The sequence below is a fragment of the Hevea brasiliensis genome, chromosome 16 (assembly GCF_030052815.1).
Source record: "Hevea brasiliensis isolate MT/VB/25A 57/8 chromosome 16, ASM3005281v1, whole genome shotgun sequence".
Taxonomy (NCBI): Eukaryota; Viridiplantae; Streptophyta; class Magnoliopsida; order Malpighiales; family Euphorbiaceae; genus Hevea; species Hevea brasiliensis.
In genome coordinates, this window is record NC_079508.1 from 34092336 (window position 1) to 34164424 (window position 72089).

Sequence of the window (72089 nt, forward strand, 5' to 3'; positions counted from 1 at the left end):
AATCCTTCCCTGAAATTGCAAAAATTATTTCATAGAGTTTTCCCCAGGTCTAGGGTTGCTAGCGGCCTTCACCGTCACTTCCCGTTAGGGTCACTCATCGCTGGGGCTACGACTCATTTAATCTTAGTGCATTTCATTTCTAAAAATTTTTCTTAATTTTTCTTATCATTATTTAGTTTATTTATAACTCCTCACTCTAATCTAATTATGATTCCAAATATCCTAGCTACCTAGACCAACATTGATCACCGGAACAGTAGAATATACGGACTAGCTAAAGTGAGGATGTTACAGAAATAAAGCAATTGTTCATTTTTGTTTTGTGGATAACAGCTACTCCGTTTCTAATATTCCAAATAGAAATATGATTTTAGAAACTAAATAAGTATCCATTCGCAAATTGCAAACAACTTTTTTTTTTAATTTCTAATTTTGATAATAAATAATATAAAATAAAAATAAGTACATTATGAATTTATAAACAGATTATCTTTCCATCTGCAAATTACAAATGGATTGCACACCATTTTTAAACTTGCAATTTTTAAACTTGCAATCAAATCAACAATATTAATTATATAAACTGAATAGTTGTGCATTCGTCAATTGCAAACAACTCTTTTTTCTATTTCTAATTTTGATAATAAATTACATAAAATAAAAATAAGTACATTGTGAATCTACAAACAGATTATCTTTCCATTTGCAAATAACAAACGGATTCCACAACTATTTATAAACTTACAATCAAATTAACAATATTAATTATATATTGAGTTTAGAAATGGACTGCAAGCCCCTTTTTAAATTTGTTTTGAATATTTTAAAGAAAACTAACTAATTTTTACATTTATAAATGGAGTTAATTCCTTTTTCAAAAGTTTGATAGTAATCCGTTTGTATTCCGAAACAAACTTTTGCACCATATTTGGTTTGAAATTTAAAAACAAAAATTTATCCATTTGTAATTTATATTTCTTAACCATTTTTAGTCCATTTTTAACGTCTATTATTATATAAATAGACAAAATAATTATTAAATTGTGCTCTTAAAGTTTAAAAAAAAAGTCATGTAATGCACGGACAATTTAATTAGTTAAATAATTAGCATAAAAAGATACACCGACTCTTCACAAAAGTGACATGTGACAGCATTATATGAAAGTGTCACGCAATCTTCATAAAAAGTGCTACGTAACAGTAACATGAGAATAACTACCTGCTTTTTATCTATCTATCTATCTATATAATGTAGAAAAAAAAATTTTTTTGGAACGACTATGACAATTCTTGATTATCAGTACATTGTGGAATTTGAAATAGAAGAACTATAGCATTAACGACATAAAATTAAGCTACCTGAGTGCTTAAAAAAATGACACATGACATATAATTAAAAATATTAATTAATTTTTTTTGATAATTTGAAATAAATGACACATGGCTTATAATTAAAAAATATTAATCAATTTCTTTTCTTTTAAATTTAAAATAAATAATATATATTTTTATCTTTTTCAAAATATATATCAAACTCTTAAAAAGATATAAACATAGATCATAATAAAAATAATAATTTGAGAAATAACAAAAGATTTTTTTAGTAGTTTTTGTAACCATAGACATTAGAAAAATAAAATAATTATTTTTATAGAAATATAGCAATCGTGTTGTCACACTCTACTCCTCTGTTAGGCATAACATGATGCCGCAGTACACCGAACGAATTATCGTACTTCGCCTACCAGTAACCCATTAAATATACTACAAGGGATTTTAAAATAATTTTCTTACTTTTTGAAAGTTGTGAGCTTTTATAGCAGATATTAAAAATATTTACTTAAAATTTAAAGACTAGTTAAAATTTTTGTCTATTTTTATTTTTACGCAAATTTTAAAAAATTTTTGACAGAGTGCCGTCTATATTTGGAAGAAACAGTTCTTCAAACACCTGTAAAAAACACTTTCAATAATACATTTCATCAAAATAAACCACTACCATAACACAAATCAACATCATTCTCCCAACTCCATAATTCAAAACAATTCTCAATTCAATTGTCTTCAAAAATAATATTAAATGACTTCATTCATATTCCACTAAAGAAAAATTAATTTACATTCATTACAAAACTCAAAAATAAGTTTAAACATTACAATAATTTGCATTTCATTACATACCAAAATAAAGTTACAAGAGTTTTTATACAACTGCTCAAATAATTTACACACATATATTTACATGCATAATCAAAATCTAATATACAAGGGTATACCTATAATATACTTGAGGCTAGTCACAAGCAGTCTTCAAGGTGCAGTTGCAGGAATGTCACTCAACTGCTCTATCTCTACTCTCATCTGCGATAGCATACAAAGCTATCACTGAGTGGTGAATTCAGTGGTGCACAACTATAATTTAAAATGTAATACAATATACATTGATAATAATTATACCACAAATTTTGAAGTCTCGAAATTTAACCAATTTCCAAATGTTAAAATTTTCATTGCCAATAATAATAGTCACTTGTTAAAATAACCTTGATCAAAATTTCAATTTGTCAAATCACAACTGAACAATAAAAATAATTCCTGCAATTATGAAAATAAATAATTATTTTAACAAAATCATTTTTGCATAATCTCATTTAAAATTACAATTTCTTATCAATCAAAACCCATTCTTTATCTCACTAACTATGCAAGACTAATCCGAAAGGGCCATATTCGAAGTGATTCTAACCCCTTATGGTCGGGGAGGTCGAATCGGGATTCTAACTCCATATGGTTGGGGATGTCGAATCGGGATTCTAACTCCTTATGGTTGGGGAGGTCAAATCATCATGCACAGTACACAATACAATAATGAAACTTTCAAAAGGGCCAATGAAAAACTTAGATCTAACCTTTAATAAGAGGAGAATCTAAGCCTGTGCACATACCATGGTATTCAAAACAAAACAAAGCTAACTCTATTGTGTCATCAACAAATGATATAGAGAGGGGTAATAACCTAGTCAAGTATCTATAGTGAGATATAAAATCATATCATGCATTTCTTTATCCTTTTTGTGAGCATAAATCACAACACAATATTAATTCAAGATCAATTCCAATATTCCATAATTTTTTTGCTCATCACAATCCAAAACAAAATTTTGTATTTTACTCATGTAATTTGCCCATCACAATTTAAAATATAATTCCAACGTAATTTTCCAAACATAATTGATCCAATCCAAAATAATATTCAACAATTGTTGAAATAATATTTCACAAAACTAGACTCATGCTTGCTATACCAATTTCAATAATCGTTGAAATAAATCCCATAATTGATAAACATAGTGCATAAGGAAGAATAAAATCATTTAATTACGTAAAATATTCAAAACAAATTCAATTAAAAACTAGTTGTGCACAAACCTCTTTTGTCAACTCAATTTACTCAAACTTTCATTTCTCCTTCGAAGATCCCTTTCCAACTGAAACACATAAATTTAAAGTGCTTCAGTATCCATTTTTAATACTTAAATTCCAATAATTTCTTTGCAGACTTATCCTACCTATTACGGTTTATAAATTTTAGGTCTTTCATATTTTTGTGTATGGTGGCACTATTCATGTCAAAATGTTGACTTTTCTATACTTAATAGGTTTATTAGTTCTAATTGCACCCATATACCACATTTTGGGTGTCAATTTTGTTGTCATTGATTGCCAATTCAATTTCTAAGTCTCCTAAGAGAAATTATAATTTTTCAATTTTGGCCTCCTATTTTCTACTGCTCCATTGGTCTGGTTACTGTGAAAATTTGGCTAAGTGTTCTTCATCAACATTGTTCCTTATTGTCTTCACTTTATTTATCTTTTTGAATCACACCATTTAGAGCTTTGTAGCCCAAGTTATGCCTATTTTTCTAAGGCTGGCCAGATTTAGTATTACCCAAAATTCTGAGCATTTTCTAGATATTGGCAGTTTTGGTGTGCTGATTACAGGTGACTTTTTAGATAGGTTATGTTCAAAATTTGGGTTTGTTTTCTCGATGAAAGTTGTAGGGCTATGTCTCAGCTTTCTATCGGTATAAAATTTAGGTAATTTGGACCTTCCTAGACCAAGTTATGACCATTAGAACAAGTACTATTTATATGGTCAGTTTTGTACAGTGGCAATGTGCCTAATCCGGGTTTGACCTAATTGTTCACTAAGTTATGATCATTTTCTGGGCATGATTCCTAAATGAAAAATGGTCCATTTTGTGTCTAGTTTCATTCCTAATTAACCTCACACCAATTGGGTTGGTAAATTTTCATTTTTGGTCCCTGAAAGGTACCTAGGTCAAGCTACCAGAATCTGATCACTAACCAATCCAAATTGTAACTTGGTTCTAGCAATTCACGCACACCACAAATGGTCACAATTGACCATTTCCCAACTCAAGTAAGGTCATTTGCATTCATTGACTATTTTCTACAATTTTTCTCCTAAACCCTAAGTGCCAAGAACCCTAATTCACTAATTGTTACATCTCACTAAATCAAAGCATATAAACGTGATCAATCAACTCATTCAAGCTCATGTTCACCTTTAATTCAATCAAACTCAATCAATTCCTACCACATCTCAAGTTGGCTGAAATTTCATAGAATTTTATACATGTTATTTTTGTTTCATTTTTAGCAATTTCTAACTTAATTCTTATGCTTAAACATGAATATAAAGAGAAATTTGGAAATAAATTCTTTAACATTATATGAGGCTTTCCTAACTTCTTGTTTCTTCAATTTTCTTCAAATTTTCTCTTTAAAATCTTTTTTTTTTTTTGAAGCTCAATTTGAGGGTTTCTACAAGATTTCTAAGGGATTTATGTGGTAATTTAGGGTTACAAAAGCTCAAAGTGAGCTTTAATGGTGGGAAAGAAAAGAAAAAAATGAGAAAGAAGGGAGAGAATGGGTTCACGGCAAGAAGAAGAAAGGGAAATAAAATGAATTTTCTTTTCTTTTAATTCTTATTGGTTCCTTTTTATGTTGCATTATCTCCCAATTTTCAAATTTTAAAAATTAATGTTTATTCTGTCATGGATGATGTCATAAACTTTTTGATTTTTGATTTTTCACTTCTTTTTCATTTCTTTTTCATTTACCTCTTCAGTTTAAATCTACATTTCAAAATTTTCATTTCTCAAATTTTATTGGACAGTTAGGTTATGAGTCACCTCTAGGGGTGAATTGACCAATTTGCCCCTCGCCGGTCTGATCCGGTTTGTAAATAATTCGATATTTCTTCCGGATCCCTGACCTAAGTATTTGACCTCCTTAACAACTCTTTCACGATTTTCTTTTTTCCAATGTATTCGCAATAGTCCTAAAGACCGCGGCGTCACATTTTCCAGTTCAGAATTCGGGTTACGATTGACCTCACAGTCATTTCCTAGGAAGGTCACCCATCGCTGTGACTCCTGGCTCATTTAACTTTTTATGCTTTGTTTTTCTTCTTTATACTTAACTATTTGGCAATTACTAATTATTTGAGTTCAGGGCTTATCTAGTTGTCTTAGATGTGATTCTAATCCCCTTAATTGTCCGGACCGATACCAGTCACCGAAATAGTAAAATATACCAGGCTATGCAAATAGGGGTGTTACACGTGTATTTCAAATGAACGGATTAATTTGTTTTTAACGTGTACGATTATTTCTTGATTATCAATATACTATGGAATTATAAATAAAGCAATTGTCTATTTTTATTTTGTAGATGACAGCTACTCCATTTTAATATTCCAAATAGAAATATGTTTTCAGAAACTGAATAAATATCCAATTATGAATTGCAAACAACTCTTTTTTTCCATTTTTAATTTTGATAATAAATAATAGAGAATAAAAATAAGTACACAGTAAATTTATAAACAAATTATATTTCCATATGCAAATTACAAATAGATTACAGAACAATTTCTAAACTTGCAATCAAATCAACAACATTAATTATATATTGAGTTTAGAAATGGATTGCATGCCCATTTTTAAACTTGTTTTGAATATTTTAAAGAAAACAAACTAATTTGTACATTTATAAAAACAATTAATTCCTTTTTCAAAAGCCTTATGGTAATCCATTTGTATTTCGATAGAAACTTTAGCGCCATTATTTGAATTGAAATTTAAAAATGGAAAATTATCTGCTTGTAATTTACATTTCTTAACCAACTTTAATCTATTTCTAACGTTTATGATTATAAAAATATTAAATTACATTCTTAAAATTAAAAAAAAAAATTGTTGTGGAATACACGGGCAATTCAACTAGTTAAATTATTAATATAAAAGACACACTCACTCTGTTAGAATACGAATTTTGTATATATGAATCTGTGTATTATAAGATTTAGAGGATTCTATATATACAAGTATAATTGAGCTAAGAAAAGAAAGAAAATTGGTAGTAAAAAAAAAAAAAAAGCTTAGACTAAAGCCTAAATCGAGGCTCGTAATATTGGATCAATGACAGCTTAATACAAATATGACAGTTGTATTCTAACATCCCCCCTTAAAATCAAGTAGGCAAAGTATTTGCTAACTTGAGTTTCCAAGATATGTCGTGAAATCGCCTAGGCAGACGAGCTTTGGTGAATATATCTACCATCTGATTAGTAGAAGGAACCGAAATGAGACAAAGCTTGTCGCTTACAAGGCGATGCAAACAAAATGGCAATCAATATCAATGTGTTTGGTTCGTTCATGAAAAACATCATTGTGGGCAATCTAGACGGCACTCTGATTATCACAATAGATGTTTATGGTAGCATTAGATTGAGAGACAACCATATCTTATAATAACCATCTTAACCAGAGAAGTTCAGAAGTAGTGTTAGCTAGTGCCCTATACTCTATTTTCATACTAGATTGAGAAACTACTGTTTGCTTCTTACTACGGTAAGAGATAAGAGAATATCCTAAAAAGAAATAATATCCTATTGTAGATCTTCTATCGATAGGATCTCCAGCCCAATCAACATTAGAATATGCTTTTAGTTCAAGTGATGATTGAGCAGAAAAATGAAGACCATGGAACAATGTACCTTTGATGTATTGAAGGATACGAAGAGCAGCAGTAAAGTGAGAAGTGCAAGGAGTAGCCATAAATTAGCTAACAATATGAACTACATATGCTATGTCTGGTCGAGTGGCAATGAGATAGATAAGACTCCTAAGTAACTACCTATAGAGGGTTGGATCGTCCAAAATTATTCCATTCATCGAAGAAAGTTTCACATTTGTCTCAAGTGGAGTACCGGTAATCTTTTTATTTGTCAATCCTGTTCGACATAAAAGATCAGTGGCATATTTGGCCTGAGATAAATAGTAGCCTGTACTATCAGAAGAGACTTCTAACCCAAAATAACTCAAACAACCAAGGTCTTTCATTTCAAACTGAGTACTAAGAAACTTTTTCACCTCTTTAATACCCTACAAATCATTACCTATGATAATCATATCATCCACATATAACAACAAGAGTGCATATCCCTTATTAGTCTTGCGAATAAAAAGAGCACTCATGCTCTGGGGGCTTGTTTAAGTCCATATAAAGCCTTTTAAAAATGGTAAACTTTACTAGGTGGATGATCATAACCAGGTGGAGGTTGCATGTAAACTTCTTTAGAAAGATCCCCATTGAGAAAGGCATTTTTCACATCCATCTAAAAGAGTGTCCATTTACACATAACTACAACAGCTATGAGGCTACGAATAGATGTGAGACGAGCTACCAGAGTAAAAGTCTCTTCGTAGTTAATACCGTACTTCTGAGTGAAGCCTTTTGCTACTAATCGAGCTTTGTAACGTTCTATTGAACTATTTGCTCGGGTTTTGATTTTATAAATCCATTTGCATCCTATAGCAGTTTTACTAGGCAGTAAATCAACCAAGTTCCATGTGGAAGTCTTTGTTAAGGCCTGCAATTCTTCTTATATTATTTGTTACCAAAGAGGATTAGTACTGGCTTCCTTATAAAAAGAAGGTTCATGTAAAGAAACTATAGTAGAATAGTAGTGATAATCATGAAGATGAGATGGTGGGCGACGTACTCTAGAAGGTACAACATTAGAAGGAGTAGAAACAATGGGTGGGGAGATAAAATCTACAAATGTACTAGATCTCTTAGATGTCACCATAGGTTGATCATCTATTTGTCCTACATTAAAGATATTAGGAGAAGGAGTCACATCATCATTAAGAGGAGAAAATGTATCAGGAAATAACTCCACAGACAGATTAGTAAAGAAAGGGGAACTATTATCTGAACACTGAAACTCAAACAATGTGAAAAACATTTTATGTTCTCAAAAGGTAACATGACAAGAGATACAAAGATTTTTAGAGATAGGATCCCAACATCGAGAACCTTTATGCTCAATGCCATAACCCAAAAAATAATATACCCTTGCATGAGGTTCTAATTTTGAGCATTCATGTGGCTGACGAAAAACAAAACAAGCACACCCAAAAACACAAAAAAGACTGTGATTAGGAGAGATACCATACAAATGTTCATAAGGTGTTTGATTACCAATTGTTGCAGAAGGAATGCAGTTGATGGTGTATATAGCTGTAAAAGCAGCTTCTCCCCAAAGACTTTCAGGATAAGAGGAAGAAATTAAAAGGGTACATATAGTGTCAAGAATGTGTCTGTGTTTACATTCTGCACGACCATTTTATTGAGAGGTACCTGGACAAAATTGATGAATAATAGTGCCTTGTTGACGGAGAAGATTGAGAAAGCCAGTATCTTTATATTCCATGGCATTATCTATTTGAAGAATTTTAATGGTACAAGAGAATTGAGTTTGAACATGAGCAGTAAAATTAGAATAAATTTGAGACAATTGAGAATGATTTCTCATAAAGTAAATCTAGAGTAATCATCCATAAATATCACAAAGTAGGTGGCACCACCCATGGTGGCAATTGGAGATGGACCCCAAATATCAGTATGCACAAGATCAAAGATTGAAGAGGAAATAGAATCACTATTATTAAAGGGTAAAGCATGATGCTTCCCAAGTTCACATGAAAAGCAATCAAAATACTCATACTTAATATTTCCTAAAAGGCCACTAGAACATAAAGATTTTAGTCTAGAAGAAGAATAATGCCCAAGTTGAGAATGCCAAGTAAAAGAAGACACAAAGGTAGCACATTGAGATAAAGAGATAGGTATAGATGTGGCTTGTGAAGGAAGGTGAAGAGATGACAATTCAAACAAATGATCAACTTTATGGCTAGTCCCAAGGATTTATACTGTCTATGGATCCTACACATAACAACCATGATGAGAGAAATGTAAATCAAGACTAAGATCACATAATTATCCAACAGAAATAAGATTAAGTGAAAGTTTAGGAATAAGAAAGGTATTAGGTAAAGACAAAGTTGATGTAGAAATATTACCAATATGACTAACAGACAAGCATGAGTTATCGGCAGTATAAATAACAAGAAAATGAGATATGGTATTTTTGGTTTTGAAAAGATAAGAGTCAATAGTCATATGGTTACAACAAGCAAAGTCAAAGAACCAAAAAGAAGATGTACCTGGGGTGACTGCTAATGCAGAGGAGGTGGAAACACTAGTGATAGAGTGGGCTAGAGCTTGTTTTAAAGCATTAATATTTATCTAGTTAAGAAGCTCACCTAAGGTATATGTGTCACCAGAAAACTAATTTTCAGTGGCAGTAGCAGTAGTATGGATAGAAGCCTTACCAGACTTAAATTTGTATTGATTATTTCATCCTGTTCCTTGCTTGGATTGCAACTTGAAGCAATTAGAAATGTGATGTCCTGGTTTGTGACAATACCTACAAGAAACTTTATTTTGTGATTGAGAAAATGCTGAAGTAGTTAACACTGTGTCAATAGTGATGATAAACTGCTAAGATTTTAAGGTAGCAAGACAAGCTTCTTCAGATAATAATTTTGTAACTATAATCTCAAGTTTGGGAAAAGGATCCTTATGACACAGAGAGGATCTGACTGACTCAAATTCATCATTTAAAGCCAAGGTAAATTGATAAACTCGAAATTCATCTCTTTCTTTAGCATAAAGTTCAGCATCACGATTGTCATGCCAGAGTGGTTGAGATAATTACAATTGGTCCCATAAAGCAGTCATTTCAAACAAAAAATCATTAATGGACTAACTTGGTTTTTGATGCATGCGATTGAGAGTACCATAAATTTGAAATTGATGAATAGCATTCAAAGTGAGTATCGCTTGACCAACAAGTCCCAAACTTCTTTAGCAATATCAAATCGCCCAAATTGGAGTTTGATGGATGGAGCACAGGAGTTGCGTAGCCAAGTAAGAATTTGATGATTCTTATAATCCCTTTCCTCAAGACGTTCAGTATATTTGGATTCATCTTTATCTACAATCTTAGTGGGTTTAGTGACGTCACCGGTGACATAACGCCATAATTTTCTGCGTTTGAGAAAGCTAGACATTTCTTGGGACCAAAGGACATTATTGGATCCATTTAAAATGGTGCCAATAGGCTGTGATACATCGAAGTTCTCCATGTAAAAAAAAAGAGTCTACACAGAAATTGTGATAGACCAAATGAAGCCAAAATGAGAAAAGGCCAAAGTGAAATAAGTGTTGTGAATAAAAACTATTGAACTGGAGATGGAATAACAAGACAACAATCCATCAAGTCAAAGGGCTCCAAAGACAACAAAGTATCTCATGGCTAAAACTAAATTCATACAGAGAGCAAAGCTCCGATACCATGATAAAATTAAGAATTTTATATATATGAATATGTGCATTACAAGATTTAGAGGGTTCTATATAACAAGTATAATTGAGCTAAGAAAAGAAAGAAAGTTGATAACAAAAATAAAGCCTAAACTAAAGCCTGAATCGAGGCCCATAATATTGGGTCAATGACAGCTTAATACAACTATGACAGTTGTATTTTAACACACTCTTTACAAAGTGACATGTGGCATCATTATCAGAAAGTCAAAACAACTCTATAAAATGTGTTGTGTGACAATAACATAAGAATACCTACCTGCTTTCTATTTATCTATCTATATAAAGTAGAAAAAACTTTCTTTAGAATGACTATCACTATTTCTTGATTATAAGTACATTGTGAAATTTGAAATAGAGAGCAACTATAGCTTTAACGACTTGTAAAATTAAGCTACATGAGTATTTAACTAAATAATGCATGGCATATAATTAAAAAATATTAATTAAATTTTTTACAATTTAAAATAAATGACACATGGCATATAATTAAAAAATATTAATCAAATTCTTTTAAAATTTAAAATAAATAGTATATATCTTTATCTTTTTAAAAATTTATATCAAACTCTTAAAAATATATAAACAAAACTAATAATAATAATTAGAGAAATAATAAAAGATTTTTTTTAATATTTTTTGTAATCATAGATGCTACAAAAATAAAAATAATAATTTTTATAGAAATACAGCAATAGTCTATTTCAAATGAACAATTTAATTTGTTTTTAACACTTATAATTATTTCTTGATTATCAATATATTAAGGAATTAGAAATAAGGCAATTGTCCATTTTTGTTTTATGGATGATAGCTACTCCTTTTCTAATATTCCAAATATAAATATGATTTTATAAATGTCTATTTGTCTATTTGTAAATTGCAAACAACTCATTTTTTTCATTCCAAATTTTGATAATAAATAATATAAAGTAAAAATAAGTACACTGTGAATTTACAGATTATCTTTCCATTTTTAAATTACAAATGGATTGCACGGTCATTTCTAAACTTGCGATCAAATCAATATTAATTATATAAACTGAATTAGTATCCATTTGAAAATTGCAAACAACTTTTTTTTCCATTTTTAATTTTGATAATAAATAATATAAAATAAAAATAAGTACACTGGAAATTTATAAACAGTTTATCTCTCCATTTGCAAATTACAAATGGATTGCACAGCCATTTTTAAACTTGCAATCAAATCAATAATATTAATTATATAAACTGAATTAGTGTCCATTTGAAAATTGCAAACAACTCATTTTTTCATTTCTAATTTTGATAATAAATAATATAAAATAAAAATAAGTACACTGTGAATTTATAAACAATTTATCTCTCCATTTGCAAATTACAAATGGATTGCACAACCATTTCTAAACTTGTAATCAAATCAATAATATTAATTATATAAACTGAATTAGTGTCTATTTGAAAATTGCAAACAACTCATTTTTCCATTTCTAATTTTGATAATAAATAATATAAAATAAAAATAAGTACACTGTTAATTTATGAACAGATTATCTGTAACAACCAGAAAAAAAAAAAAGAAGATGGGACTTTTGGCGTGTGACAGTGGAATTCCACTGTCACAGCCAGCTTTTTATATAAAAAAAAAGTTGAAAATCGGGAGGACGAAACCCCCCCCCCCATTCTCTCTTCTCTCCTCTTCTTCCCTCTCTTCTTATTCTTTCTTTTTCCGGTGACCGACCGGCGACCTCCCAAGCAACTCCCCACCCGGCCGGCGACCCTCCGGCGACGGCAAGAGCCACCAGAAACGGCGACAAGAGAGGGAGGAGAGAGAGAAAATGCGCGCACCATGGGCAGCGGCTTTCCGGCGCGATTCTGGCTTCATCCGACGTCCGATCGAGGCGATTCAGGTGGAGTTGGAAAGCTTGTTCCGAGAGCTTTCTTTTGATACCAATTTTGCAGCAAATGGAGGTCGGATGAGTGAGATATGGAGGAGAGAAGTTTCGGGTTTTTTAAGCTTTTTCGTCAGATCTAGGACAATCCGACCGTTGGATCAACAATCCGAGACCACATATGGACTGAGGAAGAGGAGAGGAACATGGTGGTATGATCAGATCAGGCAAATGTCGCCGACGATCGGCGGCCGGCCACCTTGCGTGGTGGTTCCGGCGGTGGCTCCGATAGGCTATGGAGGTGATTCAACTTCCAAAGGCTTCCTCATAAATTTTTGAAATTTTTGAGACACAGATAAACTTCGGGTAAGATAAATTTTATTATTTCTCTGTCTGTGGAGCATAAATACAGTGTTTCTTAAACAGGAAAAATTGGAGAAAAATTCTAAGAAAAATATATAATGAAAGTAAAATTATTTGGAGATATTCTATGGTGTTTGTTGAATTTTTGAGTAATTGTAGAATATTTTTGAAAAATATAGGTGGAATTTAGTTAGATTTTTAGCATATGGGCATATAAGATTATTTGAAATTAAGATAATTAAATTTTATATAATTGGTTGAAGCTTGAGGATGGAGGTTTAAATATGTGAATATTTAATTAGGTTGAATTAAGAATATATTAGATGTTGGAAACTTATGGAATCGAGTAAAATTCTTGAATAAAATATTCATGGCTGATTAGAAAATTATAATTCATTTTGCAATAGCCTTATAATATTATTAAGGACCGCGGGGCAAAATTTTAGAATTTTTAGAGCTTGTTTGAGTGGATTTTTGAAAAATGTCAATTATAGGGACTAAAACGTAATTTTTAAGATTTTGAGTATTGTCTGATTTGGAGGGCCCAGGAGGGGCCATGTGATATTGATGAGATGTGGTTGTGGAAATTGAGAATTTAGAAGTGTTATTTAAGCCTTTTTGCAGGTTGAGTAGGTCCCAGGTATAGGAGAAACTCTGCCTGATTTCCGGCATGAATTAGGCTGTCTGTTGCCTCTTTAGAGTTTTATCTTAACTTAGTACTAATAAATTTATAATTTAATTATTAGGTGATCGAGGTCAGCTATTTTTCTGCATCCAGCAGCCACAATAGTCATCGGTGTACAGTGAGTAAAATATTAATTTTAATTGTAATTTCGATATTATTATATATTTAAGCATGCCCATGCATCACTTATATATATGTATCTGTGTAGTTAAATTCTAAGCACGTTTTATGTTGCATTCACAACTGTTAAAGTGCCATGGATGTTGTAGTGGTAATTTGAAGCAGTGTGCGTGCGTTAGCGTGCATGTGATGTGGTGTGGACTATGGATAGGACCGGTAGACATGGCTTGAGATCTTGGCTGGGACCCGATCCTTCGGGGGTAGTCACGGCTTGAGTTCTTCACTGGGACCCTGATTTGGTTTATTAAGCGAAAGTCCGGCTTGAGTTCTTCGCTGGCACCAGGTTGGATTTAAGAGAGCTGTATAGGGGATCAGCTCCCATATATTATGATTGATATTACTGGGTGTGTGAGTGCTCCAAATTACCTTTTTGATGTTATGATGTACAATTGTTGTTGATGTTGCGTTTCACTCTACAGGGTGCATCAGCTTTAGATAGTTATAGAGATTATGGTTAAAATTGATATTTTACTCTCTAAGTCAAACGCTCACTCCTGTTCAATATTTTTTTCCAGGCCACAGGAGGAGTTATTTCACAGAGCAACCTGTTTTCTTCCTCACAGGTTTAACGTCGATTATTTAATTGTTTTACTATCTTTTATAAATTTAAAATCTAGAACTCCGCATGTGTTAGTAATAGTGTGGACCTTGTTAGAAATTGTGTTAATTTAAATTTTTGAGATTTATAAATGAATATTTGTATGGTATTTAAACAGTTTGTAAATGAGGTAACAGGGTTGAGCTGGGCTCCCCTGATTTTAGTTTTCTGAAAATTTCTGGGCTAAGTTGACCCGAAATGAAATTATAATAGTTTAATTTAAATTATCTTATATGCATATTGGGTCTAAATTGTGGGCCTGGTTATAGATTTGAGGAATAGTTAGGCTTACTATAGGCCTCGAGGGCTTTAAGCTGGCCCAGGTCCTAGTGCCAGTCTGGCCCATAGGTTGGGTCGTGACAAAGTTGGTATCAGAGCTTAGGCTCTAGATTCATGGGAAATAATATAATTAGGAGTGTAAAAGGAGTCTTGTTAGGATGTTACATGCGGAGTATAGGATTCTGTTTTGTCTTTTTCTGTAATTCCTTGTTTCTAGATTCTGCGTTATACCTCGGAAACTATAAAAGTGCCTCAGTTAGTGTCTCGATTTTCATGGAGTACATAGAAAGGTGAAATAGAGTTAGCAGACATGTTGAGGTCTATCATGAGGATATGTACTCCAATAAATACTATATTTTTATCAGTATGGGTTTAAATGGTGTGCCCATTTCGTATAAGGCACGAGTACATAAAAGTGAGTCTTGAAAGTACAGTTGGCCTAGATAAGGATGAGGATACCACTGCTGGCAATCATCAGTAGATGACCCAGTCAGAATAAGTTTTTGATAATAGAAGATTCAAGAGAGATAAGAAATTGGGAGACCTAGTCTGTCGGGACGTATCGTAGTAACTATACAATGTTCTCGATGTCTGCTCTGTAAGCTGCAGATTACAGTACCGACATGAGATTATTGTGTAGAGCTGCGTGCATCCCCGTGGTGCTCCATAATGAGGGTGTTTACGGATGGCTTCTGTTTTGGTACAGTTACGCCAGAACAGAGTTCTATATCTGCAGAAGAGTTGGGAACTCCTAGTTAGGGGTCTAGAGTTAGAATATTGAAAGGTCACAATTGGGTGATAACTAGAGTCAGTGACTCAGTTACCCTAGCATGAGCTAGAGTTACAGTAAGAGTTGCCATCAGACTAGAGGTTTCGGACTAGTTGCAAAGTAAAGGTGACACTTATAGAGTGAGATCATCTAGTCTTCAGTATGGAATTTTGGATCATTTTTGTAGTATGACAAACATTTTGCTTAGAGCTTAGTGAGAATAGTATACCTTGTGTGTATCAGTATGGAATAAAGTACAATCCTACTACCTATAGAAGGTCAAAATTATGAATTGATGATTTACAGAGCTATGATATGATAAAAAAAAGACATTAATTTGACATGGTTTTGGGCAAGGTGGTAAATGTAGTATCTTTGTTGCAGCAAGTTAGGGTATAGTCCTATCTTTTCAGAAGGGATCGAAAGTTATTACTAATAATGGTGACCAACAAAATAGTGCCCCAGATGGGACTGTAGAGTGTGGTAGAGAGAAGTTGGCTCTGGTATCCTGCAGAGGATACAAGTTTCATTATAGGAATCATATATAATCAGATTACAATGGATGTAAATCCTTTGAATTGGATGACGGGTTTGGGTGCCCGGAACCTTAAGTTTTGGCTAATTGAGTAAACATGGACAATAATAATAATAACAAATAAATAAAATTACTGCAGAATCAGTTCTCGAGGTAGTAAGGGTATTATGTAAGCTAAAGGATAAGAATAGAAATCATACGATAAAGGTATGACTGCAATTTCCTGAGTTCCTTTCTAACTTCATATTGTTCAAAACAATAGTATAATCTAATTATAATAGTGTTAAGAGTAATAAATTAGCGAAGATAAATTGTAGAAGGCCAATGGATAGAGAAAGTGCAAAATGAAGGCTTGGACAATTGGTGCCAGATCCAATATAATCTAAATGCTAATAGAAGTACTAGCTAGAGTGGTCAAAGGACCAAATCTGAATAGCATAGATATGTGATAACGTGGTAGAGACTCTGAAAGATATAGTTAGCAGGTACAGCTGTCATGTTAGGAAGAAGAATGGAACCAGGGATAGAATAGTTAAGTTCTATTTTGGGTAAGACAAAAGAAATAAATGAAAGGACAATCTGAAGGGCGCATAATAGAAGGAACAAAGTTAAGATATAGGGTAAGCTAATTGTTATTATTGGCAAGGTGAATGACAAGGATGGAGAACTCAAAATGGGACCATATTAGTGAGAATAATGATAGAGGTGTGGAATCTAGTAATGTGATACTGATAGCATGATGTAGTTGAGGTAGTGTCAGGAGCTAAATTATAGAGCTTGGAGTTTCATGATTGGATCATACTCTATCTATTCTCTATTTTCTAAAGTGAAGTGGATAGCAATGGAGCAAGATTCTTTTAATTTGTTAATAGTATCAAGAAGATTAGGCGAGGAATACAATAATAATGAGCAAAAGCTAGAAGGTGTGCAGTGGTATTGCGGATTATCTAATTAGGCAGAGATAAAAGAGTTAGTAAGTAGTAAGCTGAATAAAAGTCAATCTAAGGGATCAAATAGGTATTATGAGAGGAAAAGAATGATAGACAATGACACATAGGCTTCAGGTTAGACCTTTGAGATAGTGAAAAGGTAGTTAGGGGTTCGTTATGAATGATAGGCAAACATTTTTAATGTGACCAACAGAATCACTTTGCAGTGAAGCAATAACGACAGGACAACAGTAGGGGTAGAATGAGAAGTGACAAGTATAGGTGGTTATAAATCACTAGAAAGTTCAAGGATAAAATTAATGACCATAGCTAAGGGTGGAATTAGTGTTGGAAGAATCTATTAGTAAGAGAAATCTTTCAGGAATCAACAAAAGTTAAGGGCACAATATAAACGATAATAGATATGAATCATAGGTCGAGTATAAGTAAAGTTAATAAATTATAAAATATTATGTCAGGAAGGACAATGGTACGGTAAAGGGTTCATGCAGATGATACCTTATAGGTAGAGCACAATTGTGCTAGGAGATAATGAAATTTGGAGAGAAAAACCAAGAAACATAGGTTAAACATTATTATATGGACAATTGAGCGTAGTTGAATATAAGAGAATATTTTTCTTTCTTTTCAAGTTTAGCTCGTGTTTTTTATTCTAGAGCGTTATATAAGAAGCAGAGACTGAGGCAAGGAGACCTAGTTATTTGAGATTTTGATAGGCACCAATTCATATACAATTTCCTGATATGAGAATTGTACCTAGTGTTAAGTATGAAAGGACGATCAGAGTAATGACAGGAGTTAAATTGAGTTAGCTACTAAGGCTTACGACTGTTTTAAACTATGAGCTAGATGAAGTACTATTTATGGATGAGTTTCAATAGATGAAATTGTTGCTGATGGGTAATTTGAGGTTGAAGTTTAGAAAGCTATGGGCAGTATATGTGATTATATTAAGGAGAATGAACACGTGAAGTATCTTGTTTGGAATTAAGACATGACACATATTTCCCACAGCCGTGTTAGTTCAGATGGAACTTATAGTTTATGGGGCTCCTATTCATCCAGGATGAGCAATTACCTACTAAGGCTGGTAGGGAATGATAATATTCTGATAGTTAAGTTGGAAAAAGGGGATACAAGAAAAATTTTCTATGGTTAATTATAAGTGTTACAAAAGGTGAAGAATGTGCTGGTAGGAGAAAATCGTAAGGTTAGAATTCCTGAAGTAATAGAACTAATAATCAAGATAAGACTAAGAAATAAAATGAAAGTTAAAGTTGATGATGGGATGGACATTCTTGAAGGAAAGGTGTAAGGATGAGATAGGACTAAAATTAAGGAATAAGTACAGCAGGTTGAAAAGATATCAACAATACCAAAAATAGGAAAAGGGAAGTGGATAAGATGCAAAGGACAGGAAGAAAGCTCGATAGAGCCAGTTATAATGATGAGGATAAGGAGGAATAGGTATGCTAGGAACACACTAAGGGATGTTTAAAATAAGTTATTATGAGATGATAGATTAAAGGAGTAGTGGAGCCTCGATCTGAGTGCTAATGTGTCAGAAGTAGGCCACATACTAAGAAGCTAAAGGAAGAAGTCTAGATATTTCCATTCCAGAGAAGGAGTGAGAATTGATAAAGTCGTATGGATTGAGTTGTCAAGGAATATAAACACTTTTGTTACCTAGAAGGAGAGACCCAGTTCACTTTCCAATATTGATAAATGATACACTTGGCCCTTGGAGGAGACTCTACCTGACTGGTTACATAAGATGGACAGATGTTGGTCTAAGTACCTTAGTAATGACACAAAAGGAGATTAAAAAATTTGAAATGTCATGGGAGTGAGAAGATTTATAGGTATTGACCACTGAGGTCATAAGAAGAGTGAAGATCTCGAACAGGATGCCTAGATTAGGTGCTACAGGAAAGCTACTCATAAGATGCCATGGAACAAGGAACATAAGTTATGTCATTGGGGAAAACAGAGATTATTGAAACAAAGGGATGAGGACTGAAATCATCAAGAGACACGTTAGGGCGTAATAAAAGTGAGGTAAGCGCCAAAGTTAATTAAAGTTATCAGATATCAAGTCGAGAGTAATGGAGTTATAATGAATACCTGAGATGACAGAAGAATGGTCAATGAATAGCCAAGAGATAAGACCATCTCTAGATAGAGATCATGACAAATAGGACACCATAGTAGAATCAGAGAGTAATAGAATATCATATATAATATACGAAGAGTTTGAAGAATAAATGTTTTATCAATTTCTGCATAGCTGGAGGAGTAATGATTGTGCTTGTTCTAATAATGTTCTTTTCCTTATCTCTTGTTTATTTGAAAATTCGAGGATGAATTTTTTTTAAGGGGGGAAGAATGTAACAACAAGAGAAAAAAAAACAAAAGATGGGACTTTTGGAGTGTGACAGTGGAATTCCACTGTCACAGCCAGCTTTTTATATAAAAAAAAAAAAGTTGAAAATCGGGAGGAGGAAACCCCCCCCCCCCCAATTCTCTCTTCTCTCCTCTCCTTCCCTCTCTTCTTCTTCTTTCTTTTTTCGGTCACCGACCAGCGACCTCCCAAGCGACTCCCCACCCGGCCGGCGACCCTCCGACGACGGCAAGAGCCACCAGAAACGGCGGCAAGAGAGGGAGGAGAGAGAGAAAACACACCCACAGTGGGCAGCGGCTTTTCGGCGCGATTCCGGCTTCATCTGATGTCCGATCGAGGTGATTCAGGTGGCGTTGGAAAGCTTGTTCCGAGAGCTTTCTTTTGATACCAATTTTGCAGCAAATGGAGGTCGGATGAGTGAGATATGGAGGAGAGAAATTTCGAGTTTTTCAAGCTTTTTCGTCAGATCTAGGACGATCCGACCATTGGATCGACGATCCGAGACCACATATGGACTGAGGAAGAGGAGAGGAACATGGTGGTATGATCAGATCCGGCAAATGTCCCCGACGACCGGCGGCCGGCCACCGTGCGCGGTGGTTCCGGCGGTGGCTCCGATAGGCTATGGAGGTGATTCAACTTCCAGAGGCTTCCTCATAAATTTTTGAAATTTTTGAGACACAGATAAACTTCGGGTAAGACAATTTTTATTATTTCTCTGTCTGTGGAGCATAAATACCATGTTTCTTAAACAGGAAAAATTGGAGAAAAATTCTAAGAAAAATATATGATGAAAGTAAAATTATTTGGAGATATTCTATGGTGTTTGTTGAATTTTTGAGTGATTGTAGAATATTTTTGAAAAATATAGATGGAATTTAGTTAGATTTTTAGCATATGGGCATATAAGATTATTTGAAATTAAGATAATTAAATTTTATATAATTGGTTGAAGCTTGAGGATGGAGGTTTAAATATGTGAATATTTAATTAGGTTGAATTAAGAATATGTTAGATGTTGGAAACTTATGCAATCAAGTAAAATTCTTGAATAAAATATTCATGGATGATTAGAAAATTATAATTCATTTTGCAATAGCCTTATAATATTATTAAAGACCGCGGGGCAAAATTTTAGAATTTTTAGAGCTTGTTTGAGTGGATTTTTGAAAAATGTCAATTATAGGGACTAAAACGTAATTTTTAAGATTTTGAGTATTGTCTGATTTGGAGGGCCCAGGAGGGGCCATGTGATATTGATGAGATGTGGTTGTGGAAATTGAGAATTTAGAAGTGTTATTTGAGCCTTTTTGCAGGTTGGGTAGGTCCCAGGTATAGGGGAAACTCTGCCGGATTTCCGGCATGAATTAGGCTGTCTGTTGCCTCTTTAGAGTTTTATCTTAACTTAGTACTAATAAATTTATAATTTAATTATTAGGTGATCGAGGTCAGCTATTTTTCTGCATCCAGCAGCCACAATAGTCATCGGTGTACAGTGAGTAAAATATTAATTTTAATTGTAATTTCGATATTATTATATGTTTAAGCATGCCCATGCATCACTTATATATATGTATCTGTGTAGTTAAATTCTAAGCACGTTTTATATTGCATTCACAACTGTTAAAGTGCCATGGATGTTGTTGTGGTAATTTGAAGCAGTGTGCGTGCGTTAGCGTGCATGTGATGTGGTGTGGACAATAGATAGGACGGGTAGACATGGCTTAAGATCTTCGCTGGGACCCGATCCTTCGGGGGTAGTCACGGCTTGAGTTCTTTGCTGGGACCCCGATTTGGTTTATTAAGTGAAAGTCCAGCTTGAGTTCTTCACTGGCACCAGGTTAATTTTTAAGAGAGCTATATAGGGGATCACCTCCCATATATTATGATTGATATTACTAGGTGCGAGTGCTCCAAATTACCTTTTTGATGTTATGATGTGCAATTGTTGTTGATGTTGCATTTCACTCTATAGGGTGCATTAGCTTTAGATAGTTATAGAGATTATGGTTAAAATTGATATTTTACTCTTTGAGTCGAACACTCATGTAACACCCCTAAGTTCGGTAGTGCGTTCTACTGTTCCGGTGACCAGAGTTGTCCGGACAGCTAGGATGCCTAGAACTACACTTCAATATGAGTGAGGAGACATAAAATAATGAAATACAAGAAAAGAAAATACAAGAAAAACAAAGAAAAAATAATAGCAAAGAAATGTAATCAAGTTAAGCGAGCCGGGAACCCTAGCGATGGGTGACCGCTCTGGGAAGTCACGGCGTGGACCGTTGACTAGCCCTGGACTGCGGGGAACCCTGAAAAATATTTTTAGGACTTAAATAGACCCTTATCGAAGAATAAATCCCATTAGAGAGATCAAAGAAAAATTAAATAATTAGTACAAAGAAAAGTGAGAAATCGAAAAACAGACAAAACCCGGTGTTACCGAAAAATCGGGAATGCAACCCGAACAGGGGCATTATGGTCATTTGATATCCTGAATTGTCTTTTGACCTAAATTTTCATTAAAAATAAATAATATTACACTTGGAAAATATAATGAAAAATTAATTTGGTGGTACCTAAAGTAAATAGCTAAAATTATGGGTTAATGTGGGATAAATGAACAATTAACATATAATATGATTTAAATTTGGTGAGTGGACCACTTGAGATTAATCAAACACTAAATGGGGCAGGTGTAAGTCCACTACACCATCTGCACATCATCTTCTCCAAATTTTCTTCACCATGCCGAAATGAAGGATGGGAAAATCCTCCATTACCGTTTTGTGTAAAGCTTCATGCACTCCTCCATTTCAACTCCAATCACTTAGGTTCCTTCATTAAAGTTTGTCTACACATCATAAGGAAGAGCTTGATACCAAAATCAAGAAGTTTAATCAAGGTTTAGCAAGTTCCAACCATAAGGTAAGTTTGTATTTTGGAAGATTGCTTTGTTAAACTTTGTGTTCATGTTATGGGTGTTGGTTTTGTGAAGAAAATTTTCAAGTTTGAAGAGTTATTGAGATGTCCATTTTGGACAGCCATGGAGTTATGTATTTGATGAAATATTTGTGCATATATTTGATGATAAATTATGTTGGTTATGGTGATTTAATGTTCTAGCAAATTATTCCATATGTATATGGTGAATTTTGCACTTGGGATGGAAATTGATGAATTGTATGATACTTTGGTATTGAGGAACATTTTCGGCAGCCTTGGGATTCTTGGATAAATGTATGTGTTCATGAAGGTGTTGGCAGAAATATTGACATTAAGGTTGATGGATATGTATATAGATTGATTGTGTAAAGTGTATGTAAGAACTAGTAAGGTTTAGGTGTATATGTGATTGTACTTAGACTTTGTAAATGTGAGTTTTAATTGGTGTATTAAGGATGTTTGTAATCTGCCCAAAGTGATGTTAATGTAAAGTGGAATATGGTTTTGGTAATGAACCAAAACAGAATTGGTAAGGGAAGTGGACATGTAGTAACGTAAGTGTATAATTGATGTATGTTAAGTAAGGTAGTTAAGGGCAGTATGCATTCTAGTCAATAACTTTAAATGTGTAACTTCAATTGGTATGAGACCAATTGGAGGTGAAACTAGGCACAAAATGTGCCAACTTTCATTGAGGAAGCTTGCCAAAATTCTGCTTGCAAGGTGGCATGAAAAATGACCAATTCGGATTAAGTGCAAATGAGGCCTAAAAACTGACCATTTGGGCAGCAGTTAGTGTATAGGCCATAACTCACTCAAAACAGGTCCAATTGACCTGAAATTTTAACCATGAATAGTTAAGACCCATACTTACAAGTCTTATGAAGACACAAAAGCCCAGAAATGACCATAAGCAAGTCAAAAAGCTTGCACAAGTTCGGGTCCAAAAACTGGCCGAACCAAAGTTGACCAAATTGACCTAAAATTGACCTAATTTGATGCCATTTGACCAGCAATAGTATAATGACCATAACTTGGTCTACTTAACTCGGATTGACCTAAAATTTTGCCCTGCGTTCCATAAGACGTAGATCTACAAGTTTGTAGTTTTGACCGAAACCCGAAAACCGAGGGAACTAGGTCGTCCGGCTAGGTCAAACTAGTATCCCGGAATCCAGCAAATTGCAAGAAAATGCAAGATACATGGAAATGAGTTTGGTAACATGTACCAACCGTAAAAGGCTATCGAATGTGACATATTAGTAACATTAAAACCTAATTTACTTAGAATACATCGAGGGTCGACATATTAGGTTGACTAAGCAAATAATAGAATTCAGTGAATTAATTATCAAGCATTATCGTTAGAGAGAGTTTAATTAAGTGCTAAAACACTTCAAATTGTGTTTCTCAGTTAGCAAAGACTCAGGGAAAGGGAAGGAAACACTGAGTCAAGACCAGGAGACAGTTATCAGAGGTTTGTGCACAACAGTTATTTCTTTTGAATTTTTCAATTGAAATAAATTATGACTATTTGTATATTATTGTTTTTAATTATGGAAATGTGTTTGAATGGATACTTTTTGCTTGAAAAGCATTGTAAATGGTTTGAAACTGTGGAAAAAATTATTTAGTGTGATTTGTGAAAATTAAAGTTACTTATGAATTGTGTTGCCATTTTGTGAATGAAATTATGACTTTGGAAATTTATTGGATTCTCACGAATCATTTGAATAAAATGTTTGGAATTGATTTTGTGTTCACACTTAGCATGACAGTATCGTATCATTCCTTCTCCATTTATGGGGTTGTGATCGTTTATTTTCCTTCTCCATTTATGGAGTCGTGATCGTTTATTTTTCTCCCTCTCTGGTTTACCAGTTGAGGTGATCGGATGAGTACTCATTATATAGCTAGCTCCCTTCCTCATTGATTTCGATTAGTGGGGTTGTGATTGCTTTGTCGTGGTGTACAACGCTGCATTGATCGGAATTTTGTGTCATGCTTAAGTTGTGTATGAATTGGCAACACCGTGTTCGTAAATTATTTGACTAAATTGTGTTATTATGAGCTTTGATAATTTGTGAAATGGAGTTTAAATTCTTATTGACATTCACTGTCTTTTGAATTTAACTACGTTTTGATTACTGAGATTTATTGTGATATTGTGTTAAATTTCTTATGACATTCATTGTCTTGAAATTAACTATGGTTTTACGTATCCATCATTTATATGATTTATGAACTGTAATTTAAAGTTGTATTTGGTTAATGTTGTGCACCACTAAGACATTGTCTCAGCGATAGCTTTTCATTGCTGTCATGTGGTAGGCAGACAGAGCAGAGCGTGATTAAGTGCTAGTACCTCCAGCGAGAGACTACCGGGTATAATGAGTATACCAATATTTTGTATTTTGCAATGTAATGTATGTTCACTGTATGTACATATTGTTGTTGGTTTTGAGCAGTTGTAAATAAAGATTGTACATTGAAGTTGCAAAATAATTATGAGTTATTTTGGCTTGTAAAAATTGTATTATATTTCTTTTATCTCAGTCTTTGAAAAATCACTGTGGATTTGAGTTGAGAAATGTGTTGTGTTAAGAAAAATGTTGGAGCTGAGATTTGGAAAAATTATTGAAGTGCTTTTTACAGGTTTTCTGAAGAACTGTTTTATCCAAAATACAGATGGCACTCTGCCAAAATTTTTATAGAAATTCCAAATACTCCAAATGAGTTAGCTGGTTCACTTCAGTTCATAAAAGTTTTTAATACCTGTAAATAGTGCTCACCACTGTAAAAGAAGTAAGAAAAGTTTTTAAAATCCCTTGTAGTGTATTTAATGGATTATCAGTAGACGGAGTTGGTAATTCATTAGGTATACTACGGGATCATGTTATGCCTTCCAGAGAAGTAGGGTGTGACATGTTTTAGTGGTATCAGTGCAAAGTTTTTAAATTCTGTTTTCACCTGTTACTTGAATATTCTTTCTTCATAGTACAACTGCTCAATATCATTGTTTGATACATACAGTACATTACATTATAAATATGCACTAACGGGAGGAAATTTCCTTGTGTTAATTGTTCAAGAGGTCTAAGATCCTCGAATTGACTATGGAAGAGGGTGATCGTTCAGTCGATCAATCTATAGAGGCTGAGGTGCAAGGATGCTGACCCTACACAATGTCGATGGTTCAAAGAAGACCCCAGCTGATCTGCAGTTTCTGCTCGGTTTGGTCGATAGATGGTCGCAATGTTCCAACAAATGGTCGGTAATGTGCCTACTCAAGTCCCAATACAGACACGGTGGTACAACCACAATCTCCTACTAGGCAAGATGACAAATTGATGAAGTATGGGGCTCTGAGTTCAAGGGGACGATAGATCCTCTAGAGGCCGAGCAGTGGTTAGAAAGGATGGATAGGGTATTCAAGAAACTGCATTGCACAGAAGCTCGATTTGAATACTCTGTATCTTTGTTCTGAGGATGCTTATGACTGGTGGAAAACCATTCCCCACAGTCTGGTAGAACCTGCAGTGCTAACATGGAATGACTTTCTCAGGGAATTTAGACAGAAATATGTCCCTGATGCTTATGTAGACCAGAAGTTACAAGAATTCCTAAGTCTAAAACAGGGAGGCAGATCAGTGGCTGAGTATGAAAGAGAATTTTCCCGCCTGAGCCATTATGCAGTAAGTTTACTTGCTACCAGCAGGGAGAGATGCAAGAGGTTTGAAACTGGCTTAAAACCCAGTATCATATTACAAGTGGTCGGATTCAAACACACTAACTTCTCTGAACTTATTTCTCAAGCCCTAGAGTTGGAAAGAATTGAGTCTGAAGCAACTCCTGAGAAAAAGAAATCAGAGAAGACAAAGAAAGAGGGAAAATCAGTAGAACAGAGTTCCAGTGGTCCTATTGGAAAGAGGAAGAACTATGGGGGACACAGCAGAGGTGGCAAGAAGTCTAGTAGGGGAAGACATTCAGGACAGAAACCTCCTTTATCTGGTCAGCAGAGTACCATAGGTTCCTACCATTCCCGCTAATGTGAAACTTGTGGAAGATATCATGGTGGGATATGCTATAAGGCTATTGGAGCTTGTTATAACTGTGGAGGCACAGGACACTTTGCCAAGGATTGCACCAGTAGTCGCAGAGTTGGACCACCTCCTACTTCTGCAGAAAGGTCAGTTCAGAGCCTTGTCACCAGAAGTTCACAACCACCCAGCAGAGGTCGAGGCAGGGGTAGAGGTAGCCCAGCAGGCAGCCAAACCACAGTGAAACATTCAGAGCAAGACAGTGCTCCGGTCAGAGTCTATGCAATGAGACAGAGGGAAGAGGCTGAGACATCTGACGTTGTGGCTGGTACCTTCTCAACTTTTAACCAAGATGTGTTTGTGTTATTTGATCTGGGTTCTACCCATTCTTATGTGAGTGCTAGCATCATTGATTGCATTGCTGTTCCATGTACAAAAATGGACTTCGAGGTGCTAGTAACAAGTCCGCTAGGACAGGAGGTCAGGGAAATAAATTTTGATACATTAGTGATTAGTCCTTTAGGATAGAGATTGTGATAATAAGTGAAATTAGTTTTGGAAGAGTTTATCGGCGAAAAGTATTTCTTGACACACCATAAATTATAAAGCTAATTGGCGAGCCTATTTAATGTAAAGCAAGAGGACGTAAAAGTAAGTTACAGTAACAAAATTGCTCTAGATGAAGGCAGAGATGTTACTAGTAGTAATTGTTAATGGATATTGTAATCAGAATAAGTTCGGATATCAGTGAATTCGAAAAGGACAAAGGATAGGAAAGTTTGATCTATTGGGATATATTGTAGTAACTATGCAATGTTCTTGATTGTTTATACTGTAAACTGCGGATTACAGTACTAACTTGAGATTATTGTGTAGAGCTACATACTATCTGATAGTACACCTAGATGAGGATAGTTGCCAACGGCATACATTTTTAATATAGTTATGCGGGACATAATTTAATTGTTAGAAATAAGTTTGAAAATCCTACTTAGGGATCTAAAACTCAAAAGTTAGAATATCGAAAGGTTATAGTTCGGTACAAAAGAAAGTAAGTTATAAAATATTGACAGATAAAAAGAGTTATGGAAGTAGAGATTTGAACAGTTGATTCATATATAACAAAGAAATATTACTAATGTGAGGAAGACTATGGATCAGAATGGTCAGAGGACCAATGACTGATGAATGATTCTAACATGACCTCAAGGGTCATTCAAGAAGCAACGTGAACCGAAATATTAGACAGCATAATAGTAAGAGGAGATTAGTGTTATACAAACAAATTAAACGTTGTAGTAGATTGTTAAAAGTCTTATATATAAATTTGAGGAAAATAAGATTATACGATCGTATAGAAAGGAGAAAATAAACATATGACTAGTGTAAGATGACTATGGGGTAAAATTTCATGGACGAAATTATTTTAAGGGGGGGAGAATTGTAACACCCCTAAGTTCGGTAGTGCGTTCTACTGTTCCGGTGACCAATGTTGTCCGGACAGCTAGGATGCCTAGAACTACACTTCAATATGAGTGAGGAGATATAAAATAATGATATACAAGAAAAGAAAATACAAGAAAAACAAAGGAAAAATAATAGCAAAGAAATGTAATCAAGTTAAGCGAGCCGGGAACCCTAGCGATGGGTGACCGCACCGGGAAGTCACGGCGTGGACCGTTGACTAGCCCTGGACTGCGGGGAATCCTGGAAAATATTTTTAGAACTTAAATAGACCCTTATTGAAGAATAAATCTCATTAGAAAGATCAAAGAAAAATTAAATAATTAGTATAAAGAAAAGTGAGAAATCGAAAAACAGACAAAATCCGGTGTTACCGAAAAATCGGGAATGCAACCCGAATAGGGGCATTATGGTCATTTAACATCCCGAATTGTCTTTTGACCTAAATGTCCATTAAAAATAAATAATATTACACTTGGAAAATATAATGAAAAATTAATTTGGTGGTACCTAAAGTAAATAGCTAAAATTATGGGTTAATGTGGGATAAATGAACAATTAACATATAATATGATTTAAATTTGGTGAGTGGACCACTTGAGATTAATCAAACACTAAATGGGGCAGGTGTAAGTCCACTACACCATCTGCACATCATCTTCTCCAAATTTTCTTCACCATGCCGAAATGAAGGATGGGAAAATCCTCCATTACCGTTTTGTGTAAAGCTTCATGCACTCCTCCATTTCAACTCCAATCACTTAGGTTCCTTCATTAAAGTTTGTCTACACATCATAAGGAAGAGCTTGATACCAAAATCAAGAAGTTTAATCAAGGTTTAGCAAGTTCCAACCATAAGGTAAGTTTGTATTTTGGAAGATTACTTTGTTAAACTTTGTGTTCATGTTATGGGTGTTGGTTTTGTGAAGAAAATTTTCAAGTTTGAAGAGTTATTGAGATGTCCATTTTGGACAGCCATGGAGTTATGTATTTGATGAAATATTTGTGCATATATTTGATGATAAATTATGTTGGTTATGGTGATTTAATGTTCTAGCAAATTATTCCATATGTATATGGTGAATTTTGCATTTGGGATGGAAATTGATGAATTGTATGATACTTTGGTATTGAGGAACATTTTCGGCAGCCTTGGGATTCTTGGATAAATGTATGTGTTCATGAAGGTGTTGGCAGAAATATTGACATTAAGGTTGATGGATATGTATATAGATTGATTGTGTAAAGTGTATGTAAGAACTAGTAAGGTTTAGGTGTATATGTGATTGTACTTAGACTTTGTAAATGTGAGTTTTAATTGGTGTATTAAGGATGTTTGTAATCTGCCCAAAGTGATGTTAATGTAAAGTGGAATATGGTTTTGGTAATGAACCAAAACAGAATTGGTAAGGGAAGTGGACATGTAGTAACGTAAGTGTATAATTGATGTATGTTAAGTAAGGTAGTTAAGGGCAGTATGCATTCTAGTCAATAACTTTAAATGTGTAACTTCAATTGGTATGAGACCAATTGGAGGTGAAACTAGGCACAAAATGTGCCAACTTTCATTGAGGAAGCTTGCCAAAATTCTGCTTGCAAGGTGGCATGAAAAATGACCAATTCGGATTAAGTGCAAATGAGGCCTAAAAACTGACCATTTGGGCAGCAGTTAGTGTATAGGCCATAACTCACTCAAAACAGGTCCAATTGACCTGAAATTTTAACCATGAATAGTTAAGACCCATACCTACAAGTCTTATGAAGACACCAAAGCCCAGAAATGACCATAAGCAAGTCAAAAAGCTTGCACAAGTTCGGGTCCAAAAACTGGCCGAACCAAAGTTGACCAAATTGACCTAAAATTGACCTAATTTGATGCCATTTGACCAGCAATAGTATAATGACCATAACTTGGTCTACTTAACTCGGATTGACCTAAAATTTTGCCCTGCGTTCCATAAGACGTAGATCTACAAGTTTGTAGTTTTGACCGAAACCCGAAAACCGAGGGAACTAGGTCGTCCGGCTAGGTCAAACTAGTATCCCGGAATCCAGCAAATTGCAAGAAAATGCAAGATACATGGAAATGAGTTTGGTAACATGTACCAACCGTAAAAGGCTATCGAATGTGACATATTAGTAACATTAAAACCTAATTTACTTAGAATACATCGAGGGTCGACATATTAGGTTGACTAAGCAAATAATAGAATTCAGTGAATTAATTATCAAGCATTATCGTTAGAGAGAGTTTAATTAAGTGCTAAAACACTTCAAATTGTGTTTCTCAGTTAGCAAAGACTCAGGGAAAGGGAAGGAAACACTGAGTCAAGACTAGGAGACAGTTATCAGAGGTTTGTGCACAACAGTTATTTCTTTTGAATTTTTCAATTGAAATAAATTATGACTATTTGTATATTATTGTTTTTAATTATGGAAATGTGTTTGAATGGATACTTATTGCTTGAAAAGCATTGTAAATGGTTTGAAACTGTGGAAAAAATTATTTAGTGTGATTTGTGAAAATTAAAGTTACTTATGAATTGTGTTGCCATTTTGTGAATGAAATTATGACTTTGGAAATTTATTGGATTCTCACGAATCATTTGAATAAAATGTTTGGAATTGATTTTGTGTTCACACTTAGCATGACAGTATCGTATCATTCCTTCTCCATTTATGGGGTTGTGATCGTTTATTTTCCTTCTCCATTTATGGAGTCGTGATCGTTTATTTTTCTCCCTCTCTGGTTTACCAGTTGAGGTGATCGGATGAGTACTCATTATATAGCTAGCTCCCTTCCTCATTGATTTCGATTAGTGGGGTTGTGATTGCTTTGTCGTGGTGTACAACGCTGCATTGATCGGAATTTTGTGTCATGCTTAAGTTGTGTATGAATTGGCAACACCGTGTTCGTAAATTATTTGACTAAATTGTGTTATTATGAGCTTTGATAATTTGTGAAATGGAGTTTAAATTCTTATTGACATTCACTGTCTTTTGAATTTAACTACATTTTGATTACTGAGATTTATTGTGATATTGTGTTAAATTCCTTATGACATTCATTGTCTTGAAATTAACTATGGTTTTACATATCCATCATTTATATGATTTATGAACTGTGATTTAAAGTTGTATTTGGTTAATGTTGTGCACCACTGAGACATTGTCTCAGCGATAGCTTTTCATTGCTGTCGCAGGTAGACAGACAGACAGGGCAGCAGATTAGGCTGCTAGTACCTCCAGCGAGAGACTACCGGGTATAATGAGTATACCAATATTTTGTATTTTGCAATGTAATGTATGTTCACTGTATGTACATATTGTTGTTGGTTTTGAGCAGTTGTAAATAAAGATTGTACATTAAAGTTGCAAAATAATTATGAGTTATTTTGGCTTGTAAAAATTGTATTATATTTCTTTTATCTCAGTCTTTGAAAAATCACTGTGGATTTGAGTTGAGAAATGTGTTGTGTTAAGAAAAATGTTGGAGCTGAGATTTGGAAAAATTATTGAAGTGCTTTTTACAGGTTTTCTGAAGAACTGTTTTATCCAAAATACAGATGGCACTCTGCCAAAATTTTTACAGAAATTCCAAATACTCCAAATGAGTTAGCTGGTTCACTTCAGTTCACAAAAGTTTTTAATACCTGTAAATAGTGCTCACCACTGTAAAAGAAGTAAGAAAAGTTTTTAAAATCCCTTGCAGTGTATTTAATGGATTATCAGTAGACGGAGTTGGTAATTCATTAGGTATACTACGGGATAATGTTATGCCTTACAGAAAGGTAGGGTGTGACAACTCACTCCTGTTCAATATTTTTTTCCAGGCCACAGGAGGAGTTATTTCACAGAGCAACCTGTTTTCTTCCTCGCAGGTTTAACGTCGATTATTTAATTGTTTTACTATCTTTTCTAAATTTAAAATCTAGAACTCCGCATGTGTTAGTAATAGTGTGGACCTTGCTAGAAATTGTGTTAATTTAAATTTTTGAGATTTATAAATGAAGATTTGTATGGTATTTAAACAGTTTGTAAATGAGGTAACAGGGTTGAGCTGGGCTCCCCTGATTTTAGTTTTTTGAAAATTTATGGGCTAAGTTGGCCCGAAGTGAAATTATAACAATTTAATTTAAATTATCTTATATGCATATTGGGTCTAAATTGTGGGCCTGGTTATGGATTTGAGGAATAGTTAGGCTTACTACGGGCCTCGGGGGCTATAAGCTGGCTCAGGTCCTAGTGCCGGTCTGGCCCATAGGTTGGGTCGTGACATTATCTCTCCATTTGCAAATTACAAATGGATTACATGGTCATTTCTAAACTTGTAATCAAATCAACAATATTAATTATAGAAACTGAACAAGTGTCTATTTGTAAATTGCAAACAACTCTTTTTTCTATTTCTAATTTTGATAATAAATAATATAAAATAAAAATAAGCACACTGTAAATTTTCGAATTGATTATCTTTCCATTTGCAAATTACAAATAGATTGCACGATCATGTCTAAACTTGCAATTAAATCAACAACAATAATTATATATTGAGTTTACAAATGGACTGCAAACCGCTTTTTAAATTTGTTTTGAATATTTTAAAGAAAACTAACTAATTTTTATATTTACAAACAAAGTTAATTCCTTTTTTCTAAAGTCTAATAGTAATCTGTTTGTATTTCGACACAAATTTTTGTGCCATTATTTGGATTGAAATTTAAAAATGGAAATTTACATTTTTGTAATTTGCATTTTTTAACCGTTTTTAGTCCGTTTCTAACGTCAATTATTATATAAATAGAAAGAATAATTATTAAATTACATTCTTAAAGAAAAAAATAGTCATGCAATATGCAGACAATTTAATTAGTTAAATAATTAACATAAAAGATTCACTGATTTCTCATAGAGTGACATGTAGCAGCATTATGTGAAGTCACACACAATCTTCATAAAAAGTGTCACATGACAGTAACATGAGAATACTAACTTGCTTTCTATCTATCTATTTATATAAAGTAGAAAAAATTTTCTTTGGAATGACTATGACAATTCTTGATTATTAGTACATTGTGAAATTTGAAATAGAGCAACTATAGCATTAACAACTTATAAAATTAAGCTACTTGAGTGCTTAACAAAATGATACATGACATGTAATTAAAAATATTAATTAACTTTTTTTGACAATTTAAAATAAATGACACATAGTTTATAATTAAAAAATATTAATCCAATTCTTTTAACATTTAAAATAAATAATATATATTTTTATTTTTTAAAAATATATATCAAACTCTTAGAAAGATATAAACATAAATAGTAATAATAATTTGAGAAATAGTAAAAGATTTTTTTAATAGTTTTTGTAACATAGGCGTTAGAAAAATAAAAATAATTATTTTTATAGAAATATTGCAACCATTTATTTCAAATGAACATATTAATTTGTTTTTAACGTTTGCAATTGTTTCTTGCTTATCAATATACTGTGGAATTAGACATAAAGCAATTTTCCATTTTTGTTTTGTGGATGAGAACTACTTCAATTTAATATTCCAAATAAAAATATGTTTTTAGAAACTGAATAAGTATACATTTGTAAATTGCAAATAATTTTTTTTTCCATTTCTAATAGGATAAATTTCAACAACTATCCCTGAACTTATATAGTTGTAATACTATAATCTTTTAACTTTAAAATATAACATAAAACCCTCTAAACTTTTAAATTTTGCACAGCAAAATCTCTCTGACTTTTAATTACGGATTTTTTAGTTAGAAACTAACGTGAACAGCTCTCGCATGGAGCTAGTCAATATTTATCTCTCTTCTCTTATGCAAAGTATAAAATTATTCTCTCTACACGTGAAAAATTATTCTATCTACAAAGAGAAAAAAGATTCAATTTACGTACGGCTTGAGATAGAAAAGAGAAATACTGACTAAACTCCATGCTGGAACTGCCTAGGTCAGCGTCAAACTTAAGAACCGATAATTGGAGGTTAGAGGGATTTTACTGTGTAAAATTTGAAAGTTGATGGGGTTTTATGTTATATTTTTAAGTTAAAAGACTATAATATTATGACTAGATGAGTTTAGGGACAGTTGTCAAAATTTAGCCATTTCTAATATGATAATAAATAATATAAAATAAAAATAAGTGCATAGTAAATTTATGAACAGATTATCTTTCCTTTTGCAAATTACAAATGGATTGCATAGCCATTTCTAAACTTGTAATCAAATCAACAACATTAATTATATAATGACTTTAGAAATGGATTGAATGCCCATTTTTAAACTTGTTTTGAATATGTTAAAGAAAACTAGCTAATTTTTACTTTTATAAATGGAGTTAATTCCTTTTACGAAAGTCTAATAGTAATCCGTTTGTATTTCGATAGAAACTTTAGTGCCATTATTTGGATTGAAATTTAAAAATGGAAATTTATCCGTTTATAATTTACCTTTTGTAACCATTTTTTATCTATTTCTAACATCAATGATTATATCAACGTACAAAATCATTATTAAATTATGTTCTTAAAGTTTTTTTTTAAAAAAAGTCATGCAATGCGAGGGCAATGTGGATAATAGCTACTCCATTTCGAATATGCTAAATAGAAATATGATTTTAGAAATTGAATAAGTGTCGATTTGTAAATTGCAAACAACTCTTTTTTCCATTTCTAATTTTGATAATAAATAATATAAAAAAAATAAGTACACTATGAATTTATGAACAAGTTATCTTTCCATTTGCAAATTACAAATGGGTTGTACGGCCATATCTAAGCTTGCAATTAGATCAATAATATTTATTATATAAACTAAATAAGTGTCCAATTGTAAATTGCAAATAACTCTTTTTTTTTTCATTTCTAAGTTTGATAATAAATAATATAAAATAAAAATAAGTACACTATGAATTTATGAACACGTTATCTTTCCATTTGCAAATTACAAAATGGATTGCACGGCCATTTCTAAATTTGCAATCAAATGAATAGTCTTAATTATATAAACTGAATAAGTGTGCATTTGAAAATTGCAAATAATTCTTGTTTCTATTTCTAATTTTGATAATAAATAATATAAAATAAAAATAAGTATACTGTAAATTTATGAACAGAATATCTTTCCATTTGCAAATTACAAATGGATTGCATGACTATTTCTAAACTTGCAATCAAATTAACAACATTAATTTTATATGAAGTTTGGAAATGGACTACAAACCCCTTTTACTAATTTTTACATTTACAAAAATAGTTAATTCATTTTTCAAAAGTTTGATAGTAATTCGACACAAATTTTAAAGCCATTATTTGAATTAAAATTTAAAACCCGAAATTTATCCGTTTGTAATTTATATTTTTTAACCATTTTTTGTCCGTTTCTAAAGTCTACTATTATATAAATATACAAAATAATTATTAAATTACATTCTTAAAGTATAAAAAAAAGTCGCACAATGCGCGAACTATCCAATTAGTTAAATAATTAATATAAAAGATACACTCACTTTTTACAGCATGGCATGTGGCAGCATTATATGAAAGTTACATGCACAATCATAAAAAGTTCCAGTGACAGTAAGATGAGAATGCCTGCTTACTTTCTTTCTATCTATCTATGTAAAGTTGAAAAAACATTTTTTGGAATGACTATGACAATTCTTTATTATCATTGTATTGTGGAATTTAAAATAGAGCAACTAGCATTAACGATTTATAAAATTAAGCTACCTGAGTGCTTAACAGAATGATGCATGACAAATAATTAAAAATAATTAACTTTTTTTGACAATTTAAAATAAATGAAGCATGGCTTATAATTTAAAACATATTAATTAAATTCTTTCAAATTTAAAATAAATAATATATATCTTTATCTTTTTAAAAATATATATCAAACTCTTAAGGATATATAAACACAACTACTAAAAATAATTTGAGAAATAACAAAATATTTTATTTAATAGTTTTTGTAGCCATAGACGTTAGAAAAAATAAAAATGATTATTTTTATGGAAACATTGCAATCTTCTATTTTAAATGAACGAATTAATTTGTTTTTAAAGTTTATGATTATTTCTTGATTATCAATATACTATGGAATTAGAAATGAAGTAATTGTCCATTTCTGTTTTGTGGATGATAGCTACTGCATTTTAATATTCCAAATAGAAATATGTTTTTAGAAAGTGAATAAGTGTCCATTTGTAAATTGCAAACAACTTTTTTTTCCATTTTTAGTTTTGATAATAAATAATATAAAAGAAAAATAAGTACACAATAAATTTATGAACAGATTATCTTTTTATTTGCAAATCAGAAATGGATTGTGTGGTCATGTCTAAACTTGTAATCAAATTAACAACGTTTATTATATATTGAGTTTAGAAATGGATTGCATGCCCATTTTTAAACTTGTTTTGAATATTTTAAAGAAAATTAATTAATTTTTATATTTATAAAGAGAGTTAATTCCTTTTTCAAAAATTTGATAGCAATCCATTTATATCTCGACACAAACTTTAGCGCCATTATTTGCATTGAAATTTAAAAATGGAAATTTATACATTTGTAATTTACATTTCTTAATCGTTTTTAGTCCGTTTCTAACGTACATGATTATATAAATGTACAAAGTAATTATTAAATTAAGTTTTTAAAGTTAAAAAAAAAAGACGTGCAATGCATAGACAATTCAATTAATTCGATAATTGACGTAAAAGATACACTCACTCTTTATGGAGTGACATGTGGCAGCATTATGAGAAAGTCACACGCACTCTTTATAAAAAGTACTACATGACTGTAACATAAGAATTCCTACCTGGCTTCTATTTATCTATCTATATAGTGTAGAAAAACTTTCTTTGAAATGACTATGATTATTTCTGAATTATCAATATATTGTGGAATTTGAAATAAAGCAATTATAGCATTAACGACTTATAAAATTAAGCTGCCTGAGTGTTTAACAAAATGATGCATGACATATAATTAAAAAATATTAATTAATTTTTTTTACAATTTAAAATAAATGACACATGACATTTGATTAAACAATATTAATCAAATTCTTTTAAAATTTAAAATAAATAGTACATACCTTTATCTGTTTAAAAATATATATCAAACTCTTAAAAATATATAAACATAACTAATAATAATAATTAGAGAAATAACAAAATATTTTTTTCAATAGTTTTTGTAATCGCAGATGTTAGAAAAATAAAAATAATTATTTTTATAGAAATATAGCAATCATCTATTTCTAATGAACTAATTAATTTTTTTTTAATATTTATGATTACTTTTTGATTATCGATATATTATGGAATTAGAAATAAAGCAATTGTCCATTTTTGCTTTGTGGATGATAGCTACTCCATTTCTAATATTCCAAATAAAAATATGATTTTAGAAATTGAATAAATATCTATTTGTAAATTGCAAACAACTCATTTTTCCATTTCAAATTTTGATAATAAATAATATAAAGTAAAAATAAGTACTCTGTAAATTTACGAATAGACTATCTTTCCATTTGCAAATTACAAATAGATTGCATGGCCATTTCTAAACTTGCAATCAAATCAATAATGTTAATTATATTAAACTGAATAAGTGTCCATCTATAAATTTCAAACAACTCTTTTTTCCATTTTTAATTTTGATAATAAATAATATAAAATAAAAATAACTATACTGTGAATTTACACAGATTATCTTTCCATTTGCAAATTACAAATGGATTGCATGGCCATTTCTAAACTTACAATCAAATCAATAATATTAATTATATAGACTAAATTAGTGTCCATTTATAAATTGCAAACAACTCTTTTTTTTCCATTTCTAACTTTGATGATAAGCAATATAAAATAAAAATAAGTACAATGTGAATTTATGAACATATTATCTTTCCATTTGCAAATTACAAATAGATTGCACGACCATTTCTAAACTTGCAATCAAATTCAACAATATTAAATATATAAACTGAATAAATTTCTATTTTTAAATTACAAACAACTCTTTTTTCTATTTTTAATTTTAATAATAAATAATATAAAATAAAAATAAATACAATGTGAAGTTACAAATAGATTATTTTGCATTTGTAAATTACAAATGGATTGCATGGCCATTTCTAAACTTGCAATCAAATTAACAATATTAATTATATTTTGAGTTTAGAAGTGGACTGCATGCCCCTTTTTAAACTAATTTTGAATATTTTAAAGAAAACTAACTAATTTTTATATTTACTAACGGAGTTAATTCCTTTTCCAAAAGTCTAATTGTAATCCATTGGTATTCTGACACAAACTTTTGCGCCATTATTTGGATTGAAATTTAAAAGAGGAAATTTATCCATTTGTAATTTACTTTTCTTAACCGTTTTTTGTCTATTTCTAACGTTTATTATTATCTAAATATACAAAATAGTTATTAAATTATGTCATTAAGAAAAAGCCGTGCAAAGCATGGCAATTCAACAAATTAAATAATTAACATAAAAAATACACTCACTCTTTATAGGGGGACATGTGGCAGCATTGTGTAAAAGTCATATGCACTCTTCACAAATAGTGCCACATCACAGTAACAAGAGAATACCTATTTACTTTCTATCTATCATTTATATAAAGTAGTAAAAATATGACACCCCTCACCCGATTACAGTGTAATCGAGCAAGGCGTGCTACATTCGGTGCCGGAGTACCCTAACTTATCTTACTTTATTTTTTAAAAAATTTTTTGAATTTGTTTAATTTAATATTAATTATTTTTCTACAGAGAAACAGCGCGGTTTCCCCTATTTTTATTACCATTTGGCGTATTTCACTATTCACCTATTTGAAATTCAACAATATTTTCAAAATAAAATCTTATCCATTCTAATCATAATTATCTCATCAATCGTTCTCATAATTTTCTCATATTTCAAATCTCTTCCATATATTTCAATTTCATAATCATTTTCATACATTTCTATTTATACTCAATTCATATGTAAAAATTTTTAAATTACATAAATTTACATGATTTTATAAACTAATTACACAAGTTCATAATTTACATAATATACAAAATACATAAAACAGCTTATATGGGCCCTATCTACATGCATTGTTGAAGAGGTGATAACCTTGAATACTTCAGACACTTCTGCAGATCAGAACTCCAAAATCTCTGTTTAATATTCACTGGGCTTTACCTTCAGTACCTGCCCGAGGAAACAAATCCATCGCGCTAAGCATTGCTGCTTAGTGGTGCAATAATATAACAAGAAAATAATATACAAATAAAAAAAAAGAAATTGATCAAAATTTGGATACTTTGGAATTTAATCAAATTTCATATAACACTTCTAGTATTAACTATCCTTTGTTGTAATTTATTCATCTTCAAAAGCCCTCAATTCTTTCATAATAATTAAATATTCTTACTCATTTATTTAATTGCTAATATTTTTAATTGCTAATATTCTTAACTTATTTCAATAAATTTCACTGCCCAAGTAACCTATGACAGGCTGACTAAACTGGATAACGGGTCGTTGGCACTGGACACTGCGGTGCCTCGGGCCGTCATACCATGGGACGTGGAACATCAACCACGTATGCAGACAGAATGGCTAAAAAGCCATGATAACACATAATCGGGCATAAAAGCCATGAGTACGGGCGTAAAGCCATGAGTGCGGGCATAAAGCCATGAGTGCGGGCATAAAGCCATGAATACGGGCATAAAGCCTTTCGCAGTACTGCTAAAACAATACCCTATTGTCGTGCCAATCTATCCAATATGATACACGTGTCTAGACAATACATGAGCATATAGTACCATTAAGTATTCATAAGTTTCATTATTTCATTATATATTCTAATTACAATTTCTAGCATTTTAATCTTTTTCATAATAAAATATAAATTTCCAAGTCCAATATTCACATAATTTATACATTCGTTATATTATCCTAATGATCACACATTACAACTTCTTCTTATTGCTAACACTCTTATTTTCACATATCATATTTGATATATTCATAAGACTCATAGTTTCCTGTATTATTCTATCAAATATATATATATATATATATATATATATATATATATATATATATATATATATATATATATATATATATATATATTTAAATAAAAATTTAAATAAAAATTTTCAGTTTCTGATAAATTTCATACTCCTTATCATTTTGAATTTACTAGAATCAACAACCACCATAATTTTCATTTACAATCATAATAACATCATGACCATGTTAAGCCAATTCCTCATAATTCAAAAAAAAAAATATATCATTACTACCAAGTATATCCTAATCACATAACTTATATAACTATAATTTTAAAATATATTATCACCATACTACCTTAATTTTTCCAACTCGTATTTACTTTCGAGTACAGTCTATTACATATTCACTTTTTTACTATCATATTTATACTTGCCAAATTTCCACTTTCAAATTTTTTTTCCTTTTAACATCCTTCACAAATATATTTTAAAGTCTAATCCTCTCAACTATGATTCTAAACTCATTCTTTAATTAAAAATAATTTAATAATTAACACACTTCTAATTCAATACAGAGCTTCTAGCTCATAATATCACATTTCTAGAGAAAATTTTAGCTCTTTAACAACTATGATAGACTAAAATCCCAAAGCTCTATTTATCAATAAGTTCTAACTAATCTTTTACTTATGTCCTAGAAGTTACTATTTACTAGACCATTTCCATTCAAAGGTTGACTTTTTTTATTCATAATAGATTTGTGAAGTTTAAATTCACCAAGATACTACATTTTGCATTTTATTTTTGTTGGCATTGGTTGCCAAACCCAATTCCTAGTCTCCTTGGTTTTATTTCAAATTTTCAGAATTTGAGGACCAAATTCACTGTTCTATTGGACCTTGCTACAGTAAAAATTTGACAAATCTTTCTTCATGAAAGTTGTTCCTTATTGTGTCTAGTTACATTTCACTTTTTGAATCACCCCATTTGGGTTTTTTAGCTCAAGTTATGGCTATTTCACCATAACTGGTCGGATTGCCTTTACCCAAAATTCTGGGTAAATTTTAATTCTGTCAGATTTGGTAGTCCAAATTTGGCTAGCAATTTTATTTAGTTAAGTCCAGAATTTGAATTTGTGTTGTAACACCCCTATTTGTATAGCCTGGTATATTTCACTGTTCCGGTGACCGGTGTCGGTCCGGATAATTAAGAGGATTAGAACCATACTTAAGACAACTAGAGAAGCCATAAATACAAATAATTAGTAATGTTTAATTAGTTAACTATAAATAAGAAAAACAGAACATAAGAGGTTAAACGAGCCGAGAGTCACAGCGATGGGTGACCTTCTCGGGAACGACTGCGAAGTCATTTTAAACTCAAATTTCGAATCGTAAAATGTAACGCCGCTGTCCTTAGAACCCTCATGAACACAGTGGAAAAGAGAAAATCACGAAAAAGAATTATTAAGCCAGTCAAATAATTAGGTCAGGGAGCCGGAAGAAATATGAAATTATTTGCAAACCGAGATGAACCGGCGAGGGGCAATTTGGTCAATTGACCCCGAGAGCTGACTCCTGACCTAACTGTCAAATAAAATCGGAGAAAAGAAAATTTTGGAATCGAGAATTAAATTAAAGAACTAATAAAAAAAAGAAGGGAAAATGAAAAAGTAAAAAGGTGATGACATCATGCATGACCTCACGCATGATGCCATAAAGGAATTAATTAACTTATTTATTAATTTAGATTTTTATGGTCTTCCATAAGCAAAAATAGATAAAAAGAAAGAAAAGAAAAAAAAAATAAAACACAAAGTCTTCTTCTTTTTCAAAACGTCACTCTCTCTCCCTCACCCTCTCCCTCACTTAAACCACCATTAAAGCTCATTTTTGAGCTTGAAGAACCAAAATCGAACTATAGAAAATTGTCCTACCATAACTAGACTTTGTTTGGGCAACTAGGAAAGAGGATTCAAGGAAAAAAAAGACGAAAATTTTGAAGAAAAGGAGGACGAAAATTCTGCTCAAGGTTAGTAATACAAACTTCAAATTTTTTTTTTTTGTTTAATTAGTGTTTCTATGGCATTAAGAGCTTGTAAATAAACTTAAAATGAAATAAAAATATGGGGGGAGGACCAAACTGAAATTTCGGCCTGTTGAAGGGGAGTATGATTTTGTATGGTTTGATGTGTTTAGAATGAATTAAAGGTGTTAATAAACTTACATGAGTATGGTAGTAAGATGGAAATGCATAAATGTGATTAATTATAACAATTAAGTGAGTTAGGGTTTTGGGACTTAGGGTTTGTGAACCAAAAATGCAAGAAATGAGTAAATGGCATGTTTGACCTATTGTGAAGTGAAAAATGGTCAATTGTGACCAAATGAGTTGTGTTTGAATTGTTGGAAGTGAAGCCAAATTCGGAGGTTGAATGGTCATGCTGCTGGCAGCATGACCAAGTCAACTTTGAAGGACCAAAACAGAAATTTTATAAGTCCAATTGATATGCCACCAATTGGGGATGAAAATAGACATAAAATGACACAATTTTCATTTAGGAACCATGCCCAAAAAGTGACCAAAACTTAGTGAACCAATTGACCAAAGTTGAATAAGAGCAGTCTGCCACTGTACAAACTGATCGAATGAACAGTGTTTGTTCATTTGGTCATAACTCGAGCTAGGCAGGTCAAATTGACCTGAAATTTTACCAGTGGTTAGATCACATATAGACCTAAAACTTCCATGAAGAACACAAGTCCAAATTATTCCAGCAACCAAGCCATTTGGCCACCCCAAGTTGGTGACCCAAATCTGCCAGCACCAAAATTGCCCAGAAAATCTGGGTTGTTTTTCATCCGGCAGCCCTGATTCAAAGGGCCATAACTTGAGCTACAAAACTCCAATTGGGGTGATTCAAAAAGGAGAATAAACTTAAGATATTAAGGAACATTTTCTATGAAGGAAGTTTTGTCAAATTCCAACAGTAGATTGACCAATGGAACAGTGCAACTAGGAGCACCAAAACTGAAAATTTGACAATTTGGCCAAAAGGACTTAAGCTTTGAGAAAATGACCAAAACCAACAAATTTAATGACCAAAATGTGGTATGTGGGTGAAGTTGGAGTTTCCATACCTATTAAGCCTTAAAAAGTCAACAATTTGACTTGAATAGTGTAGTGAATATTAACCCAAAACACGAAAACTTCGAGAACATCGAATTTAGCACATTAAAGCTAGGTAAAAGTGAAGTTAAATTTATTTTTGGACTTATGTTAAGTTATGGTACTGAAACACTATGAAATTGTGTGTTTCAGCTGAAAAAGACTTGGAAGTTTTGAGAGACTGAGTCAAGGCCTAGAGGCGACTCACGTCAGGTTTGTGCACAATAATACTTATTTAAATATTTTATTCTCAAAAATTTGACTTCTTTGATTAATTATGTACTGTGTTGCCATTTTATAATCGTAAATGTGACTTTGGAAATTGATCAGATTTCTCATAAATTGTTTGAATAAATTATTTTGAATTGATTTTATGTTCACACTTAGCATGACAGTATCACATTATTCCTCCTCCATTTATGGGGTTGAGATCGTTTATTTTCCTCCCTCTCTGGCTTGCCAGTTGAGGTTGAGATCGGATGAGTACTCATTAGCTAGCTAGCCACCTCCCTCATTGATTTCGGTTAATGGGGTTGAGATTGCTTTGTCGTGGTGTACAACACGGCATTGATCGAAAATTTTGTGTCATGGCTTAAGTTGTGTATGATTTTGGCAACACTGTGTTTAATAAATTTTTGACTAAATGGAGTTGTTATGAACTTTGATATTTGAGAAATGTGATTGAGAAGTATTCAAATTGTGTTTCATCAATGAATGATTTATGTATTGCATTTTAAATTTTTATTGTGCACCACTGAGTATTTTTATACTCAGCGATAGCTTATTTTGCTGTCGCAGATAAGAGCAAGGAGAAAGTAGTAGAGTGAGCTGCTATCGAATTATGGACCCCACTGATCTTTTTGTACGGGTATTATTTTATACCCTTGTAATTAATTTTGATGTAAATATAAAAATGTTGTATGTATCAATATAAAGTTGAGCAGTTGTAAATAAATTGTAATAATATTATTTTTAGATTTTCTTCTGTAAATTAACATTTATACATGTGAATTTCATGTTTTATGCCTTGTGAATGAAGTATTAAATATTTTGAGATGATGAATTTTGATTTGTATTGTGGAATTACTTTGAAGTGATTTGAATTGAGTTGATTGAGATTTATTGGAGGTTGAGAGTTGTGAAAATTTTTTTTGGAAGTGTTTTTCTCAGGTATTTGAAGAACTGTTTTCTCTAATTACAAACGGAACTCTGTCAAAATTTTTATAAAATTTGCGGCAAAATTAAAATGGACAAAAATTTTTACTAGTATTTAAACTTTGAATAAATGGTTTTTAATTCTTACCAAAATGCTCACCACTTCCAAAATGTAAGAAAATTGTTTTAAAATCCTTATAGTGTACTTAGTGAATTATCGGTAGGTGAAGTTCGGTAGTTCATTAAGTATTCTACGGGAACATTTTATGCCTTACAATGGGGTAAGGTGTGACATGTTTTAGTGGTATCAGAGCATGGTTTTGCAATAAATTTTGACTATGCGTATGAATATCTTGTTGATAAGTACAACTGCTCAAGTGTCTTTAATTGATACATATGACATATTTACATCATGAATATGCACTAATGGAGGTCAACCTCCTTGTGTTTGATCTCAGGAAGTAGAAAATTTTGGAAAACGGAATGGCAGGAGGAGATCATTCCGAAGAACAATCTGTTGAGGCTAAGGTTCAAGGGGAAGCCCCAGCACTCCAAAACGTGAGTGGGTCAGCCACTCCAGCTCCTACTCCAGCACCGCAGTTTCCTGCTCAATTTGTACAGCAGATGGCTGCATTCTTCCAGCAAATGGCGGGTAATGTGCCACCCCAAGCTCAAATGCCAGTACCTGTAGCACAACCACAGCCCTCAGCTCGGCAATATGAAAAGTTGATGAAATTTGGGGCCACCAAGTTCAAAGGCACTGTGGATCCACTGGAGGCAGAACAATGGTTGAAAAGAATGGAACGAGTTTTCAGAAAACTGCAGTGTATGGAAGAGCTGAAGGTCGAGTATTCAGTATCTCTTCTCCAAGGGGATGCATATGAATGGTGGAAGACCATCCCCCACAGCATGGTTGAGCCACCTGTGCTGACATGGACAGATTTCCTGAGGGAGTTTCGACAGAAATGGGTCCCCGATGCATATGTGGATATGAAGTTACAAGAATTCTTGAGTTTGAAACAAGGGGACAGAACCATAGCAGAATATGAGAGAGACTTTTCAAGGCTAAGCCACTATGCTGGAAGTTTAGTCTCCACCCCCAGAGACAGATGTAAGAGGTTTGAGTCCGGGTTAAGGCAGAATTTGAGAATGCAAGTCGTGGGTTTTCGACATCAGAATTTTGCTGAATTGATCTCACAAGCCCTAGAACTGGAAATGATAGAATCAGAAGGGGCAGTGAAGAAGGGTTCACAAGAGAAAGAGAAGGCTGAAAAGACTACGGGATAAGCATCTGAAAGTGGTTCTGGCAAGAGGAAACAGTTTGGGGGATCCAGCTCCCATAGATCCGGCAGAGGCAGATTTTCTGGCCAACGACCACCTTGGTCTGGTCAGCAGACCCAGCAGACACCCCGAGGAGCTCTATCAGTTCGGCAGTGTGAAACTTGTGGCAAAACTCATGGCGGGGTTTGTTTCAAGGCCACCGGTGCATGTTTTAACTGTGGAGGGAGCGGACATTTCGCTAAAGATTGCACTAGTCCGCGCCGGTCTGGACCTTCTGCTACATCTGAGGGATCAGCCCAAGTCTTTGCACCTAGAGGGTCACAGTCAGCTGCTAGAGGTAGAGGCAGAGGTAGGGGTCCTGGTAACACCCCTGGAAGTCAAAGCACTGTTAACCAGCCAGCACCCAGTAGCGCACCAGTCAGAGTGTATACCATGCGTCAGAGGGAGGAAGCTGAAACATCAGATGTTGTAGCTGGTAATTTTTCCATCCTTGACCAAGATGTGCATGTTTTATTTGATCCTGGCTCTACACATTCGTATGTTAGTGCTAGTGTGATGTGTTTTACTGCTATTCAGTGTGTACCAATGGACTATGATGTGCTAGTAACTAGTCCATTAGGCCAGAAGGTCAGGGTAAATAGGCTATATAGGGATTGTCCTTTGGTGATCCAAGGACACACTTTTTTGTCTGATTTAATTGAAATGCCCTTCAGAGATTATGACATTATCTTGGGCATGGATTGGTTAGCCAGGCATCATGCGATGATTAACTGTAGACTGAAGACAGTCACTTTTGGTCTTCCTCAGTATGGTGATGTAGTAATACATGGGGAGAGACAGTTATTACCTTCAAACATCATTTCAGCTGCACTGGCCAGGAAAATGATTAGAAAAGGGTGTGAGGCGTACTTGGCTCATGTGATAGACACCCAAGTGGGGAGTCCAGCACTGAGGGACATTCCTACTGTATGTGACTTTCCGGATGTGTTTCCTGATGAATTGCCAGGATTACCTCCAGAAAGAGAGGTGCAGTTTGAAATTGATGTTATGCCTGGTGTGGACCCAATCTCCATAACACCATACAGAATGGCACCTGCAGAATTGAAGGAGTTGAAAGTGCAATTGCAAGAATTGCTTGATAAGGGCTTTATCTGCCCTAGTGTGTCACCTTGGGGAGCGCCAGTGTTGTTTGTAAAGAAGAAGGATGGCACTCTCCGATTATGCATTGACTATCGGCAGCTGAATAAGGTGACAATAAAGAACAGATATCCATTACCCCGCATTGATGATTTGTTTGATCAGTTGAGGTGCGGTATGTTCTCCAAAATTGACACGAGATCAGTTATTATCACCGAAAGTACAAGAGCGAGTATTTCTAAAATCGCCTTCGTAACCCGCTATGGCCATTATGAGTTCTTGGTCATGCCATTCGTTAACTAATGCTCATACCGCTTTCATGGATCGATGAACACTATCTTGAGACCATACCTCGACCGGTTTGTTGTGGTATTTATTGATGATATATTGGTCTATTCGAGGAATGCGAGAAGAGCATGATAGACATCTGCGGATTATCTTGCAGACTTTGAGGAGAAACAACTATATGCCAAAGCGTGAAATGTGAATTTTGGCTGAAGGAGATATCCTTTTGGGGCACATAGTATCGTGAGAGGGTATTAAGGTAGATCCAAGTAAGATTGAAGTCCTTAATTGGAAACCACCGAGAAATGTCACGTAGATTCGCGATTTTAGGGTTATTGGATACTACCGTCGATTTGTGAAGGGATTCTCCATGTTGGCATCTCCATTGACCAAGCTACTTAGAAAGGATGTGAAATTTCAATGGACGGACAAATGCCAGCAAAGTTTTGATGAATTGAAAAGATGTTTGACTGAGGCTCCAGTCCTGACTTTACCTACACCGAGTAAAGAATATACAGTTTACAGCGATGCTTCTCACAATGGGTTAGGTTGTGTGTTGATGCAAGATTGAAATGTTATTGCCTATGCATCACGCCAGCTAAAACCGCATGAGAGGAATTATCCGACACATGACTTGGAGCTTGCAGCCATTGTGTTTGCTCTTAAGATCTGGAGGCACTATTTGTATGGGGAGAAATGTTACATTTACACAGATCATAAGAGTTTGAAGTATTTGGGCACCCAGAAAGAGTTGAATTTGAGACAGAGGAAATGGTTAGAGTTGATAAAAGACTATGATTGTCTGATAGACTATCAGCCAGGGAAAGCTAATGTTGTGGCTGACGCCCTAAGTCGCAAGACTATGGCAAGTCTACAGGTTACTCCTTTATCTTTGGTACATGAGTTGAGATCATTACATGCCAGTTTAGAGATTAATGATGAGGGGCAGACAGCAGTTGCATGGCATGTACAGCCAGTGTTGATTGATCAGATTAGAATGGCTGCTCAGAATGATCAGAAGTATCAGAAGCTGATGGAAGAAGTCCAGCAGGGTAAGAAACCAGAGTTCTCAATCAGAGATGATGGTTTACTGCTACACCAGGGCAGAATGTGTGTTCCTAATGATGTTAATTTGAGGCAGATCATTTTGAAGGAAGCACATGAGTCTCCTTTTGCCATGCACCCTGGTGGTACAAAAATGTATAGAGGGCTAAAGGAGCATTACTAGTGAATGGGTTTAAAAAGAGATGTGGCAGAGTTTGTATCCAAATGCCTGACTTGTCAGCAAGTAAAGGCAGAGCATCAAGTACCAACTGGGTTGTTACATCCACTACCAGTGCCAGAATGGAAATGGGAAAGAATAACTATGGATTTTGTAATGGGACTTCCGAGGACACAGAAGAGTCATGATGCAGTGTGGGTCATTGTCGACAGACTGACTAAGTCTGCTCATTTCTGCGATCGAATGGACTCTGATTTAAACAGATTGGCCAGGTTGTACATTGATGAGATTGTGAGACTTCATGGAGTGCCAGTATCCATTGTATCAGACAGAGATCCTAGGTTCACTTCTAGATTCTGGGGAAGTCTTCAGAGAGCCCTAGGAACTAGATTAAACTTCAGTACTGCATTTCACCCACAGACAGATGGCCAGTCTGAGAGGGTAATTCAAATCTTGGAGGACATGCTACGGGCTTGTGTGATTGAGTTTGAGGGTAATTGGGATACACATTTGCCCTTGATTGAGTTTGCTTACAATAACAGCTACCAATCAAGCATTGGGATGCCTCCATATGAAGCTTTGTATGGCAGAAAATGTAGAACCCCGTTGTGTTGGGATGACGTGGGTGAAAGAAAAATGATTGGACCCAAAATTGTTCAACAGACTGAAGAGAAAATTAGGGTGATCAAAGACCGACTTAAAGTCGCATCGCATCCGTAAGTCTTATATTGATTTGAAAAGAAGGGATATTGAGTATGCAGTGGGTGAGAAAGTTTTCCTCAAGGTTTCTCCTTGGAAGAGGATTATGAGATTCGGCAGGAACGAGAAACTAAGTCCTCGTTTTATCGAGCCATATGAGGTATTGGAAAGAGTGGGTCCTTTGGCTTATCGTTTGGCACTACCTCCAGAGTTGGAGAAGATACATAACGTCTTTCATGTGTCTATGTTGAGGAGGTATCGATCAGACCCATCTCATGTACTACCAGTAGAAGAAATTGAAGTGAATCCAAACCTCACATATAAGGAAGAACCCATAAAGATTCTGGCTTATGAGGTGAAGCAGCTACGGAATAAGCAGATACCATTGGTAAAAGTGTTGTGGAACCATCATTCGGGCCAAGAAGCTACTTGGGAACAAGAGGAGGACATGAGAAGACAACACCCACAGCTGTTCAGAGATTGAGACCAGGTAAAATTTCGAGACGAAATTTATTTAAGGGGGGAAGAATTGTAACACCCCTATTTGTATAGCCTGGTATATTTTACTGTTCCGGTGACCGGTGTCGGTCCTGACAATTAAGGGGATTAGAACCATACTTAAGACAACTAGAGAAGCCATAAATACAAATAATTAGTAATGTTCAATTAGTTACTATAAATAAGAAAAACAGAACATAAGAGATTAAACGAGCCGAGAGTCACAGCGATGGGTAACCTCCTCGGGAACGACTGCGAAGTCATTTTAAACTCAAATTTCGAACCGTAAAATGTGACGCTGCGGTCCTTAGGACCCTCATGAACACAGTGGAAAAGAGAAAATCATGAAAAAGAATTGTTAAGCCAGTCAAAAAATTAGGTCAGGGAGCCGGAAGAAATATGAAATTATTTGCAAACCGGGATGAACCGGCGAGGGGCAATTTGGTCAATTGACCCGAGAGTCGACTCGACCTAATCACAAATAAAATCGGAGAAAAGAAAATTTCGGAATCGAGAATTAAATTAAAGAACTAATAGAAAAAAAAAAGAAGGGAAAATGAAAAAGTAAAAAGGTGATGACATCATGCATGACCTCATGCATGATGCATAAAGGAATTAATTAACTTATTTATTAATTTAGATTTTTATGGTCTTCCATAAGCAAAATAGATAAAAAGAAAGAAAAGAAAAAAAAATAAAACACAAAGTCTTCTTCTTTTTCAAAACGTCACTCTCTCTCCCTCACCCTCTCCCTCACTTAAACCACCATTAAAGCTCATTTTTGAGCTTGAAGAACCAAAATCCAACCATAGAAAATTGTCCTACCATAACTACACTTTGTTTGGGCAACTAGGAAAGAGGATTCAAGGAAAAGAAAGAAGAAAAATTTGAAGAAAAGGAGGAAGAAAATTCTGCTCAAGGTTAGTAATACAAACTTCAATTTTTTTTTGTTTAATTAGTGTTTCTATGGCATTAAGAGCTTGTAAATAAACTTAAAATGAAATAAAAATATTGGGGGAGGACCAAACTGAAATTTCGGCCTGTTGAAGGGGAGTATGATTTTGTATGGTTTGATGTGTTTAGAATGAATTAAAGGTGTTAGTAAACTTACATGAGTATGGTAGTAAGATTGAAATGCATAAATGTGATTAATTGTAACAATTAAGTGAGTTAGGGTTTTGGGACTTAGGGTTTGTGAACCAAAAATGCAAGAAATGAGTAAATGGCATGTTTGACCTATTGTGAAGTGAAAAATGGTCAATTGTGACCAAATGAGTTGCGTTTGAATTGTTGGAAGTGAAGCCAAATTCGGAGGTTGAATGGTCATGCTGCTGGCAGCATGACCAAGTCAACTTTGAAGGACCAAAATGGAAATTTTACAAGTCCAATTGATATTCACCAATTGGGGATGAAAATAGACATAAAATGACACAATTTTCATTTAGGAACCATGCCCAAAAAGTGACCAAAACTTATTGAACCAATTGACCAAAGTTGAATAAGAGCAGTCTGCCACTGTACAAACTGATCAAATGAACAGTGTTTGTTCATTTGGTCATAACTCGAGCTAGGCAGGTCAAATTGACCTGAACTTTTACCAGTGGTTAGATCACATATAGACCTAAAACTTCCATGAAGAACACAAGTCCAAATTATTCCAGCAACCAAGCCATTTGGCCACCCCAAGTTGGTGACCCAAATCTGCCAGCACCAAAATTGCCCAAAAAATCTGGGTTGTTTTCCATCCGGCAGCCCTGATTCAAATGGCCATAACTTGAGCTACAAAACTCTAATTGGGGTGATTCAAAAAGGAGAATAAACTTAAGACATTAAGGAACATTTTCTATGTAGGAAGTTTTGTCAAATTCCAACAGTAGATTGACCAATGGAACAGTGCAACTAGGAGCACCAAAACTGAAAATTTGACAATTTGGCCAAAAGGACTTAAGCTTTGAAAAAATGACCAAAACCAACAAATTTAATGACCAAAATGTGGTATGTGGGTGAAGTTAGAGTTCCCATACCTATTAAGCCTTAAAAAGTCAATAATTTGACTTGAATAGTGTAGTGAATAGTAACCCGAAACACGAAAACTTCGAGAACGTCGAATTTAGCACATTAAAGCTAGGTAAAAGTGAAGTTAAATTTATTTTTGGACTTATGTTAAGTTATGGTACTGAAACACTATGAAATTGTGTGTTTCAGCTGAAAAAGACTTGGAAGCTCTGAGAGACTGAGTCAAGGCCTAGAGGCGACTCACGTCAGGTTTGTGCACAATAATACTTGTTTAAATATTTTATTCTCAAAAATTTGACTTCTTTGATTAATTATGTACTGTGTTGCCATTTTATAATCGTAAATGTGACTTTGGAAATTGATCAGATTTCTCATAAATTGTTTGAATAAATTATTTTGAATTGATTTTATGTTCACACTTAGCATGATAGTATCACATTATTCCTCCTCCATTTATGGGGTTGAGATCGTTTATTTTCCTCCATCTCTGGCTTGCCAGTTGAGGTTGAGATCGGATGAGTACTCATTAGCTAGCTAGCCACCTCCCTCATTGATTTCGGTTAATGGGGTTGAGATTGCTTTGTCGTGGTGTACAACACGGCATTGATCGGAAATTTTGTATCATGGCTTAAGTTGTGTATGATTTTGGCAACGCTGTATTTAATAAATTTTTGACTAAATGGAGTTGTTATGAACTTTGATATTTGTGAAATGTGATTGAGAAGTATTCAAATTGTGTTTCATCAATGAATGATTTATGTATTGCATTTTAAATTTTTATTGTGCACCACTGAGTATTTTTATACTCAGCGATAGCTTATTTTGCTGTCGCAGATAAGAGCAAGGAGAAAGCAACAGAGTGAGCTGCTATCGAATTGTGGACCCCACTGATCTTTTTGTACGGGTATTATTTTATACCCTTGTAATTAATTTTGATGTAAATATAGAAATGTTGTATGTATCAATATAAAGTTGAGCAGTTGTAAATAAATTGTAATAATATTATTTTTGGATTTCCTTCTGTAAATTAACATTTGTACATGTGAATTTCATGTTTTATGCCTTGTGAATGAAGTATTAAATATTTTGAGATGATAAATTTTGATTTGTATTGTGGAATTACTTTGAAGTGATTTGAATTGAGTTTATTGAGATTTATTGGAGGTTGGGAGTTGTGAAAATTTTTTTTGAAAATGTTTTTCTCAGGTATTTGAAGAACTGTTTTCTCTAATTACAAACGGAACTCTGTCAAAATTTTTATAAAATTTGCGGCAAGATTAAAATGGACAAAAATTTTTACTAGTATTTAAACTTTGAATAAATAGTTTTTAATTCTTACCAAAATGCTCACCACTTCCAAAATGTAAGAAAATTGTTTTAAAATCCCTTGTAGTGTACTTAGTGAATTATCGATAAGTGAAGTTCGGTAGTTCATTAAGTATTCTACGGGAACATATTATGCCTTACAAAGGGGTAAGGTGTGACATGTGTTCTACATGAAAGTTGTTCTAAATTGCCTAAGCTTTCTATTGATATAAATTTCAGGTCAATTGACCTTTCTACTCTGAGTTATGACTAAATGAATGAATACTATTCATTTGGTCATTTTGCCGAGGCAGAATGTAAGTTACCCTGATTTGGTCAATTTTTAAGGCATTATAAGTTTATTTTCTGGATAGGGTTCCTTTATCAAAGTTGTGCCATTATGTGTCTAATTTCATGTCCAATTAGCCTTGCACCAATTGAACCTACACAACCCAAGTTATAGCTGCCCAAACATGCTGGACTCACATCCAGACCTGCTGGGCACTCAAGGCAGCACACCCAACCTCAAATCTCAAGCTACCATTCACTTCAATTCCTCATTATACTCAGCTAAATGGTCTCTAATTGACCATCAGAACTTCCATCTACCATCAATATGGCCGAACCCTAATATAGTTCAAAACCTAAATTGTCAAATATCCATTCATGCACATACATCAATTCAACATACTTAATGATGTTTAAGTCTCATACTCATGTTCAAGACCACCCATATACAACTTAAATTCATTCAAAACTCATCAACACTTCCATCACTAAGGCTGCAAAAAATTTTAATTGGTCCATACATGGATATATTCTTTTAATTTCATGAATTTCTAACTAAATCCATATACCTAACTTCAAATTTAAAGAGAGAAATGGAGAGATATAGCACTAACCTCACTTGTGTCTAACTTTCCGTTGCCTAAACTTCAATTTACTTTCACTTCTTGGCTGCCACTATCTTCCTCAAGGTGTGGGATCAATTTTTATTGAAGTGATCTAGGGTTTTTAAGGTGAAATGGTGGGTGAACTCAAGCTTGGTGGAGCTTTAATGGTAGTTTCTTTCTTCTTTTTCTCTCTTTTTTCCTTTGGTTCGACTGCCCATGGTGAGGAAGATGCAGATTTTTTTTGTTTTTATCTTATCTTTATTCATTTTTTTATCCCTTAAGAAATTTTGTTAAGTTGTGATTGGTAAAGAGCTCCCTAATGACATCATGTGATGTCATAATTCCACTTTTCTTTCATTTTCTTTTTCTTTTCTTTTCTACTCATTTTCAATTCAATTTTTAGCAATATATATTCATATTTTAGATCATCATAATTATTTACTTAACTGGATAAGTCGGTCAAAAATCATCTCTAAAAATGAAATGACCAAAATGCCCTCCGTTTGGCTTATTGAGCCAAAATCATCTGTACCGATCAAAAAATTTTTCTAAGCCTTTTCTTGGCATTCTAATGCCATAGAAACCTCAATGACTCTTCTCTGGAGTCCCAAAAATTATTTTATGAATTTTCTCTCAGGTTTAGAGCGTCTAGTTGTGAAGACCGCAACTTCTCACTGAGTTACCCATCGCTAGGGCACCGGCTCATTTAACTTGATTGTATTTTATTTCTAAAATTTTTCTTAAATTTTTCTTATTATTATTTGAGTTATTTATGACTCCTCACTCTAGTCTAAATATTTTTCCAAACGTTCTAGCAGTCCGAACCGACACTGATCACCGAAACAGTAAAATGTACGGATTGCTACAATAAGGGTGTTACAAAAAACTTTCTTTGGAATGGCTATGACAATTATTGATTATCAATACACTGTAGATTTTGAAACACAACAACTACAACATTAGCAACTTATAAAAGTAAGCTACTTAAGTACTTAAAAAAATGATGCATGGGATATAATTAAAATATTAATCAATTTTTTCGACATTTTAAAATAAAAGACACATGGCCTATAATTAAAAAATATTAATCAAATTCTTTCAATATCTAAATAAATATTATATATCTTTATCATTCTATAAATATATATGAAACTCTTGAAAAGATATAAACATAACTAATAATAATAATTTGAGAAATAACAAAAGGTTTTTTTAATAGTTTTTGTAACATAGACGTTAGAAAAATAAAAATAATTATTTTTATAGAAATATAGGAACCATCGATTTAAAATGAACGAATTAATTTGATTTTAACATTCATGATTACTTCTTAATTATCAATATATTGTGGAATTAGAAATAAAGCAATTGTCTATTTTTATTTTGTGGATGACTGTTACTCCATTTTAATATTCTAAATGGAAACAAGATTTTAGAAACTGAACAAGTGTTAATTTGTAAATTATAAACAACACTTTTTATCATTTCTAATTTTGATAATAAATAATATAAAATAAAAACAAGTACACAATAAATTTATAAACAAATTATCTTTCCATTTGCAAATTACAAATGGATTGCATGGCCATTTCTAAACTTGCAATCAAATCAATAATATTAATTATATAAACTAAATTAGTGTCCATTTGTAAATTGCAAACAATTTTTTTTTCCATTTTTAATTTTAATGATAAATAATATAAAATAAAAATAAGTACAATGTGAATTTACGAACAGATTATATTTTCATTTGCAAATTACAAATGGATTGCACGGCCATTTCTAAACTTGCAATCAAATTCAACAAAATTAAATATATAAACTGAATAAGTGTCTATTTATAAATTGCAAACAACTCTTTTTCCATTTCTAATTTTAATAATAAATAATATAAAATAAAAATAAGGACAATGTGAATTTATAAATAGATTATTTTTGCATTTGCAAGTTACAAATGGATTGCACGGCTATTTTTAAACTTGCAATCAAATCAACAATATTAATTATATATTGAATTTAGAAGTGGACTGCACGCCCCCTTTTAAACTTGTTTTGAATATTTAAAAAAAACTAACTAATTTTTTATTTACTGACAGAGTTAATTGCTTTTCCAAATGTCTGGTAGTTATTCGTTTGTATTCTGACATAGATTTTTGCGCCATTAATTGAAATTTGAAAGCAGAAATTTATTCGTTTGTAATTTACATTTCTTAACCGTTATGAGTCCATTTATAACGTTTATTATTATATAAATATACAAAATAATTATTAAATTATGTTCTTAAAGTAAAAAGAAAAAATAGTGATTTTAACTAGTTAAATAATTAACATAAAAGATACACTTACTCTTCACAGAGTGACATGTAATGACATTGTGAGAAAGTTAAACGCACTATTTATAAAAAGTGCCACGTGATAGTAACATAAGAGCACTTACCTGCTTTCTATTTATCCATCTATATAAAGTAGCAAAAAAAAAAAAACCTTTATTTGGAATGATTATGCATATTTCTTGATTATTAGTATATTGTGAAATTTGAAATAGAGCTACTATAACATTAACGATTTATAAAATTAAGCTACCATAGTGCCTAATAAAATTATGTGTGGCATATAATTAAAAAATATTAATTTTTTTTACAATTTAAAATAAATGACACATGGCATATAATTAAAAAAAATTAATCAAATTCTTTTAAATTTTAAAATAAATAGTATATATCTTTATCTTTTTAAAACTATATATCAAACACTTAAAAAGATATAAACATAACTAATAATAATAATATGAGAAATAACAAAAGATTTTTTTAATAGTTTTGGTAACAGTAGACATTAGAAAAATGAAAATAATTATTTTTATGTAAATAGAGGAACCATCTATTTCAAATGAGCGGATGAATTTGCTTTTAACATTTATGATTATTTCTTGATTATCAATATATTGTGGAATTAGAAATAAATGGATAAATTTTGACAACTGTCCCTGAACTTATCTAGTATAATATTATAATCCTTCAACTTAAAAATATAACATAAAACCCCTTCAACTTTCAAATTTTGCACAGTAAAATCTCTCTAACCTCTAATTGTTGGTTTTTTAATTAGACGCTAACCTGAGCAGTTCTAGCATGGAGTTTAATCAATATTTCTCTTTTCTCTCTCAAGTTATGTGTAAATTGAATCCTTTTTCTCACTGTAAACAGAATGATTTTTCAGGTGCAGAGAGAATAATTTTACAATTTGAATAAGAGAGGAGTCAGGTGTCTAATTGTTGGTTTTTTAATTAGACGCTGACCTGAGCAGTTCTAGCATGGAGCTTAATCAATATTTCTCTTTTCTCTCTCAAGTTATGTGTAAATTGAATCCTTTTTCTCACTGTAAACAGAATGATTTTTCAGGTGCAGAGAGAATAAGTTTACAATTTGAATAAGAGAGGATTCAGGTGCAGAGAGAATAATTTTACAATTTGAATAAGAGAGGAGAGAGAAATATTGACTAAAAGCCATGTAGGAGTTGTTCACATTAACTTTCAATTGAAAAATCAGTAATTAAAAGTTAGAGAGATTTTACTATACAAAATTTGAAAGTTTAGGGGGTTTTATGTTACGTTTTAAAGTTTAAGGACTATAATGTTACAACCACATAAGTTCAGGGATAGTTATTGAAATTTATCCGAAATAAAGCAATTGTCAATTTTTGTTTTGTGGATGCAAATTACTCCATTTTAATATTCCACATGGAAATAAGATTTTAGAAACTGAATAAGTGTGTATTTGTAAATTGCAAACAACCCTTTTTTTTTGCATTTCTAATTTTGATAATAAATAATATAAAATAAAAACAAGGACATAGTAAATTTATGAACAAATTATCTTTCCATTTGCAATAGTAAATTTATGAACAAATTATCTTTCCATTTACAAATTACAAATACATTACACAACCATGTCTAAACTTGCAATCAAATCTAAAATATTAATTGTATAAACTGAATAAGTATCCATTTGTAAATTATAAATAACTTTTTTTTCCATTTCCAATTTTTATAATAAATAATATAAAATAAAAATAAGTATACCATAAATTTATGAAAGATTATCTTTCCATTTGCAAATTACAAATGGATTACACGACTATTTCTAAACTTGCAATCAAATCAATAATATTAATTACATAAATAGAATAAGTGTAATACCCCAAATTTTTAAATAATTATTTTATGTATAGTATGTGAATTTTAACTAGTTGAAGGGTCTAGGAGGGGCCAAATGATATTGTTGATATGTGAATTTGAGACTTGTGATTTTAAAAGTGTGATTTGAGCTACTTTACAAGTTGGGTAGGTTCCAAGTATAAGGAAAACTCGGCTGAATTTTCAACAAAACCTAGGCTATCTTTAACTTTTTCAAAGTTTTATTTTAAGTAAATATTGATTAGTTTGTAATGTAATTATTTAGGTGAGCTGGGCCAATTTTTCTCTTCCGCTCAGTTGCTATAATGACTTGTTAAGTACTGTGAGTAGATATTGATTTTACTTATAATCTTAATATTATTATATATTCAAGGCATATTCATGCATCACTTATAGATATATGTACATAGTGATTAGCTAGGCATGCCTTGTATTGCATTTGTATTTGATGACATTGCTGTGGTTGATGTTTTATGTCAATCTGGAGCTGCATGTACATGTGGTGTGTATATGGATATGGGTAGGATGGGTAGTCGCAGCTAGAGCTTGACTCACTAGGACCCGATCCTTATTATGGATAAGTTGGGGTAGGCATGACTCGAGTTGATCTCGCTGGCCCCCGTATTTGGATATTAAGAGAAAGTCCAGCTTTGTCTTGATCTCACTAGCAAAGGTTGAAACTAAAAGAGTTGTATAGGGGATCAGCTCCTATATATACATACATACATATACATATATATATGTGTGTGTGTGTGTGTGTGTGTGTGTGTGTGTGTGTGTGTAACACCCCTATGTTAAGTAGTTCTGTACATTCTACTGTTTCGATGATCAGTGTCTGCCCGAACAGTTGGGATGTGTAAAATCATATTTAAGTCACCTAGAAAAGCCATGAATGAAAAATAACAACAACTAAATGAAGATGAAATACAAATAAGAAAAACAAGGCATATATATATATATATATATATATATATAACACCCCTATGTTAAGTAGTTCTATACATTCCACTGTTTCGATGACCAGTGTCTTCCCGAACAGTTGAGATGTGTAAAATCATATTTAAGTCACCTAGAAAAGCCATGAATGAAAAATAAAAACAACTAAATGAAGATGAAATACAAATAAGAAAAACAAGGCATAATGGGTTAAATGAGCCGAGATCACAGCGATGGGCGACCAAACTGAGAAGTGACTGCGAGACCAGTTGCTGCCCAAATTTTGTGTGGGACACTATAGCACCCCAGGCTTAAAAATTATTGCGAAGCTAATGGTAATATGAAAACCACAGAAAAGAACCAAGAACCAGTTCGAAAAATTGAACCAGAGTTCCAGAAGTAATTAAATGCTATTGGAAAAACGGATTAGACTAGTAAGGGGCAATTTCATCAATTCATCCTTAGAGGTAACTCTTGGCCTAAATGTCTAACGAAATATAGGAAATTAATACTTTGAAAAATAAATTAAAGTGGAGAGGTTAATGAGAGAAAAGGGAAAGAAAAGAAATTGGAATTGAGTTGTGAATGACAGCCTGCCATGGTCCACTCAAATGGCCATAAGTTGAGTTCTGTTGCTCCAATTGGTGTAACGCCAATTGGAGATGAAAATCCACACCCAAAGCAACAATTTTTTTGTAGAGATGTTGCCCTAAAACCAATAATAAGTTAGTGTAAAATTTAGTTAAATCCAGATTAGGTACCCTGCCACTGGGCAAAACTAACCATATGAATAGTACATATTCAAATGGTCATAACTTGGTGTAGACAGGTCCAAATGACCTGATTTTTATACCATTGGAAAGATATGACATAGTAGAACAACTTTCATGAAGAACACAATTCCAAATTCTGATCACAACCAAATTAAATTTCCAACCAAATTTGGCTCACCAAATCTGCCAGAACCTAAAATTTACCCAAAATTCTGGAATTGACCAATCCGGCCAGTTATGGTTAAATGGCCATAACTTGAGCTAAAAAATTCCAAATTGAGTGATTCAAAAAGAGAATTAAAGCTAAGACATAGAGAAACAACTTTGATGGAGGAAAGTTGGCCAAATTTCCACTGTAGAAGGTCCAATGGAACAGTAGAACTAAGAGACCCAAAATTGAAATTTTGGAATTTCACTTAGGGAATTTGGAATTTCAATTGGCAATCAATGCCCACATAATTGTAAACCAAAATGTGGTATGTGGGAGTAATTAGAACTAATATACCTATTAATTATGAAACAGTCAACATTTTAGCCAATTAGTCAAATGAATAGTAACCACAAATGCACCTAATGCAAAGGATTCAAATGTATAAATCGTATTGGGTAAATTAAGGCTATAAAAATTTTAATTGTTAGATTACTTATTAAAAGTGATTTAAATGAGTACTGAAACACTTTAAATTGTGTGTTTCAGTAGAACGAGACATTGGGAAGGACAAAGAAAAAGTGAGTCAAGGCCAAGAGACGACTCATTTGAGGTTTGTGCACAACAATTAACTTCTATTTGATTTTCGATTTGAGTTTTTAATTGAATAATTTATGAAATTTATTTATCACTTCATGGATATCGAATAATTTAGTTGACAAAGAATTTTATGCTGTTAGCCCAAAATTTTGAGAAATTAAATTGTATGTGAATTGATGGATATTTTGAGGTTTGGATAATTATTGAAATGGTTTGAAACCACAGTTTTCATTACTATTTGTTTGAATTCATCACTAGCTTGCCTAGTGAGACGAATTGGATTGTATTTCCTCTCTGGCTGAAGTGTTGAGGTGTGTGCCAGTTGAGGACGAATTGAATGAGCACTCATATAATTGTGCTAGCTAGCCTTGGTATTCTTCATTAGCCTTTGGCCAGTGGGTTGAATTGGATATTGGAGTCATGATTAAACTGTGTGATTTTTCAAAATTTATTTTGTGATTATGGAATGGAATTTGGTTTATTTAAGAAATTTTATGGCTTTAGAAATAAAGCATGATTCTATATGTGTTAATATTCAAATTGATTTACCTTGGAAAAATTGTGATTAATTGTTGTATAAATTATTATTTTCTTTAAGTTGTGCACCACTGAGTCTTTGGCTCAACGATAGCTTTTTATTGCTGTCGCAGGTAGAGAGGTAGATAAAACAGTAGAGTAGGCTACTTGCGACTTGAAGTGACCAGCATTTTGGATTTTTACTGAGTATATAGATTATGCCCTTGTAAATTTTATTTTGATATATATGTCACTATATGTATGTACATTAGACTCGAGCAGTTGTATAATAAATTTTGTAAATTATTTTTGATTTGTGTAATTGTTGTAATATAAATCTTTTATTTTGTTTAACGAAATGCTCAGTTTATTTGAAATATTTTTTATTATGAATTGCTTGAGATGGTGTTGAATTGAGAATGGATTGTGATAAGAATACTGAGGTTGGATTTTAATTGTATATTGGGAGTGTCTTTAAAGGTTTTTGAAGAACTGTTTTTCCAAAATATAGATGGTACTCTGCCGAATTTTTTGTAATATTTGTGGAGATTTTTAATTAATTAAAAATTAAATTTATGACTTAACTTCAATTAAAGGTTTTTAATACCTATTCAAAAGTATCCACCACTTTAAAAAAAATGGAAATTGATTTAAAATCCCTAGTAGTATATTTAATGGGCTATCGGTAGGCGAAGTTCGGTAATTCATTAGATATACTACGAGATCATGTTATGCCTTATGTAAGGATAAGGCATGATATGTTTTAGTAGTATTAGAACAAGTTTTTAAATCATATTTTGAATTGTGAAATTGAATATTTTTCTTTGATAAGTACAACTGTTCAATGTCATTGTTTGACACATACAGTGCATTACATTATGAATATGAACTGATGGAGGGAAATCTCCTTGTGTTGTTTATTCAGAAGATAGAATACCCTTTAACTGACTATGGAGGAAGGGGGTCGCTTAGTTGAGCATTCAGTTGAAGCTGAGGCACAAGGGGAAGCCCCAGCTCTTCAGAATGTGAGTGGGTCAGTTGTACCAGCTCCACCTATGCCGCAGTTTCCTGCTCAGTTCGCTCAACAGATGGCTACATTGTTCTAACAAATGGCTGGGAACATGCCTACTCAAGCCCCAATTCAAGCACTGATAGTGCAATCACAATCTCCAGCCAGAGAGTATGATAAGTTGATCAAGTATGGTGCTACTGAATTCAAAGGTACAGTGAACCCATTGGAAGCAGAGCAATGGTTGGAAAGAGTGGAAAGAGTGTTCAAGAAGCTGCATTGCACGGAAGAGTTGAAATTTGAATATTCAGTCTTAGTACTACAGGGGGATGCATATGATTGGTGGAAAACCATCCCCCATAGTTTGGTGGAACCCCCGGTATTGACATGGTATGACTTCCTCAGAGATTTTAGACAGAAATATGTTCCGGATGCATATGTGAATATGAAGCTATAGGAATTCTTAAGTTTAAAATAGGGGAGCAGGATAGTGGCAGAGTATGAAAAGGAATTTTTCCGCCTGAGTTACTATGCTGGGAGTCTACTTACTATTAGTAGAGAAAGATGCAAAAGCTTTGAAGCCGACTTAAAACCCAGTTTGAGAATGCAAGTAGTGGGGTTCAGACATGAAAACTTCTCTAAACTCATATCACAAGCACTGGAGCTAGAGAGAATTGAATCAAAAGGGGCACCTGAGAAAGAAAAGACAGAAAAAGATAAGAGTGGGAAGCCAGTGGATCAGAGTTCCAATGGCAATACTGGAAAGAGAAAGAACTTCAGAGGATAGAGCAGTAGGAAGTCTAGTAGAGGGAGATTTTCGGGACAAAGACCCCCTCAATCTGGTTAACAGACGACCAAAAGTTCTTTCCCTCCACGTCCCTGTGAGACTTGTAGTAGAAACCATCGTGGGGTATGCTACAAGGCTATCGGTGCTTGTTATAACTGTGGTGGTACGGGACATTTTGCGAAGGATTGCACCAGCCCTCGCAAATCTGGGCCACTTACTACCACAGCAGAAGGATCTATTCAGAGTTCTGCCACTAGAGGTTCACAGCTAGCTAGTATCTAGAGGCAGAGGTAGGGGCAGTACCTTAGGCAGTCAGGGCACTGTTAATCAGTCAGAGCAGGATAGTGCTCTAGCCAGAGTATACACTATACAGTAGAGAGAAGAGGCAGAAACATCTGATATTGTGGCTGGTACATTTTCTATCTTTAATCAAGATGTATTTGTGCTGCTTGACTCGGGATCTACACATTGTTATGTTAGTGTTAGCATTACTGATTATATTGTTGTTCCTTATATGAAAATGGATTTTGAGGTGTTAGTAACTAGTCCATTTAGACAAGAGGTTAGGGTCAACAGAATGTATAAAGATTATCCTTTGGTGATCCAAGGATACACCTTCCTATACACCTTCCTATCTAACTTGATTGAAATGCCCTTTAGAGATTATGATATTATCTTGGACATAGATTGGTTAGCCAAGCATCATGCCATGATTGACTATAGACTGAAGATAGTTACTTTTGGTCTCCCTCTGTAACACCCTAGGCAAATCCCACATCGGCAAAACACGGGAGAGATGCTAGGTTTATAAGTTGGTGGTTCGTAACCCCTATTGACGCGTTTTAAAACCGTGAGGACTTTGGTCTAGAGCGGACAATATCACTAGTGGGCCGGGCCAGGCTCTGATACCATAAATGTAATGGCCTGGCCCACTAGTGATATTGTCTGCTCTAGACCGAAGTCCTCACGGTTTTAAAACGCGTCAATAGGGGTTACGAACCACCAACTTATAAATCCAGCATATCTCCCGTGTTTTGCCGATGTGGGATTTGCCTAGGGTGTTACACCCTCAGTATGGTGATGTGGTAATATATGGGGAGAGGCAGTTACTGCCATCCAACCTTATTTCTATTGCACTTACCAGAAAAAATGACTCGAAAAGGGTGTGAAGCTTACTTGGCCTATGTGAGAGACACCCAAGTAGAGAGTCCAACATTGAGGGACATCCCTACAATATGTGATTTTCTGGATGTGTTTCCTGAAGAATTGTCAGGATTAACTCCGGAAAGAGAGGTGTAGTTCGAAATAGAGGTTATGCCTGGTGTGGACCCAATCTCCATTACACCTTACAGAATGGCACCTGATAAGTGCATAATTTATTAATTTTACTTCCATCACATTTAGTATTTTTAGTGTGTTTTTATGTTTAATTTAGCTGGTTAAAATATATTTATCATTTAGACATATTTTTATATAGTTGTGGAATAATTGTGTTAAATGGAGAAATTTTTAGCATTTGACCTTTGCTATATTTTTTAGGTATTTCTAAACTTGTGGGTCTCCAAATTAAGTGTTGTTTAATCCATTGAAAAGCTAAGATAGAGCACTTCAAATGATAAAGAGGGACCAAAGCCCAAATCAGTCTCCAAGGTTGACAAAATGAGCTATGGATCTATTGCAAAAGCCCAGTCTCGATGGGTCACAACTAGTTTTAGTATTTATTTTGTATCTGGAGTTTCAGATGTCCAAATGAAGCAAGGACAAGCCTAATTGGACCTTAAGAGCCACCTCTACAACTTCTATGAAGGGCTGGACGAGAGATGAGGCCATTTTAATTGTTAAAAACGGCAATGAAGTCGTCACAATAGGTTGGACTATCTAACTGAACCAGTCCCAGTTTTTAGGCCATAACTTGGGCTATAGACCTCAGATTTGGGTCCATGAGTACCTGTTGGAAAGATAAGAAATAGGGTTGCAATTTTCCTAAAGAGGGCAGAGGCAGATTCGAAAAGAAAGTTGCTGAAAATCTACCTTGATTCCAGAAACGTGAATGCAGGCTAAAAATCTGCATCTTGAATTTCAAAACCTTCCTTAATTTGGTTTGGTTCCTATCTTTGGGATTAGGTTTTTTACTATAAATATGTCTTTGGGCAGCAGCAAAGAGCATCCCAATTCAGACCTTCGTTCTCCATTTGAAGGCTTTCATTCTCCATTCTCTTTTTAGATTTCTTCTTTATTTTTCTTTATTTTTCTGTAAGCCATGAACATGAGTGGCTAAGTTTTTAATTCAGTTCAAGGGATTCAAGTTCTTATGTATGATTTGTGAGACCATGTTCTTAATTTAATTTATGTCTTTTTTGAATATCTATTGTTTTCTGATTTAATTATTTTTTATTTGTTGAATGATTTGCTAAAAAGGCCTATTAGTTAATTGTTTGATTTGATCAATTGCTAGTTCATCTTTATAATCCGTAATTGTTGTGTAAGATTGAACATGAGTAGCCATTAGGTTTATTAATTATGATCCAAGTTTTCGATAATAACCTAAGGAAACAATAAGGTGGATTAGATGATTTATGCTTCATAAATTATTGTTCAGCTTAACTACTTCTTTTTCTTAAAGTAATTATTAATTTGATGAGGATTACTTAATACCAACTTAGTTAATAATTAGAGTCAATAAGAGTGCTGGGCTCGAATTGATGAGTATAGGGAAGTCAGGGGTTTACCTCGCTATTTGGTAAATCTACGTTAAATATTCAATAAGATATAATTGTATTTCTTTTGTCCATGATCAAATCAATGCATTGGAATGAGAATTTCCTTGGACTAAAGTTTGTTTAATTCGAAAGTTTCATATTTAATTTTAGTTCTTAGTTTCTGAATTTTTATTTCTTCTTTGGATTGTGAATTAACCCCTCCCCCCCCCCCCCCCTCGAATCTTTGTTTCTTTTCCATTACACAAGCACACAAAATTTAATAATTTAGTCTCTAGGGTTCGACCTGGATTCACCACTTACTACAGAAAATATTTCATACTTGGGAATTTTAGTTAATTTAATTTCTGGTGGATTCGACACTCATCAAGAACACCTATAGAGTTGAAAGAGTTGAAGGTACAGTTGCAAGAATTGCTTGATAAGGGCATCATCCACCCTAGTGTGTCACCTTGGAGAGCGTCAGTATTGTTTGTTAAGAAAAAAGATGGTACTCGTCGTCTGTGTATCGACTACAGACAGTTGAATAAGGTGACAATAAAGAATAGATATCTATTGCCCCACATAGATGATTTATTTGATTAGTTGAAGGGTGCAGCTGTGTTCTCCAAAATTGATTTGAGATCGAGCTATTATCAGTTGAGGATGCAAGAGCAGAGTATTCCAAAAACTACTTTTAGAACTCGATATAGCCACTATGAGTTTCTAGTTATGCCATTCGGGTTAACCAATGCTCCAGCTGCTTTTATGGACCTGATGAATACTATCTTCAGGCCATATCTAGATCAGTTTGTGGTGGTTTTCATTGATGACATTTTAGTGTATTCAAAGAATGCAGAGGAGCATGACAGGCACCTGAGGATTGTGTTGCAACCTTTAAGGGAGAAACAGATGTATGCCAAGTTATCGAAGTGTGAATTTTGGCTAGAAGAAATTTCTTTCTTAGGGCATATTGTGTCAGCTCAAGGCATTAAGGTAGATCCCAGCAAGATTGAAGCTATCCTTAATTGGAAGCCGCCCAGGAATGTTACAGAAGTTCACAATTTTCTGGGCTTCGCTGTATACTACCGTCATTTTGTTAAAGGATTTTCTATGTTGGCATCTCCATTAACCAAGCTGCTTCGAAAAGATGTAAAATTTCAATGGACTAATAAATGTCAACAGAGTTTTGATAAATTGAAGAGATGTTTGATTGACGCTCTAGTATTGACTTTACCTACTCCAGGTAAAGAATACACTGTATATAGTGATGCTTCTCACAATGGGTTAGCCTGTGTACTAATGCAAGACCAAAATGTCATTGCTTATGCATCACGTCAATTGAAACCACATTAGAGAAACTACCCTACACATGACTTGGAGCTTGCAGCTATAGCATTCACTTTGAAGATCTGGAGACACTATTTGTATGGAGAGAAATGCTACATCTACACAGATCACAAGAGCTTGAAGTATTTAGGCACACAAAAAGAGCTGAATTTGAGACAGAGAAGGTGGTTAGAACTGATAAAAAACTACGCTTGTCTGATAGATTACCAATCAGGGAAGGCAAATGTGGTCACTGATGCTTTGAGCCATAAAACCATGGCTATTTTGAAAGTTTCTCCTTTGTCTATGGTACATGAGTTGAAAGCACCACATGCTAGTTTGGAGATAGATGATGAAGGGTAGATGACAGTTACTTAGCAAGTGAAACCAGTGTTGATAGAACAGATCCAAATGGTTGCACAAAGTGATGACAAATATCAGAAATTGATGGAGGAAGCTCAAGATGGCAAGAAACTTAGATTTTCAGTGAATAATGATGGCCTACTGCTACACCATGACAGAAAGTGTGTCCCAAATGATGTAGAATTGCGACAAATCATTATGATGGAAGCACATAACTCTCCTTTTGCTATGTATCCTGGTGGGACCAAAATGTATAGAACAGTAAAAGAACATTAGTGGTGGAATGGGATGAAGAAGGATATAGCTAAGTATGTGGCCAAATGCCTAATTTGTCAGCAAGTGAAGGCTGAACACCAAGTGCCAATTGGTTTGCTGCATCCATTGCCAGTACCTGAGTGGAAATGGGAAAGAATCACGATGGATTTTGTGATGGGACTTCTGAGAACACAGAAGAATCATTATGCAGTATGGGTTATTGTGGACAGATTGACCAAATATGCACACTTTCTGCCAGTGAGAATGGATTATAGCTTAGACAGATTGGCTAAATTGTATCTTAATGAGATAGTGAGACTTCATGGGGTGCCGGTATTGATTGTGTCAAACAGAGATCTAAGGTTCACTTCTAGATTCTGGGGTAGTTTGCAAAAATCCCTAGGAACTAGATTAAACTTCAATACAGCATTCCATCCATAAACAGACGGTCAGTCTAAGAGGGTATTTCAGATATTGGAGGATATGCTACGGGCTTGTGTGATTGAGTTTGAAGGTAGTTGGGATACACACTTGCCTTTGATTGAGTTCGCTTACAACAACAGTTACCAATCAAGCATCAGAATGCCTCCATATGAAGCTTTGTATGGTAGGAAGTGCAGAACTCCCCTATGTTGGGATGAAGTAGGTGAGAGGAAGATGATTGGGCCGAAAATTATTCAACAGACAGAGGACAAGATCAGATTGATCAGAGATCGACTCAAGGCTGCATCAGACCGTCAGAAGTCCTATATTGATCTAAAAATAAGAGATATTGAGTATGCAGTGGGTGACAAGATATTTCTTAAGGTTTCTCCTTGGAAGAAAATCATGAGATTTGGTAGAAAGGAGAAACTGAGTCCTTGCTTTATTGGACCATATGAGGTTCTGAAAAGAGTGGGTCCTTTGGCGTATAGATTGGCATTACCTCCAAAACTAGAAAAGATACACAATGTCTTCCATGTGTCTATGTTGAGGAGGTATAGATCAAACCCATCTCATATTCTACCTGTTGAGGAGATTGAGGTGAATCCAGACCTCACATATGAGGAAGAACCCATAGAGATTCTGGCACATGAGGTGAAGCAACTAAGGAACAAGTAGATACCATTGGTTAAAGTGCTGTGGAATCATCATTCAGGCCAGGAGGCTACTTGGGAGCGCGAGGAGGAAATGAGGAGGCAACACCCACAACTGTTCAGAGATTAATACCAGTTAAAATTTTGGGATGAAATTTATTTAGGGGGGGGGGGAGGGGGAGAATTGTGACACCCCTATGTTAAGTAGTTTTGTACATTCCACTGTTCCGATGACTAGTGTCTGACCGAACAGTTGGGATATATAAAACCATATTTAAGTCACCTAGAAAAGCCATGAATGAAAAATAACAACAACTAAATGAAGATAAAATACAAATAAGAAAAACAAGGCATAATGGGTTAAATGAGCCGAGACCACAGCAATGGGTGACCGAACCGAAAAGTGACTGCGAGACCAGTTGCTGCCCAAATTTCATATGGGACACTATGGCACCACAGGCCTAAAAATTATTGCGAAGCTAATGGTAATATGAAAATCACAGAAAAGAACCAAGAACCAGTTCAAAAAATTGAACTAGAGTTCCAGAAGCAATTAAATGCTATTGGAAAAATGAATCAGACTAGTAAGGGGCAATTTGGTCAATTCATCCTTAGAGGTGACTCTTGGCCTAAATGTCCAATGAAATATAGGAAATTAATAGTTTGAAAATTAAATTAAATTGGAGAGGTTAATGAGAGAAAAGGGAAAGAAAAGAAATTGGAATTGAGTTGTGAAGGGTAATGTCCAATTCTAGACAGCCTGACCATGGTCCACTCAAATGGCCATAAGTTGAATTCTGTTGCTTTAATTGGTGTGACACAAATTAGAGATGAAAATTAAGAGCCAAAGCAATAATTTTTATGTAGAAACATTGCCCTAAAACCGACTACAAGTTTGTGTAAAATTTGGTTAAATTCGGATTAGGTACCTTGCTATTGGGCAAAACTGATCATATAAATAGTACATGTTCAAATGGTCATAACTTAGTGTATATAGGTCCAAATGACCTGATTTTTATACCATTGGAAAGATATGACATAGTAGAACAACTTTCATGAAGAACATAATTTCAAATTCTGATCATAACTAAATCAAATTGCCAACCAAAATTGGCTCACCAAATCTACCAGAATCTAAAATTTGCCTAGAATTCTGGAATTGACCAATCCGGCCAGTTATGGTTAAATGGCCATAACTTGAGCTAAAAACCTCCAAATGGAGTAATTCAAAAAGGAAATTAGAGCTAAGACATAGAAGAACAACTTTGATGAAAGAAAGTTGGCTAAATTTTCACTGTAGAAGGTCAATGGAATAGTAGAACCAAGAGACTCAAAACTAAAATTTTGAAATTTCACTTAGGGAATTTGGAATTTCAATCGGCAATCAATGCCCACATAATTGTAAACCAAAATATGGTATGTGGGAGTAATTAGAACTAATATACCTATTAAGTATGAAAAAGTCAATATTTTAGCCAATTAGTCAAATGAATAGTAACCACAAATGCACCTAATGCAAAGGATTCAAATGTATAAATCGTATTGGGTAGATTAAGGCTATAAAAATTTTAATTGTTGGATTACTTATTAAAAGTGATTTAAATGAGTACTGAAACAATTTAAATTGTGTGTTTCAATAGAACGAGACACTAGGAAGGACAAAGAAAAAGTGAGTCAAGGCCAAGAGGTGACTCATTTGATGTTTGTGCACAATAATTAACTTCTATTTGATTTTTGATTTGAATTTTTAATTGAATAATTTATGAAATTTATTTATCACCTCATGGGTATCGAATAATTTAGTTGACAAAGAATTTTATGCTGTTAGCCCAAAAATTTGGGAAATTAAATTGTATGTGAATTGATGGATATTTTGAGGTTTGGATAATTATTGAAATGGTTTGAAACCACAGTTTTCATGATTATTTGTTTAAATTCCTCACTAGCTTGCCTAGTGAGACGAATTGGATTGTATTTCCTCTCTGGCTGAAGTGTTGAGATGTGTGCCAGTTGAGGACAAATTGAATGAGTACTCATATAATTATGCTAGCTAGCCTTGGTATTCCTCATTAGCCTTTGGCTAGTGGGATGAATTGGATATTAGAGTCATGATTAAGCTGTGTAATTTTTCAAAATTTATTTTGTGATTATGGAATGGAATTTGGTTTATTTAAGAAATTTTATGGCTTTAGAAATAAAGCATGATTCTATATGTGTTAATATTCAAATTGATTTACCTTGGAAAAATTGTGATTAATTGTTGTATAAATTATTATTTTCTTTAAGTTGTGCACCATTGAGTCTTTGGCTCAACGATAGCTTTTTATTGCTGTCATAGGTAGAGAGGTAGATAAAGTAGCGGAGTAGTCTACTTGCGACTTGAAGTGACCAGCATTTTGGATTTTTACCAGGTATATAGATTATACCCTTGTAAATTTTATTTTGATGTATATGTCACTATATATATGTACATTAGACTCGTGCAATTGTATAATAGATTTTGTAAATTATTTTTTATTTGTGTAAGTGTTGTAATATAAATCTTTTATTTTGTTTAAGGAAATGCTCAATTTATTTGAAATTTTTTTTTATGAATTGCTTGAGATGATGTTGAATTAAGAATGGATTGTGATAAGAATACTGAGGTTGGATTTTAATTGTATATTGGGAGTGTTTTTAAAGGTTTTTGAAGAACTGTGTTTCTAAATTATATATGGCACTCTGTCAAATTTTTTATAATATTTGCAGAGATTTTTAATTAATTAAAAATTAGATTTATTACTTAACTTCAATTAAAGGTTTTTAATACCTGTTCAAAAGTACCCACCACTTTAAAAAGAAATAGAAATTGATTTAAAATCCCTAGTACTATATTTAATGGGTTATCGGTAGGCGTAGTTCTGTAATTTATTAGGTATACTACGGGATCATGTTATACCTTATGTAATGATAAGGTATGACAACATATATATGTACATACACACACACACACACACACACACACACACACATATATATGTATGTATATATACACACACACACACACACACATATACATGTATGTGTGTGTGTGTGTATATATACATACATATATATGTGTGTGTGTGTGTGTGTGTGTGTCTATATATATACATATATATGTACATATATATATATATATATGTGTGTGTGTGTGTGTGTGTGTGTGTGTGTGTGTATACATATATATGTACATAGATATATATATATATATATGTGTGTGTGTGTGTGTGTGTGTGTGATATGTATAATGTGTGTGTATAATGTGTGATATGTATAATGTGTGTGTCACACATTATACATATATATATACACATAATCAGATTGTATGGAGTTCATGCTTTCATAATTTCTAATGGAGGGCCCTAGTTCACTTCTCGATTTTGGAGGAAACTCTAGGAGGCACTTGACACACAGTTGAACTTTAGTACAGCCTTCCACCCTCAAATAGATAGGCGATCTGAGAGAACAATTCAGACATTGGAGGATATGCTTCGCATGTATGTCATGGATTTTGGACGTTAATGAAATGATCAGCTACCATTAATGGAGTTTGCTTATAATAACAGTTATCATTCCAGTATTGGAATGACACCCTATGAGGCATTATATGGCATGAAGTATATGAATATCTATGTGTGTATATATACATATATATGTACATATATATGTACATATATATGTATATATACATATATATGTACACACACATATATATATATACACACACATTATACACACACACACACACATATA

At 33.3% G+C, this 72089-nt stretch overlaps 1 long non-coding RNA gene across 1 annotated transcript; it reads left to right on the top strand.

Moving 5' to 3' along the window:
• Positions 1 to 19786: 19786 nt before the first annotated feature.
• Positions 19787 to 31939, top strand: LOC131174523 (uncharacterized). The gene is made up of 3 exons (XR_009144860.1): positions 19787 to 20153; positions 20897 to 20953; positions 31742 to 31939. It is a non-coding gene; the product is annotated as an uncharacterized LOC131174523 (long non-coding RNA).
• Positions 31940 to 72089: the final 40150 nt, after the last annotated feature.